Source organism: Sorghum bicolor, chromosome 10, assembly GCF_000003195.3.
Source record: "Sorghum bicolor cultivar BTx623 chromosome 10, Sorghum_bicolor_NCBIv3, whole genome shotgun sequence".
In the NCBI taxonomy this organism is placed as follows: domain Eukaryota; kingdom Viridiplantae; phylum Streptophyta; class Magnoliopsida; order Poales; family Poaceae; genus Sorghum; species Sorghum bicolor.
The window spans coordinates 27,137,497-27,209,585 of record NC_012879.2 but is presented as its reverse complement, the minus strand read 5'-3'; the positions used below and the strand labels follow the sequence as shown (position 1 = coordinate 27,209,585).

At 43.3% G+C, this 72,089-nt stretch overlaps 1 protein-coding gene across 1 annotated transcript; it reads right to left on the bottom strand.

Annotated features, from left to right (window-relative positions):
- Positions 25,846–57,309, bottom strand: LOC8072939 (U-box domain-containing protein 6). Its single transcript, XM_021449950.1, has 6 exons — positions 56,961–57,309; positions 55,773–55,864; positions 35,904–36,089; positions 35,660–35,767; positions 27,309–28,474; positions 25,846–27,021 (listed from the first exon to the last, which is right to left on the bottom strand). Exons 2-6 carry the CDS (start codon positions 55,827–55,829, stop codon positions 26,247–26,249), a joined length of 2,292 nt encoding a protein of 763 aa, XP_021305625.1. The 5' UTR covers positions 55,830–55,864; positions 56,961–57,309; the 3' UTR covers positions 25,846–26,246.

Genomic DNA, 72,089 nt, shown 5'->3' with positions numbered 1-72,089 from the left:
TGGAAGATACTCCAAACTTCGGGTATTAACTTCACTCTACAGGATCCAACTGACTGGTTGATCACAAGCCTAACACTCCTCCTGATGTTTGGGGGAAATAGCAAGAGTCAGTCCATGTCGAACTCCACAAGTATAGCAACTAGATTTTATAGCTCCCACAATCTCATGATCAATGTGACATAAATAATGTAAAGCATTAAATAATAAATAATGAGCATATTTAACACACAGGAATCATCATCGTCGCAGCAAGAATCCCCAGGGCCGCTCCTGACCGTGAGCTCGGCTAGTATACTAGTTTTTAACCCTCTGCAGAGGTTGCACATCTTTACCCATAAGTCATGATTTACCCTTTCGCCCGAGGTAGCTAATCTCTTAACCCCCTTCCTAGGGAGGTCGGCAGGGATCACTATGAAGTCTTTCAAAGGTTCGTCTAACAAGTTAGGGCCGCTTGGTTTCATTAGTCAGTCCATGTGATTCACCCGCAGGAATCCACGGTCTGCTATTCCCCAATTGCGCCACAACGGGTAACCGCTAACGAGCTAGAAAAGTTACTCATACTTAACTAAAGCCAGGGCCATTATAGCCCTCAAGGTTGCACTGTTGTCCCAGTTATCACTTACAGATAAATCATCAGGTGGCTAAAAAGTCATTTTTATCATTTATTACTTAACATTAATCTAGTCACAGGATCATGGTCACAGAAATAAAATTCAAATGCTATACTTGCCTCGATCCAATTGCTCTTGCTGATCCTTTTGGTTCTGCTGGTCTTACTAGTTGTCCAAAGCTCTGATCTTGATCACCAAAAAATTGCTCTCCGACTAAACTCGATCATCGATCACACAAACAATCGAAGACAACATACACGAAGCAAACAGGGCTACAATTAGAACAGTACACCAAACGGTGGTAAAACAAATATAAAAGTTTATCAAAATATTCTACGCAGCGCTACGATCACACAAATCACCAAAAAATTGCTTTCCGACTAAACTCGATCATCGATCACACAAACAATCGAAGACAACATACACGAAGCAAACGGGGCTACAATTAGAACAGTACAACAAACTGTGGTAAAACAAATATAAAAGTTTATCAAAATATTCTACGCAGCGCTACGATCACACAAACGTAAAGTTCACGAAAATCGGAATTAAAATGTAGAAGTTATGATTTTTCTAAGATTTCCTATAGATAAATATTTAATTAAATAGGATCACGAAATAAAAAGTTTCAAACTGAGAATACAGTGTTACCAACATTTATAGTTCATTAATACGAATCCAACGCAATTTGAATGGGTCAAAACGGAATTAAAATGAAGATTTTATGAGCTAAACAAATCCAGTGGCAGTTTTGTAATTATCTGAAAACGTATTTTCCTTTAACCAACGCAGAATACGCTTTTGAAACAGCAAAGCGTCTTTTTGTCTTTACGCCATGGATCGCGGGTTCGATACTTAAAAAGTTGAGGGGCTCTTTAATAAAACGCGCAGTCGAAAGGGTATCGGCCGCTGTGATCCATTGGATTTTAAATGGATGGCTCGGATTAGATGAAAGAGAGAGGGAAGAGGGAGTCGGCCGCCGGCGGTGAGCCTCCACGGCGGCGCCATGGACAAACCTCGCCGGAGTTGAGCGGGACTACGATTCGGAGCGTCCTAAGACAAAATAAAAATACCGGGAGGTAGAGGAGACAAACGCGAACTCACCTAGAGGCTTATTGCGGGTAGAGGGACGCTCGGGGTGCTCCGGCCACGTGAGACGGCGGGCGGCGGTGCTTCTGTGAAGTTCGGCGAACCATTAAGCATCACGGGGAGAGATAAAGAGATGATGGAAAGCACAGGGAGGTTCGGGACCTTGTCACGAAGCTCGGCAAGGCCTCGATTGCGGTGGAGCGGGCGCGAATTACGTGAACCACTGCGGCGACGTCCTCTGCTTCTCGGCGAGATCCGAATAGCGATGATGGAGTTGGTTAGGTCTTTGCGAAGGCACGAGGACAGGAAAACGAAGGCGTGGCAAGGGTCTGGAGCTTTATAGGGTTTCGGTGGCGCATGCACGGCAAGAAATCCCGAGTTTGCGGGATCGGTTTCGGCCGGTTCGAAGGGGAGCCCGGCTCGGCCACGCGGGGAAGAAGAAGAAGAAGGAAGGTGCTGCCAGCTGGGGCCAGAGTGTCAGCCGGATAGAGAGAGAGGGATGGGGCGCGCGCGGCCTGGTTGGACTCATACCTGGGCCGACCTACCTTGGGCCAGAGAGAAGGAGAAGAGGATGGCGCGAGGCTGGGCCGCGGTTGAGAGGAGCTGGGCCACTCAGGCCAGATGCAGAGGGAGAGAGGTTTTCCTTTTCTTTTGTTTGTTTTTTTTATTTCCAAACCAATTTCAAAACAGTTGGAAGCTACTTTGAACTTTGGTAAAATCATTCATCACAATAAAAAATAAATTTTCCAGCATGAATGCACAACCATATTTCTAAACCTATGATAAATTTTAATTAAGTGAAAAATATTATTTTCCTATGTTTCATGAGCACAAAAATACAAAATTAAATCTTTTTCACCTATTTCAAAAAGAACAAATTTTTAGGGTGTTACAAATCTACCCCCTTAAAATGAATCTTGTCCTCGAGATTCGAAAAAGACACGGATCCTCTGAGAGAACGCAGGATAAAAATCTTGATAACTCTTTCAACTTCACAACTTGTATAGCAAGACAAACTCAAATATTCCATAGAAGGTCTATTATTCATAGCTGATAAAAAAAATCCATCTTGACTACCAACTTTTTGACTTATACAACTCAAAGACATGATAACTTAGCATGGGTATGCCTCCTCAGGTAGGAGTGGACCACCTTGATACTCAATTCTTTTCCCTGATGGTGCAGTTAAGAAAATTTTCCACTGGGTAGCATAGATCACTGCCTTGTGTGCACATAACCATCCATTGCCAAGAACCAAAGGAATATTGAGTGACTCTAGCACAATGAGGTTTACAGTAAAGTTTTCCTTCTTTATGACAAGATTGATATTTGAGCAAACCTGATCTGCCTGTATTTCTCCCATTGGGGTTTGAACTAACAAAGGCTTTCTCATCGGACACTTCACCCGTTCGATTGTCTTTACCAGGTTGGCGGATATGAAAGAATGCGAAGCACTTCGGTCAAATAGAGCATAAACTAGCACCGAGTCCACTTGAATATAGCCTCCCACCACTTTGGTGGCTCCTTGAATGTTATGCCTATCCACATTATTCAGTCTTCCATTGATATAATTTTGATGTACTTTATTTCCGAGAGCAGGCTTTTTACGAGCTTTCCTTTTACGCTTCCGTCGTTATGGATTTTGATTTGATTCATTGTCAACTTGCTCTTCCATATTATTATTTTGATAACACTCAGCTTTGTCATACTCATAGCATCTTTCTTCAACATCAAGATGATCATATTCTTCCCACCTATCCATGAGAGGCGTCATATTATGCTCCGAATCCATAGGACACTACACTCCCTGTCATCAAGTGACCAACGTCAGTAACACGGCAAGGATAGATGATCATAACCATAGAATATCTCAGAAGACAATTTTCACTCCAAGCTAGTCTTAAAATGCATCATCCTGTGATAACAGGGTACTACCCCCCTTAAAATGAGATTGATTGGGGAACACTAGGGACTACTTCTCCTATCCTTTTTAGACGCTACACATCATATAGTCTTTTAAATTCGCTGTACTGAGTCTCTTGATACAACATTATCCAATTCTTCTCCATGTAACCCTTTTATTTGGGCTACCGCCCTTAGTAAAAGTCATCTAGGGGGCACAGGATTGGTAGCTTGCATGTTTTCCCTGCAGGTTAACTAACATTGAGAACCTCTGACATCCCAAAGAACTTATGTGTAAGGGGAGAACAAACAGGTATCGTGAATTTTTCTCATGATATGAAAACACCAGCATAGTAAAACAGGTATAACTCTTATTATGTTAATCCAATAGAGCATTAGCTTATACCGTTAGAAAGCTTATGAAATTCACCACAACTTTCCTGTAGGAGACCTCCTTAGATTCTGTCTTTAAGCTTAGGTAAAACAACCAAACTTAAAATCCATCCTGACAACGTCTCAGCAAAAGTGCAGTAAATTCCAGAAGTTATATCTCGAGCTACTTAACTCATCTGGAGATGATCCTTATATTTTTGGAAACCTTAGGAAATCCTCAACAACTTTCGTATACAACTTTTCCCAGATTCTGAATTTAACTTGGCTGAAAATAGGAAATACCAGATCTGTCCAGATTTCGAAACAGAACAGAAACATTCAATTGAAAATATCATATCTCAGGTTCTACTTATCCAAATAAGTCCCAAATTATACTTTTGGAAAGATTAGAAAATTGTCTACAACCTTTATATAGAACACTTTTCCAAATTCTGTAGTTATATTTGTCTTACACATTAAGCAACCAAAACTGGTCCAGATTCTTGACAGCACATCTGTGTCATCTTGTGATTTTTGTAACTTCCAAACCATAATAGCTATTAGGGTGATTCTTGTGGTCAGAGAAAGATCTTGAAGTCTATTTGTTCCCAGAAAAATTTGATAAACCTTGCACGATCAGAACTTGAGATACACCAGCTTTATTGCAGACTGCTCCAGAAATCAGCAAGGGATAGAAACAAGAGATAGCCAAACCCAACTACCTATTTCATTAATCCTTATGCCTTAGGTCCATAAACTAATGAAATTGTGGAGAAATCCCACAAGATCATTGCAATCATTACATAGACCCAAATCAAGCATAAGCATAATAACAAACCAACTAAGCACACTTCACTCAATTTGCGATACTATCGTTCTCTTCATAGTAAGGGTAGAGATCTTAAAACTTATGTTTCAAAGACGCAAGAATAGGGTAAGAAAAGGTTCTAATAGCATACCGAATCAAGGAGTGAAGGTGAGAACATGTATTTTTAAAATAAGCAACAAGGTGGAGACAAATAGCAAGGATAGAGATATAGTATGGATGAAAATACCAAGGTTTATAGAGCAAGGATTTTATGACAATTCTAAAACCTTAAGACGACCAATTTCTATCTAGGTTTGCGTCCTACAGCCAGCATTGCTTTGATACCACTTTGTAATACCCGATTTTAAGGACAAAACCAGATATACACCATATGTGAGTCTTAGGAGTCAAATCTCACATATAGCCACAAATGAGGGGTAATATCAAAAGACAATGCATAAATTATATAACGTGCATAATAAATAAATCAGAGATAACCTTAGGCAGCAAACAATGGAAGATACTCCAAACTTCGGGTATTAACTTCACTCTACAGGATCCAACTGATTGGTTGATCACAAGCCTAACACTCCTCCTGATGTTTGGGGGAAATAGCAAGAGTGAGTCCATGTCGAACTCCACAAGTATAGCAACTAGATTATATAGCTCCCACAATCTCATGATCAATGTGACATAAATAATGTAAAGCATTAAATAATAAATAATGAGTATATTTAACACACAGGAATCATCATCGTCGTAGCAAGAATCCCCAAGGCCGCTCCTGACCGTGAGCTCGGCTAGTATACTAGTTTTTAACCCTCTGCAGAGGTTGCACATCTTTACCCATGAGTCATGATTTACCCTTTCGCCTGAGGTAGCTAATCTCTTAACCCCCTTCCTAGGGAGGTCGGCAGGGATCACTATGAAGTCTTTCAAAGGTTCATCTAACAAGTTAGGGCCGCTTGGTTTCATTAGTCAGTCCATGTGATTCACCCGCAGGAATCCACGGTCTGCTATTCCCCAATTGCGCCACAACGGGTAACCGCAAACAAGCTAGAAAAGTTACTCATACTTAACTAAAGCCAGAGCCATTATAGCCCTCATGGTTGCACTGTTGTCCCGGTTATCACTTACAGATAAATCATCAAGTGGCTAAAAAATCATTTTTATCATTTATTACTTAACATTAATCTAGTCACAGGATCATGGTCACAGAAATAAAATCCAAATGCTATACTTGCCTCGATCCAATTGCTCTTGCTGATCCTTTTGGTTCTGCTAGTCTTACTAGTTGTCCAAAGCTCTGATCTTGATCACCAAAAAATTGCTCTCCGACTAAACTCGATCATCGATCACATAAACAATCGAAGACAACATACACGAAGCAAACAGGGCTACAATTAGAACAATACACCAAACTATGGTAAAACAAATATAACAGTTTATCAAAATGTTCTACGCAACGCTACGATCACACAAACGTAAAGTTCACGAAAATCGGAATTAAAATGTAGAAGTTATGATTTTTCTAAGATTTCCTATAGATAAATATTTAATTAAATAGGATCACGAAATTAAAAGGTTTCAAACTGAGAATACAGTGTTACAAACATGTATAGTTCATTAATACGAATCCAACACAATTTGAATGGGTCAAAACGGAATTAAAATGAAGATTTTATGAGCTAAACAAATCCAGTGGCAGTTTTGTAATTATCTGAAAACGTATTTTCCTTTAACCAACGCAGAATACGCTTTTGAAACAGCAAAGCGTCTTTTTGTCTTTACGCCATGGATCGCGGGTTCGATACTTAAAAAGTTGAGGGGCTCTTTAATAAAACGCGCAGCCGAAAGGCTATCGGCCACTGTGATCCATTGGATTTTAAATGGATGGCTCGGATTAGATGAAAGAGAGAGGGAAGAGGGAGTCGGCCACCGGCGGTGAGCCTCCACGGCGGTGCAATGGACAAACCTCGTCGGAGTTCAGCGGGACTACGATTCGGAGCGTCCTAAGACAAAATAAAAATACCGGGAGGTAGAGGAGACAAACGCGAACTCACCTAGAGGCTTATTGCGGGTAGAGGGACGCTCGGGGTGCTCCGGCCACGTGAGACGGCGGGAGGCGGTGCTTCTGTGAAGTTCGGCGAACCATTAAGCATCACGAGGAGAGATAAAGAGATGATGGAAAGCACAGGGAGGTTCGGGACCTTATCACGAAGCTCGGCAAGGCCTCGATTGCGGTGGAGCGGGCGCGAATTGCGTGAACCACTGCGGCGACGTCCTCCGCTTCTCGGCGAGATCCGAATAGCGATGATGGAGTTGGTTAGGGCTTTGCGAAGGCACGAGGACAGGAAAACGAAGGCGTGGGAAGGGTCTGGAGCTTTATAGGGTTTCGGTGGCGCGTGCACGGCAAGAAATCCCGAGTTTGCGAGATCGGTTTCGGCCGGTTCGAAGGGGAGCCCGGCTCGGCCACGCGGGGAAGAAGAAGAAGGAAGGTGCTGCCAGGTGGGGCCAGAGTGTCAGCCGGATAGAGAGAGAGGGATGGGGCGGCGCGGCCTGGTTGGACTCATACCTGGGCCGACCTGCCTTGGGCCAGAGAGAAGGAGAAGAGGATGGCACGAGGCTGGGCCGCAGTTGAGAGGAGCTAGGCCACTCAGGCCAGATGCAGAGGGAGAGAGGTTTTCCTTTTCTTTTGTTTGTTTTTTTTTATTTCCAAACCAATTTCAAAACAGTTGGAAGCTATTTTGAACTTTGGTAAAATCATTCATCACAATAAAAAATTAATTTTCCAGCATGAATGCACAACCATATTTCTAAACCTATGGTAAATTTTAATTAAGTGAAAAATATTATTTTCCTATGTTTCATGAGCACAAAAATACAAAATTAAATCTTTTTCACCTATTTCAAAAAGAACAAATTTTTAGGGTGTTACAGTTTGGGTGCTTCTCGCATCCATGGTACCAAAATTATTTCCGATCTACACGGTTACCGCCTTACTATACAATTTTGTAGCATTGAGTTTCGTCTCACCTGCTCAGTTCGAACTGATATTGAGTGTACCTAGGTGTTATCGTATATATCTGAGGACATGACCTTCTCTGATATTTGTTGTTTGATCTATAAGTACACTGCATTGCTCATGATTTTGTAGGACATCACCATGTCGCAGGTATTTGTTTCCTTTCTCACTGCATTGTAGTGCTCATGATTTTGGTCATGTCCAATGATGAGTACACTCACCTCTTGCTGCTAGATTAATATGAGGGAATAGGGTGGTGCTATGATGAACACAGAACATAAATGTTTAATGTTTCATGCAGTGATTACGAGCCATTGATCAACAATTTACACCTTTTATTTTGCTACATACATAACGAGGCAATGCTCATGGGCTATGATGATGCTTTCTTTCACATCTTTGTACTGTGTTTCTAACTGAGGCAGTGATCATAAGCAATGTTCGGTTTATTTTTCCAGCCTTCCTAACTGAGGCAATTATTCTATTTTTTCTAGCTCTTTCTACCTCTTTCATCATAGCTGAGGCAGTGGTCAGTTGATTACTTTGATTTTTTGTGTCTCTTTGTATCTATTCTATTTTGTGTACTTCAGAGCCTTTCAGCTTCTTCTATGATAACTAGGGCAACGGTGAATTGGTTGGTTTGATTTTTTGTCTCACTTTGTACTTATTCTAATTTGTGTGCTCTGGAGCCACCCATGGGACCTACTGTTTATTTGAGTCGCCTCTTAGTTATGACTTTTGAGGTGCCATCGTGCAGACCCGGAACACAGCAAGGCAAGGCTAGCTTTTGCCACCTGTATAGTACAAATCGATGCAGTGATCGTGCACCATCAGTCTCGGATCGGTGTATCGTTAATGTAGACCTTCTGATGTCATTTCCTCTCATGGTTTCACCCTTTGCCTAATCTGATCTTTGCCCTTGGTTTTCCACTCATACTTGCTTATGATCATTGTTTGTGATGTCAATAGCGCATAATTGTACAGTCTGAGCTTTTGCTTATTGCCTGTGAAGTGATACATATATTTTTATTTTATTAGGCTTCTGATCGTTGTGTGTCATCATTGCGTGTGAATTCTGGTTATACACTCTTGGTTCTGAGCACATGCCCTGTTCCCAGAGATACCATTGTCACGCACTTTGCTTGTCTGCACGAAAGGTCATCCCTCTCATCTCTATTGGTCTCATTGCACTCTCCTCTCTGCCCCTCTTCTGATCTGCAGGAATTTGATTCCATTCCTATAGGAAAAGGCAGTAGCTGGACCCTAATCTCCATCCCCATCTCTCTATTCCATTTTTCGTTTGGGTGTGAGATTTGGAGGGGGTCAATATTGGTCAAACAATGCGCATGAATAAGGCAAGGTCAGGTTCCCCTTTTCTTCTACCAATCTATATGGTTATTGCTACTATTGTTTTTGCGTTCTGTAGGTGTTGCCTGCTCGGCTGTAGTGGAGTTTCAGACCAGGCAATTATTGTGCCATACATTTGACCACGTGACCATGTCAATAATATTTGTTTGATTCCTTAGTTTGCATCCCCGATAGTTCCTGGTCTACAAATTGGCTAGGGTTTGCATGAAGAACCTAGCATATCCATATTAGCAGAATTAATTTGCACTATTTGATCTCTTGTCACCAGTTCATGTTCTTCCTACCATCCATTTATTGTTGCCCTCCATGTATTGCTCTATTAATTTGTTATGAGCTTAGGAAAATAATAGCTTCCTCGTCTTCTCACCTTCTCCGCATTGCTTCTATGATGGGTTGTTGCTCTATTGTTTGGATCTTGGTCACCTGCAATGATTTACATTTTAATTTGGGGAATTGACTGTTGCTATGATGATCCCCTCTACTGCTTTGTCCCATGGCAATTGTTGCTTACTCACCACTATTGCTATATTAGTTTTGTTGCATACTGCATGGCCATTTGCTTCGTGATATCTGTTTTGGATTATTATACATTTATACATACTGTTTGAAGGTGGCTTCATGATTTTGGTCGGAAGCAGTCAAAGGGCATGTGAAAATATTCAAGTAAGTGCCTCTGAGCTTTGGAGGGTTTTTCGTATATAAGCTCTTAACCTTATTTTTTTTCTTCTAGCCTGTAGTTTACTTAAAGGTTCAGTACCTGATAAAATTCCTCAGGATAATCATCCTTACTTGGTCATTTAAATTTTTTAGTTTATGTGGTTTCTACATAGTCTGTCCGGAGAGAGGTATTCCAACACATTGAAAAGGCAGACAACTTTCATTTTCTTACCCAGATCTCTTCACAGCTTTTTAGCTATTATTAAACAGCTGAACTTATCTAAAGTTTAGCTGGGCCGTCTAGATCCTAGGCATCTAAATTTAGATACCTAAAATTTGGTTGGTACATCCAAATAGGCTCTTAATGTTTTACCTTTTTCATGCTCCTATTTCTGTATGCAAGTTTTTTTTACAAAAAATCTAGGCTGGAAGATGCATCTACCATTTTTTTTTTGTTTTTTCCCCGGCTTGTTCTTGGTGCACTAACCAAACCGTCATGTTCTTTTATACGAAATCGATAGGCAGAAAATAACTACTTGCTTAATCAATTACTTACTCATAGTGTAATATGGCTACCAACTATTCAGCAAGGTGCTACTTACATGCTATTAGCATGGTGCTCAGTGTCTTATAAAAAAAATGGCTCTCCTGCTGTTGTTTGTGCTGATTCGAAAAAATAATAAATGTTCAGACTTTCAGTGTTGCCTCCTAAATTTGATTTTGCCAATTTTTTTGTTAGGAACTCAACAGCAACCCCTTTGCTCCCTAGACTTAAAGCTGATGAAAATGACCCAGGTTTATCTCTATCGCTTTCATCTATCGTTCCTTCCAGAGTTGCATAAGTGTGTGTTATTATTCAGATCCATTCTATAGTCTGATTGATTCCGAATTGACTCCGATGAATGGATCTGCTAATTTGTGAAAGTTACCGATGTCCAAACTGAATGTATAGCAGAACAGATGGCTTTATGGTACACTCTTAAAACCCACTCAATTTTGTACTACTAATGATCCATCTGCTCTGGTAGTTTTAATCTTGCCTGTGTGAACAATATGCAGATTTCAAATTCATGGATCATGTTTATATATATAGTCACTCTTGAACAGAAACTAAACTTTCTTGCAACAATACTCGCCTTGAAATATAGCCCAAGATATAGTATCTGAACTAAGCGAACTCTAAATTTTTGTGCTTCTGAATTATTATTTCAGTTCTGGTACGACGTAGGGAAAACCCAAGTTCTTGCCACTCAGTGATTAATTGCTTCAGGGTACATACACTTCAGATATTTCCAACTTCATACACTTATAGAAATCGGTAAGGGACTTCACTTATCTTTTTGATATGCTGGTTCTTTTATAGACTGTATTCTAAACGACGATATTACTATATAATAGATTTGAGACTACAAAATGTTGCTTCAGTGTTACGATCCAACGGTTCAAAAAAAACGCATACTTGCAGTGAATGTCGTATTGGCATACAAGAAGCTTGCAATTTGTTTACGGAAGCAAACAAGTGTAACACAGACCACCTCTTAAATTCAGTTCCAACTGTAGCTAGATATGGATCTGTCACTACACTATTCTCCATGTCATTGATGTTCATTTGGAGACCCTGCAAAATCATGACATACCATGTCCTTAGTTTTCTAATTGCTTGATACATTTATATTTTTTCAAAAATTTGTGAAAGGTACCGATGTCCAAACTGAATATACAGCAGAACAGATGGCTTTAAGCTACACTCTTATTTGTTTTCCTTTCCTATGCTATGCTCTCATTGAACATAGACGGAAGGATAAACACTTAGGCTGCATCACTCCATTGTGAGGTATGCAAAGTGGTAGACACCATGTTGATTTACTACTTGACTAACCCACTGTTATTATGAACTATGAAACCTATTAACTTGCTAACACTCTTCCTGTTTTCCATGAGAAAAAAATGAAACTACTTATTGTTGTCAAATTTTCACTAGATTATTACATCAACAGATCTATTGGTCATCAAACCTATATATGAATAAAAAAAGATATACAATTCTTTGTATTTTTTAAGGTTTTGATATACTGAGAAACACACTACTTACATTCAGCTGGGCAACCTATGTGTTTCCCTCCTTTTTGATACTCAAACAAGGAATCACTCATGCAATTAAGCACTACCATGATTTGAGGAGTAAGTTGTCTTTCTGTCTATTACTTCTTGCCACTGCAGGACGTTAGGGCATTAGCACCGGTCGGGAAGTGCCTGTTGCCCCGGTTCCCAAGCCGGTGCTGCCCTTCCGGGACTAAAGGCCCACCCTTTAGTCCCGGTTCGGGGAACCGGGGCTAAAGCCCCCCCTTTAACACCGGTTGGTAATACCAACCGGTGTTAAAGGATCCTGCCAGAGCTGCCACGTTGCAGGAAGGGGTTCTTTTTTTTATTTCACTTCTTCGGTTCTGTTTATTGTTTGTATATAATATATAATAATAGGTTTTTCAATACATGTTTTTGCTGATACAATAATATATTTATATTACACGCATATTAAGCATATATAAATGAAAATTATAGGCTTAGCTTAATAATTAAGCTTTGCCTATAATAAAATGAATAGGCCACATCAAAAATTAAATAGATATGTAAAAAGCTTTATATGTATATATAGTTTTATATGTACAAAATTCGTAACACATATATACATAGAGTTTTTTCTCCCAATATCTACAAACGATACAAATGATCATCGTTGTTTGGAATAAGAGTTTCGTTGCCGTTGAAGTGAAACTCGCCGTTTGGATTGATCACTTGCTCGCGGAGAAATCCTACTATCGTCTCTTGGATAGCTTTGATTCGGTCTTTTTTAGACCTTTTCCCTCAACCATTCCGTCTTTAATTTGAAATAAATAAAAAAGGTATTAGTTATCTAAGTTATTCAATATAATTTAGGAGATAATGAAAAGAGACATGTAACGTACTCTGAGCGTCTCTGTGGGTGTTTGATTAACTTGTGCCATCATGAATTTGCACACGTAATATGCACATAGATTGTTCCCCCTTCTTGTCTTAAACACCACTATACGATATATATATAAAAAAAATATTCACGACCACGACAATAAGAAGGCTAAAAGTTAGCGAAAGTTTGCTAGTTAGTAGAACTTACTTGTGGATGTATTATGTTAAGCGGCGCTTTACATCCACTGAGATGTTCACGGTCAATGAATCTTTCCCAAACCCTATACACAGCCATTGGGGATCGTGAACTAATAATTACAGAGTCATATTATGATATTTTTGTAGCTGAGATCGACATTACATACCTTTGAATAATGTTTACCATTTGTTGATAATTTTCTTATGGTTTTCTCATTGAGTCAAAGATTATCAACCGGTTCTTGGGAATTTCAATGACCATGAATATCTAGTGAAAGCTGTTTACACATATATATATAGTCAGTCCTATAATGTAAAATAAAATATGCATGCACTTAATAACTATATAACTCACTCGAAGTTGAAGGGGAAGAGTATTTTTTGTTTTTCTTTTTGGTTCACAAAGAACCTCATAAGATTGGTGCAGACTTCTGTCTCATGATCTGCTGTCCACACTGCCTGCGGAGCCTTGAAAACAATATAAGGGTCAACGAACCCAATACTATTGTCATTTCTCATTCTGAGCTCTCTCATTTGGTGCCTGCATATATACATACAAATCCTAAGTGTGTAAGGATTATATACATGTAATTAAAGAAGTTAGAAGTATAATAAAAAGAAAAAAATACTTACAGACAAAAGCAGCTGACAAGAGATTTGTCAAGAGCGTCGAGGTGACATAATTGGTGCAATTCTTCGAACTGCACGTATATGAGGTCATCTCTACGGAAGTAGTGATGTTGTCTAATACGAACAGAAATCCAATTCTCTCCTCTTTTAGACGCCTCAATGCACCATTTGTTTATTGCAAACATTTGTGTGCCGAGCTCGTGTAAACGCTTAGGGTCGAATAGACTCCTGCCCGGTTCATATCTTGCCCTCCATTGATCAACTACCTCAGCTTTTTCAAATGTTTGGCAACCAAGAATAGCGGCAATTTCTTCCATATTTAATCCGCTCTGTCCAAAGTAACGCTCAAGCGAGTCTAGCTCACACAACGCGAAGGATTTCTTTGGCATGAAGTCTTCATTTGAGCCGTATTGATTTGGCACAATCAAAGGGGGCACCGGCTTTGATACTTCTCCGAGCTGTGGGACCCCCTTTCCTACTCTCTTCCTAGCCTATGAAGACTTGACCAGAGACCGCTCATAGTCCGAAAGTGCTGGCTGTTTCTGAGCTTCGCATTGCTTCTTTTGCTGGTCCACCACCTTCTGCCTCAGTTCCGATGGCTTTACATAAAAGTACGGCTTTTCTGGGTTTTGCCGCTTTTTACTATCGTCCTTCAATTTATCAAAAAATTGTTTGACCTCAGCTTTGGATGCAGCAATTAACTCCTCTTTCACTCTTTTCATAAGATAATTTTTCTGGCGTCTTAGCTCTCTTTGCTGAGGCAGCCTTCTTTGGAGGTGGGACCGATGACTTCGGTCGTTCTTGGACGGACCGCTTCTGACTACCTCACTTCGGAGGCGAGGGGACCGACCGTGCACTCTTTGGAGAGGACGGTGCAGGCGGTGGAGGTGGTGGGGCTGATCTTTTCGGTGTTGGAGAACGCGGTGGAGGAGTTGGAGACCTCGGTGGAGGAGGTGGAGACCGTGGTGGAGGCGGTGGCAGGGTCGGTGTGACCGCCGTAGGTGTTGGAGGAGATCCAGCATTGTCACCGCGAGAACTGGACTTAGGTTGGAGGAGTCCCTGCAAAGAAAACAATTACAAGTTTTGTGAGCAAACTTTTTTTTAATTTCAATACATAATAAATAATATAAGAAGTAAAATCACACTCAAACCTATATTGAGGAATAATTATGAAGCGCTTGCGCCAACAAATAAATGTCTTTTCAGCTTCACCTAAGGTCTTCTCTCCGTCTCCCCCTTCTATGTCTAGAGGCACATTGCCACAACCTTTCTCAACCCTATCAACCGAGACGCTAGCATATCCACCAGGTACTAGACGATTATGGATTCTTGGAGTTCTCGTTCGGTCGATAGGGTTGACAACAGCGATAGCCACCTTTTTTGTTGCATTCCCATCTGGTACATGCAGCTCACAGGTAGTAAAAGCCTCTGTGACATCATCCACGGGGAAGTGTAGCTTCGTGTCATCCTGAATGGTTGGTACTTCCGTGGATGCGCAGCTGCTTTTCAACTGGCCTAGGGGGCTAACGTTGACCTCAGGCTGTGATGTACCTTGCCCTTTCGTCATTTGACTAAGTGCTGCTTGCACTTGCCTTTGAATCTCCGCCTGCATCCATTCTTCACGAGCTTTCTCGCGCTCTTCTGGCTACAGAACAAAAGCTTCTAGGCGGCGGATCTGCTCTGCCTCCTCATCCTTCTTTCTCTGGCGGCTTCTGTAGGTATCTTGATTGGCTTAGAATGATTGCAGCCACGGAACTGCCCCATAGCCTCTCGTACGCCCACCGTGCTTAGGATTTTCAAGCGCATAGGTGAGTTCATCCTTCTCCCTGTTAGGCCTGAACTCACCAGACTGAACCGCCTCTCGTGCACGGACTAGTCTCTCTGCTGCTCTAGAGATTTCTTGGCCCCAAACTAGCGCCCCGGTGTCTGGGTCCACGCTTCCCCCATGACCGTAGAACCAATGCTTGGAGCGCTCGCTCCAATTCTTTGCTATTGTCTCAGGTGTGACCCTCCTAGCAAGCATCTCCTGTTCCATTCGGTCTCACTTAGGAACCGCACTCTTATAACCACCTGATCCCATATGATGGTGGTATGTCTTTTTACTTGCATTCTCTTTGTTTCTAATGGCTCGTTCCTCGCCCTCTTCTGATGTTTTGTACTGCACAAAGTCATCCCAGAAGGCCCTCAGCTTTACATATTGCTTGAGGTTGAAATTTGGAGTCTCGTTTTTCTTGACATATTTATTGTACAAAGTCTTCTTCTAATTCTGGAAGAGTACTGCCATCTTCTTCATAGTCCAGTCATAAATTCGCACCTTCAACTCTTCATCGTTGGTGTCGAAGGTGAAAACGTCTGTGACGGCTTTCCAAACTAACTCCTTGTCACGAGCAGAGACAAAACTGATCTCAGGAGCACCTCGCTTCTCTCTCCATTCACGAGCACTGATCGGTATTTGATCTCTCACAAGATATCCACAGTGACTAACATATTTATTTGCATGTTCACCAAGTGGTCTGCCTGTAGCTATCTCAAACTCAGAGATTATATAGCGGCCCTCCAACGGTTTCTTTGGCCCTCGTGGAGGTACGCTTCTCTCCGTAGAGGTCGATCCAGAAGGCTACACGTAGATATAGAAACAAAAATACTAAATTAATAACTAAGTAAGTCTAAAACGTAATGTAAGAGATGCATTAATTATATATGTTTACATTTACATACCTCGCCAATATTTTCTTCTTGTTGCACGACAAGTTGTTGCTCAGGGGCATTGCCCTCTTGTTGCTCAGGGGCATTGCCCTCTTGTTGCTCAGTAGGATTGCCTTGCATGATCTCGTGGTAATCAACAAAGTCCTGACTACCGTCGTCGATTATATTTTGAATGGCATCTTCCATATAATCAGGATCATCATGAGTACGGTCAGCCATTTCTATGTCTGCAACCATAAATATATATATTCTATATAAGATAAGAAATACACTAGAATAATATATTAAAAAATAATACTAACAATAACACTAGAATTCATAATATACTAAAACACTAGAATTCATAATATACTAGAATAATATACTAAACAAATAATACTAGAATAACAGTACAAACAATAATATATATACAAAACACTAGAATTAATAATATACTGGAATAATATACTAAAAATAACAGAATAATAGTACAAACAATAAAATATACAAAACACTAGAATTACTAATATACTAGAATAATAAACTAAAAACAATAGAATAATAGTACAAACCCTAAAATATACAAAACACTAGAATTACTAATATACTAGAATAATAAACTAAAAATAATAGAATAATAGTACAAACCCTAAAATATACAAAACACTAGAATTACTAATATACTAGAATAATGTACTAAAAATAATAGAATAATAGTACAAACCCTAAAATATACAAAACACTAGAATTACTAATATACTAGAATAATGTACTAAAAATAATAGAATAATAGTACAAACCCTAAAATATACAAAACACTAGAATTACTAATAATGTACTAAAAATAATAGAATAATAGTACAAACCCTAAAATATACAAAACACTAGAATTACTAATATACTAGAATAATGTACTAAAAATAATAGAATAATAGTACAAACTCTAAAATATACAAAACACTAGAATTACTAATATACTAGAATAATGTACTAAAAATAATAGAATAATAGTACAAACCCTAAAATATACAAAACACTAGAATTACTAATATACTAGAATAAAATACTAAAAATAATAGAATAATAGTACCTACCCTAAAATATACAAAACACTAGAATTACTAATATACTAGAATAATATACTAAAAAAATAATACTAACAATAACACTAGAATTCATAATATACTAAAACACTAGAATTCATAATATACTAGAATAATAGTACAATCAATACATATACAAAACAATATCATAACAATTCAAAACACAATATATACAAATGCACATATATATATAAATATATATTTATTATATACATTTATTATATATACATATATATATATACATTTATTATATATATATATATCATAACAATTCATTCATTCTGTAGATTATTTATAGCCGAAGTTCGATTGATCTACATAGGAGCGAGGAGATCGACGACGGCCGGATCGGAGTACTTGAGATCGTGGAGAAGTTGTGGCCCGCGCGCGCGCTCTAGCTGGTGGCGGCGTTGGCGGAGACGGTCGCGGCGGCGGCGCTGGTGGAGGATCGCGGCGGCGCTGGTGGAGACTGTCGCGGCGGCGAGGGATCCGAAACGACGGCGGCGAAGATGAACCCGGTGGCGCTGCAGACGAAGACGAAGACGAAGATGAACTGCCGGATCCAGCGCTCCTGCGCACATATATAGGGGCGGAACCTTTAGCACCGGTCCGTGGCAGGCACCGGTGCTAAAGGGTCTTTAACACCGGCTGGTAACACGAGCCTGTGTTAAAGGGTGACCCTTTAACACCGGCTCGTGTTACCAGCCGGTGCTAAAGGGACCCTTTAGCACCGGTTCCAGCCACGGACCGGTGCTAAAGGGTGCAGCGCGCGCTAGGGCGGGCTCCTGAAATTTTCACGACCCTTTAGCACCGGTTCCCACTATGGGCCGGTTCTAAAGGCCCTGTTTTTTAGTTTAGGGTTTTTCAATTGTTTATATATACAGTTTATATTATAAATTGTATAGTAAATTAAATATTTTGTATAATATTTTTTAAACAGTGACATATATTGTAATTTGTTTTAATGTACAAATGAAAATTTTTAAACTTAAATATCTTATTGTATTTTTATAATTTGCAATGATTTTGTAAGAAATGTTTAGTATTTTGTTAATGCAAAAATATATTATTCCAATAAATTTACAAAAACTATATCCAATCAACTGAAAATTTATTTTCACATCATATTGACGTAAAACTTTTTATTTTTGTTATTTATTACTAGGAATGCTAGTTGGGTATAGTTTTCATCAAATAAAAAATCATATAAAAATATATATCTTGATGAACACACCCTTTGACCGAACCCTAGATTGTCCCAAATGGAAAAGTCATGAATACAAAGTTTGCTACACTCATCAAGTTCTACATTTTGTCTAATGGTCAACTTTTCATTTGGAAAAGTTTGAACCACTGAATTTTGAATTTTCATAGAACTCATAGCCACGCAGCGGTTTCGGAACCCTAGATGGTCTCGAATGGAAAAGTCATGAATACCAATATTGTTCCACTCATCAAAATCTACATTTAATATATAGACTATTTTTGCATTTGACAAAGTTTTGGGAAGGTGTAGTTGAAAATCCACAATTGACACATATAGTTTCATTTAGTTTGTGTGAGATTCAAGAATTGGTGGGTATTGTTAACTTAAACTTTCTCAAATGGAAAAATTATGTATATAAAATGTTTATATATTGATGATATCTAACAACTTGGTATTCAAAATTTTTTCATTTGAAGTAATTTAGTTTGTCATTTTACCAAGTTTGACCAAAACCTGTCTTGGATTTTGAACAAATGTGCTTAGGATTGGCTCAAATTTATCCAAATGGAAAATGGTCATTATATCAAATGTAGATCTTGATGATCTCTAACAACTTTGTATTCAAAAGTTTTTCATGTGAAGTCATCAAATGGGCCATTTGATCAAGTTTGACCAAAGTCAAAGCATTGGTTTTTACAAAAACACTCTTTGAGTGTACCCTAGATTGTCCCAAATGGAAAAGTCATGAATACAAAGTTTGCTACACTCATCAAGTTCTACATTTTGTCTAATGGTCAACTTTTCATTTGGAAAAGTTTGAACCACTGAATTTTGAATTTTCATAGAACTCATAGCCACGCAGCGGTTTCGGAACTCTAGATGGTCTCGAATGGAAAAGTCATGAATACCAATATTGTTCCACTCATCAAAATCTACATTTAATATATAGACCATTTTTGCATTTGACAAAGTTTTGGGAAGGTGTAGTTGAAAATCCACAATTGACACATATAGTTTCATATAGTTTGTGTGAGATTCAAGAATTGGTGGGTATTGTTAACTTAGACTTTCTCAAATGGAAAAGTTGTGTATATAAAAAGTTTAGATCTTGAAGATATCTAACAACTTGGTATTCAAAATATTTTCATTTTAAGTAATTTAGTTTGTCATTTGACCAAGTTTGACCAAAACCCGTCTTGGATTTTATAGAAATGTAATTAGGATTGGCTCAAAATTATCCAAATGGAAAAATGGACAATATATACAATGTAGATCTTGATGATCTCTAACAACTTTGTATTCAAACTTTTTTCATTTGAAGTTATCAAATGGGCCATTTGACCAAGTTTGACCAAAGTCAAAGCATTGGTTTTTACAAACACACCCTTAGACCGAACCCTAGATTGTCCCAAATGGAAAAGTCATGAATACAAAGTTTGCTACACTCATCAAGTTCTATATTTTGTCTAATGGTCAACTTTTCTTTTGGAAAAGTTTGAACCACTGAATTCTACATTTTCAGAGAATTCATAGCCACGCAGCGGTTTCGGAACCCTAGATGGTCTCGAATGGAAAAGTCATGAATACCAATATTGTTCCACTCATCAAAATCTACATTTCATATACAGACCATTTTTGCATTTGACAAAGTTTTGGGAAGGTGTAGTTGAAAATCCACAATTGACACTTATAGTCATGACAATTTTTGCATTTGATGATCTCTAACAATTGGAAAAGTCATGAATACAAAGTCATGAATACAAAGTTTGTTACACACATCAAAATTCACAATTCTCAAATATAGTTTCATACAAAGTCAAGCCGACACAACAGTGAACTTCTTCTTGACGTATGACCCTTGGTTATGATCCTGCCGTAACCATGGAGTATCCTCATTGTTTAACGGAATGCTTGGGTCTTTGTTGACTATGAAGGGCGAAATTCGATCATCCCTTTCGTAATCGCCTGACATGTCTGACTTGTCCTCAATTCCGACAATGTTTCTTTTCCCAAAAAGGACAATGTGGCGCTTTGGCTCATTGATGATTGAGTGGTCATCATTTTTTCCTCTCTTTGGTTTCGTAGACATATCTTTGACATAGAACACCTGACTCACGTCTGCAGCAAGGACGAATGGTTCGTCTTTGAACCCACTATTGTTAAGGTCCACGGTTGTCATCCCATACTCCTTGTCGACTGTTACCCCACCTCCGGTCATCTTCACCCATTGGCACCGGAACAAACGAACTTTCAAATTAGCTGCATAGACTAGTTCCCATATGTCTTCTGTGCGTCCATATTATGTTTGTCTGTTCCCATTTGGATCCGTGGCATCCACGCGTACACCACTATTTTGGTTGGTGCTCCTTTTATCTTGGCCAACTGTGTAAAATGTGTTACCATTTATCTCGTACCCTTTGTATGTGAGGACATGCCATGATGGTTGCCTGGCCAACAAATAAAGCTGCTCATCAATGTTTTCATCACCTTGACATTTTTTGCGCAACCAATCGCCAAAAGTTTCCATGTGCTGATGCATTATTCAAGCTTCATTCTTCCCGGGCCACTGGGACCGTAGGAAATCTTTGTGTACCTCAACATATGGTTCCACCAATGAGGAGTTCTGGAGAACTGTGTAGTGTGCTTTATTGTTGTAATCGTCTCCCGTACCAATATATGTTTTCTTCCCAAGTGTTCCCTTTCCGCTGAGTCTGCCCTCGTGTCGAGATTCAGGAATGCCAATTGGGTCAAGGTCTAGAATAAAGTCAACACAGAACTCTATGACCTCCTCTGTTCCGTAGCCCTTGGCAATGCTTCCTTCTGGCCGGGAACGACTATGGACATATTTCTTTAGGACACCCATGAATCTCTCGAAGGGGAACATGTTGTGTAGGAACACAGGACCGAGAATACGAATCTCTTTGACCAGATGAACTAGGAGGTGTGTCATGATATCGAAGAAGGATGGAGGGAACACCAACTCAAAGCTGACGAGACATTGAACGACATCATTCTACAGAGTAGCTAGTTGCTCTGGATTGATTGCCTTCTGAGAAATTGCATTGAGGAATGCACATAGCTTTACGGTGGCTAGACGTACGTGTGGAGGTAGAATTCCTCTTAAAACGACCGGCAGCAATTGCGTCATTAGAACGTGACAGTCATGGGACTTCAAGTTCAGGAATTTCTTCTCTGGCACATTAATTATTCCCTTGATATTGGAGGAGAATCCAGATGGGACCTTGATGCGGCTAAGACATTCAAACATGTTTTCCTTCTCTTCTTTGCTTAGAGTGTAGCTAGCAGGGCTTAAGTAATGACGTCCGTCATCTGTATTTTCTGGATGCAGGTTGTCTCGTTCTTTCATGCGCTGCAAGTCTTGTCGTGCTTCAAGTGAATCCTTAGACTTCCCGTAGACACCCATGAATCCGAGCAAGTTCACACAAAGATTTTTTGTCAGGTGCATCACGTCGATCGCGTTGCGGACCTCTAGGACATTCCAGTAAGGTAGCTCCCAAAATATGGATTTCTTCTTCCACATGGGTACGTGTCCCTTAGCATCCTTGGGAATAGGTTCGCTGCGTCGTCCCTTTCCAAATACCACTTTTATATCCTTGACCATTTCGAGTACATCATCCCCGGTGCGATTGAGAGGTTTGGTCTAGTGGTCTGCCTTGCCTTTAAAATGCTTGCCTTTCTTTTGTACTGGGTGGTTCACAGGAAGAAACCGACGGTGGCCAAGGTACACGACCTTTCGACATTTTTTCAAAAATACACAGTCAAGGTCTTCATAACAATGTGTGCATGCATTATATCCCTTGTTTGACTGGCCTGAAAGATTACTCAGAGCTGGCCAATCATTGATTGTTACAAACAGCAATGCTCGCAGGTCAAAGTGCTCTTGTTTGTACTCACCTCACACGCGAACTCCTAGTTTGCTCCATAAAAGTTGAAGTTCCTCAACTAATGGCCTTAGGTAGACATCTATGTCATTGCCTGGTTGCTTCGGTCCTTGGATAAGCACCGGCATCATAATAAACTTCCGCTTCATGCATAGCCATGGAGGAAGGTTGTAGATACATAGAGTAACTGGCCAAGTGCTGTGACTACTGCTCTGCTCACCAAAAGGATTCATACCATCTGTACTTAAGGCGAACCGCAAGTTTCTAGCATCATATGCAAAATCTAGGAATTCTCTGTCTATCGCTCTCCACTGGGATCCATCGGCAGGGTGTCTCAGCATATTGTCTATCTTACGGTCTTCTTTATGCCACCCCAACAACTTTGCATTGTCCTTATTTCTGAACAGACGTTTTAATCGTGGTATTATAGGAGCATACCACATAACCTTAGTAGGAATTTTCTTCCTATGACGTTCTTCACCCTCAACATCGCCAGGATTATCTCGTCTAATCTTATACCGTGATGCCTTACATACTGGACATGCATCCAAATTCTCGTATTCCTCCCCACGGTAGAGGATGCAGTCATTAGGACATGCGTGTATCTTCTGGATTTCTAATCCCAAAGGGCAGACAACCTATTTTGCTTCATACATAGTGGTGGGCAATTCGTTGCCTTTCGGAAGCATCTTTTTTATGATCTTCAATAACTGCCCAAATGCCTTGTCAGATGTACCATTCTTTGCCTTCCATTGCAGCAATTCTAGTGTGGTACCCAGCTTTTTTTGCCCCTCTTCAACGGTGGGATATAGCGATTTCCTGTGGTCCTCTAGCATGCGCTCGAACTTGGCTTTCTCTTTATCACTTTCACATTCTCTTTGTGCATCACGGATGGCATCACCAAAAGCATCATCGCCCCGATCATCTTCTGCCGCCACCTCTTCTTTATTATCTCCCCCCATTGCAACATCATTGAAGCCACCGTACTGAGCAATAATATTGGCATGGTCCAATTCTTCTTCTTCTTCTTCACCTTCATCCATTATAATCCCGCTTTCTCTATGTTTGGTCCAATAAATATAGTTTGGTACGAAACCAGACTTTAATAAGTGTAACTGAAGAGTTCTTGAGTTAGAATATTCCGTCAAATTCTTGCACACGGCACATGGACAGCACATGAAACCGTCTCTCTTATTTGACTCGGCCACACTTAAGAAATAGTGCACGCCATTAATGAACTCTTCGGAGCGCCGATCGGCATTATACATCCAATTACGTGTTACCATCTGCATTAAATATAACATAAATATTATGAAAACCATGCACACATATAGTTTCTCATCTTATTGCACAACATGTCTAAGATACATAGTTGATTAATTTAGGAAAGCTTGGCTACAACAAATACTATCGCAACTAGCACTAAAAAAACCAAAACTAAAATCCACTTAAACAACATAATTAGTTCGCGTCCGATCCCAACTATAATAGATAGATCATTCGCTTGATCAACATCATTGAACTCCATTCGTCGGCTCACTGCCTCACCACCTTCAGCCTCAACCACCTGTGCAAAAGATTTCTTAATGTGTTCAATGTATTCTTCCTCCCAGTACCAACCTGTACATCCGCTGGTACCGTCCCACTGAAATTAAAAGAGAGAATCAAAAGTTTAATTAATATCATTTAAAAAAATATGCACATATATAAGCAAATGTCTGGAAATAACTCACATTACGATTTGGACACTTGTAGAATATACGACCCTTGTTTACTCCCTCTTTCGACACTTTGTACTCCATCAAAATCTTCTGCCCACACTTGCCACAAGTAATGAGAGGGAGTTCCGGACGGTATCGCTTTTGAACCCGTTGAGAGACCGAAGATCCGGTCACGGTTGCTATCTACTATCCATACTCAATTTTTAAACAATTATAAATTCTACATTTACTAGTAAACATGTATGATACAATGGACATTATATGTAGTAATAAAAATAAATCAAGTGATATTAACAAACCAATTAATTTGAACTATCCTACTTTCTAAGATCATAAAAATATACTATAATTCATTCTTACAAACTACATTAATACTAGGTCAACTATGAAATATGATATATATATATATGGATACTAATTCATGTGAATGATTCAAAATAACAACGTGGATTTGAGCTAAAAATAATGGGAACATCACAAGCCAAAAACAACATGAAAAAGACAAGAAAGACAAAAGTTAGTCACCTCCAAACACGAAGAAACGATGACGGAGTCGAAGAAGATCAACAATGGGCATCGGAGATGAAGAACAAATGAGGAAGAAGAAGCTCCAAGAGCAACAATAGTGAATGGTGCTCTCGGTTTCAAATGGGCAGAGAGGAGGAGTGATCCGGCCTATAAACCGGACCTTTAGAACCGGTTTAGAAATAAAACCGGTGCTAAAGGGTCACCCTTTAGCACCGGTTTGTAACACAAACCAGTGCTAAAGGCTTTGCCTCGGCCCGTGGCGCTGGCCGGTGCTAAAGGGGACCCTTTAGCACCGGTTGGTAACACGAACCGGTTCTAAAGGGTCTCTGCCCCGACAGCACCTGTCAGTAGCCGTTGGGCAGGACCCTTTAGCACCGGTTCGTGTTACGAACTGGTGTTAAATGGGTCTTTAACCCCGGGCCGCAAAAAGACCGAGGTTTTTGGCCATTTTAGGCATCGACCAATGCCTCATTCTGTAGTAGTGTGCATGCTCAAGCTATACTTAATAAAGTACCATCCAATACAAATAACATAATTCTATTGCAACTTATCACTGCAATTTGTTCAGCCCAAAAAAGTTTTAGTAGGTGGTCTAACTGTTACTCACATGTACTTAAAGAGAGGGGCACATAACAGAAATAACTCAAATGCTCAGGTTAAACTTCATAAGTCCAATGAGACTGGCCTCTTCAAACATGTTTTTGGTCAATGATAGCGTTGAGACATGCTATCAGAATTCGAATCTAATTAACCCAGATCGTTGCCTACCGTTTTTCCCCCCATGCAAGACTCCATTTATGACATTAATCTTTTGTAAACAATTGTTATTGTAACCTGCAGAGATTGCTACCTACCAGATTATTTTTGTAACTTTGTTTAAGTATTCTTGCTTCCACTATGCATTGATATGTTAATGTGTATTTTTTATCGTCAGTTCCATTATCCTTCAGTTACCAAGGATGGCATAGACACTGCAGGATACTAATCATGTAAAAAAACGGATGTAATATATATCTATGTACCCCATATATAACTAAATAAAATATACATTTTTAAATTTTATGTATCTCTACTATAATTCTTATTTCAACGTATATATTCAACATGTTTTACTCGCATTTAAAAACTTCTGTGTGCCCACTGACGCGCGCGAGGGCGCGCGCCTTGCACTAGTATTTAGCATTTTAGTGACTAAAATTTAGTCAGGGGTGAACCAAACACGGCCTAAACAAGGACAATGCCATGATAAAAGGACACATTTTCCAGCTCGAACCATCTACAGCATACATGTATTTTTTTTGTAGCGCCAAAGTGAAGGAACCCCCCCCCCCCCAAAAAAAAAAAAGAAACAAAAACTCTTTTGAAATACATGGTGAGTTTTTAAAAGCCTCCCTCAAGCATTTCATCTGGGCAAACGCTACCTGCTCCTATATGTACATCAGGCAGTTAGTACTGCAGAATAGGGCTCGATTCGATCCAACGTTTCACTTCCTTTTCTCAAGCGAGGGTCAGCGACCGAGGTTTCGAGAAAACGTTGAGCTTTCTTGAAATATACCGGGCTGACTTTGATATCGGCTGCTTGCAAACTGAATCATTGTGAGGCTTCTCTGAAGCATGATCAGCAGATACCTGGCTTGAACATGAACTGCTGAACTGGTCGCATTGCCTAAAGTTCCTCAGAATCTGAAGCAACTTGACTGAGCAATCTCTTGACACCTTGGTTCCACTCACTGATAAGTCTACAAGGGCTGGGATGACGCCTTCCTTCATGGCAAGTGAACAAACTGCAGAACTTTGGGAACATACTGCTAGAAGGATGACCACTGCATGTTCACGTTCGCTGTGGTTTCCAGTGTCCAGATGATCTGAAATGGAGCTGAGGCAATTGCCTGTTCTGATTATAAACCCTGCCGTCTCTTTCACTTCACTCAAGTTCCGTAAAATCTTCAAACAGCATTCTGTCATCTTGCCTTCACAAAGGAGCGGAGATAGCCTCAAGACTATTCCAGAGGAAACAAGGTAAGATTTCATATCATTATCAGATGAAATCTTGCAGATGATCTGCAGAGCTAGGTCCAGGCACTTGGTTTCTCCACTGTCCAGAGCTCCAAACACTAAAGGAGAAAAAACAGAGGCCATGAGACTAGATTTTCGACAACTTGGTTCCTGAAGCAGTTCATGTACAATCTGAAGAGCTTCCTGTTTGAACTCCGAATCAAGTAGTGGTGCAAAAAGAAGTACCACATCTTCACAAACTGAAGGAATTCGAGCCCTAGATCAAAAGGAAAGCACAGGTTTTATGAGTATCCATTGGACTGAAAACATAAGAACTAACCACAGTCTTATAGTTAGCATCCATTTCTTTATCTTCAACAACAAAAATACGAGAATATCATGAAAGAAGTTTTAGGTAAAGAGAAGGAAACCCATATACATGTTCATAATTGGAGCAGATAAGCCAATTTATGACTTCCTATTGTTGATAACAAAATGGGAAAAAATAAGTGCCAGAACCCAAATAAGAAGTGCCACGAAGAATATGGACATCGGTATTCATACCTGCCACTAGAAAGGAAAGCAAGAAAAAACTGAATCCCAGCCCTTCGAGCTTGCAGTGTGTGAATTCCACTGTCATTCTTAAGGAATTCATGGAATGCTTCAAAAAACCCATTGCAGACCATAGAATGCCAAATTTGATTTTCACCTCTCAGAAGAGTCTTCAAATCTCTGACAGCTTTTTTTTGAAGTTCAAAGGGAAGCTCGGACAGCTCATGGAAGAAAACCAAGAACATTGCCTTGTCAAAGTTGCAGAAGGACAAATACAACTGGTAATTGGCATTAGAATAAAACTGACCAAAACTAGTCTTTGACTGTTCTGTTTCCCTCATGGGGGATGATATATAACTAGCACCTGATAGTCCAAAAGATGAACTGTTATAATCAACTGTGTAATCTCTATTCTTTTCTATAATTAGAGGTGCCGAGACATTGTGCAAACTTGATAGAGAATAACAATTCTGAAATTGCTCAGGCAAATAAGTAGATTCAAGCTCATGATCTTTGCACCAGTTATGAATAACAGCCTTCATGCATGTATTTGGCGTTACCGTGCAGTTTTTTAACTTCGTATGTGTCCTAGGACAAGTATCATATCCCTCACTGAACCATCTCTCGATATTTTCTCTTTCATATGTTTGTCCAGATGTTATTATCACAGGATCTTGCATCAGCTTCAAAGACAATGGGCAGCAGAACTCTAGAGGTGGTGTGGCTGCTCCAGACAAACTATTCTGATCATCATATCTCATATTGGTTGACTCTACAGCTGAATTGCATCTTTCCGTAATATTGATGCCATTAACAATTGAGTCTAAACTCAAAACTTCAGTTGCAACATTCAGATTTTGATTGTTTCCATTAGTCCCTAGCTTGGTATTCTTCCCGTATTTCCTAACTAGATATAGGAGGTACTTAAGGATTCCTTCCTTTTTTTGATCAGTGCCATTGATCTTGGCAAGTAATTTCTTGAGTGCTCTTCTTTCAATTAGGACAGCTTTAGGTGAAGTAATGTTCAATTTCGAAGCTGCTAAAAGGAAAGTCTGAAGCTCCAATTCTTGGGTTACATCAGAATGCCGAAGCATCTCCAGAATGACTTTTCCAGCATCCTCTTCTGCTGGATCAACAATGAATTTCAGATCTCGAAGTTCGTTATGGACATCAGCCACCTGTGATAAATAGTCAAATGAATGTAAATATGCTGTCTGCTAGCTATAATATGAATTCATCAAATGTGTTAGCAAGAAAAATAGAATTATGATCAGGTACCATAACGTTACATGATAAGACTATAAGCAGGCCACCATCCCATTCGCAAGCAGTAACCTCCCCTAGCACTCACTAGCCCACCACTTCCCCTCAACTCTTGCTACGCGGCACTGTCACCACTCTCCGCGTCTGCACCACCGATTTTCCTTTCACCCCCTCCTTTCCTCCCACTGGCCGCTCAGATCTGCCGCAATTTTCAGATCTCCTTTGTCAGCCACATGTGTCGTGGTTCGCTCACATTCCCATTCAACGACCGGGGTGAGTGACTATGTTCGTGGCAGCTCAGCGCCCCTGGTGGCAGGGACGTCGCAAGCGATGGATATCTAGGGGCGCTTGCGGCACGAGGTGCCTAGCAGGGATGTGTGTGCATGTACCCTACCAGTGCGCACACATGTGGCCCTCCCAGATCTGTTTTTTTTTTAACTTAGCTAGGAGGGCATGCATTATGTAGTGACTCAAATCAAATGTACTAAACTGTCTGCACACTTTTTTTTGAGATCAACTTTGGGGAGGATCGAAACAGTCCCCACCTGCATTCCAGATCCTGCAGATGCCCATCCAAAGTGCAACATGCCAAGCTGAACCTGGTGATGGCAAGTCGAAGGCGGATATTCCACGCTGCGAGTCAAAGGGGTATCATGGTGCCGACCATGCCACCGGGGCCGGGTGCCGTGAAGCCACCGGTGTAGTATGCTGACCTTCGGGGGCCAGGGCACCGTTGGGTGCACGATAGTGCTCACTGGCCATCCACAAGCCTAGCCGCGCGAGCACACGACTTTTGCTAGGCGCAATTGCTCGTGAGCCAGCTTGGGCCGAGTCTGGCCGCCAAGCGAGGCAGGGAGGTCAAAGCCATTGTGAAGCCAGCACATCCACCACCTAGGGCGCTAGACATGGCCGACACGGCTAGGAGTCGGGGCAGCAGGGTGCCGCGGCTTGCCCTCCTCATCGATGCGACGACCACCGACTTGAGCAGCAGCGTCCCCGGTGCCGGGTGTCCCGTTAGGGAAGACGATTGTCAGAGGGTGGTGATGGTAAGATATGACATCGACCATGGTTGCCCATTGCTCACCTTTGACAATGGTGATGCCCATATATGCCACTTCCCTCACTAGAGACATTTCTATGCCCCGAACACCTTGTTGGTGCATCTATGATAGGGGCTAGGGCGTCTTCAGTTGTCGTTTTCTTCTTAAAGATGTTACTTTGGGAGGATTCCTAGGGTTGCCAGTTGTGTGAGGATCGATGTCTTCCAATGATGGTTGACTTGTACAAGATTGTTTGGTGTTTTTCTATGTTGTAGTGTCCATAATGCTCAACGGGGCTCTATGTCTTACATACTCACATTGCCTTTTGGAAGGTGTTGGGGCTTATTGTGGCAACCTTTCTTGGCTTGGCAGTTGCCCCTTGTCCAATGGTTGAATTCTCTTTCAGTTTTACAATATTTGGCCCAGCGCCCAAGCCATGGTTCTATTTTCATCCAATATGTGGGGAAGTTAGTTCTTTTGCAGCCAACATCACTTAACAAGATGGATTGCTGCAGGATGACCATATGAGTTGCTTGTTGGAGATTTAGTTTCGTTTTCTTTGTTGTTTTTTGGTACATTAGACTTGTGTTATGTCCTCTATAGTTAGTATTAGAGTTATACATAGATAAATATTAGATATGTATAGCTAACTCATAGTATACGTGTTGTACACGACTTGTACTCCAAGCCGTTCAGGCTATATAACGAAAGGCCACCCCCCATTGGGCGTGCGGTGTATTTGCCCTACCATACCTTTCTACATGGTATCTACATCCGAGGCAGATTAGGGTTCCTGTCTTCCGCTGCCCTCTCCTCCCACGGTGCCGCCGACCTAGCCCGGCGCGCCCTCACCGCCCGTTCAGGCTGCACCCCGCGCCCGTTCGCCACCGCACCATCCATCGCCATGGGCACTGATTCATCCAGCGCGTCCTCCACCTCCAGTCTGACCGGCTCCTCTTCCATGCCGGCCCTAGGGGATGCTTCTGCCCCCGTGATCTTCTCCTATGCCACCATCAACATGAAATATCACGTCCCGATCGCCCTCGACCTCAAGCTGCTGAACTTCACCAAGTAGTCCGCCTTCTTCACTACCATGTGCGGCAAGTTTGGCCTGCTAGGTTACATCGACGGCTCCACCCCACCCTAGCGCACTGACCGTAATTGGTCACAACCTGACGCCTGTGTCGGGAGCTGGATGTATGGCTGCGTCGACGATGGCGTCCTTGACCTCGCCATGGAGCCAAATCAGACGGCACGCGACCTCTACGTCGCCATCACGGCTCTATTCCAAGTGAACCAGGCCACCCGCGTACTTGTCCTGGGACAGGAGTTCCATGCCATGGTGCAGGGAGATCTCACCATAGACACTTACGCCTAGAAGATGAAGCAGACGGTCGACGCCCTCCGCGACGTTGGCCAAGCCGTCTCCGAGCCTCAGCTTGTGTTGAATTTGCTTCGTGGTCTCAACCCACGATTCACAAATTCTACAGCCATCATCACCAACTCGGTGGTTCTTCCGTACTTCACCTCGGCGCACAATACCCTCTGGCTCAAGGAAATTCGCCTTGCCTCCGACGCCATGGTCTCCTCCGACACTACCCTTACTGCGGTCGACTCCTCCGTCCCTCTGCCCAGCTCCTGCTCGTCTCCTTCCTGTCGCTCCACCCCTGCCAACCCCAACCGTGGTGGCGGTAATGGTGGTAGTGGCAAGGGTAAGTGCAAGGGCAAAGGGAAGGGAAACGGCGGTGGTGGCCCCTTCCAGCAGCAATCGACCCCATCTCAGACTTCGTCAGGTGTTGTCCAGGCATCCCTCCAGCCGGTCTTTGGTTCTGCATGAACCCATGGGCTGGCATGCCCCCGCAGCAGTCACAGTGGCAACCGCCACAGTGGCATCCCCCCCCTTGCCCCTCTACCGCAGGCACACACGGCGTTCGCTCCTCCCTCCATGACTGGCGGATGTGATCATGGTGCCCTCATCGCTTCACTAAACCAGATGGCACTTCAAGGCGGCGCTGGACCAAGTCTCTGGGTCCTCGACACTGGCGCGACCTATCACATGTGCGCCAATGATGGTATACTTCTTTCCTGTCTCCCTCATTTGTCGTCCTTCATCACAGTTGGCAATGGGGCATCTATCCCAGTCTCTAGTCATGGCACTTCTATTATTCCTATAGCTGATCAACTTTTCAAACTCAATAATGTTCTTGTTGCTCCACATCTTGTTCACAACTCCTTTTAGTTCATCAATTTACTCGTGACAGTAACTGTTCTATTGAGTTTGACGCCTATGGTTTTTGTGTCAAGGATCTCCAGACCGGGAACGTGATTCTACGCTGCAATAATGGAGGGGACCTCTACACCCTTTCATCATCCATTCACCCACAGCCACCTGTCATGTTGCTGTTCCGTCATCCTTGTGGCACTCCTGTCTTGGTCATCCTACACTTGCTTCCCTAGCTCGTCTCAATAAAATTTCAGCTATTTCATGTAATAACTTAGATCGTGTTGTTTGCCACGCCTGTCAACTTGGTAAACATGCTCGTTTGCCATTCACTAGTTCTTCATCACATTCGCCAGTTCCCTTTGCACTTATTCACTGTGCTTGTGGATGATTATAGTCATTATTGCTGGTCATTTCCTCTTTGGCATAAATCAGACGTGCATACTCAGCTTGTCAATTTTGTTTCCTATGCTCACACCCAGTTCAACTTGCCCATCAAGTGTTTTAGGTGGATAATGGCAGAGTCCATTAATAACACCACCTCTATGTTTCTTAGTACTCGCGGTATCCTACTTCGCACCTCGTGCCCTTACACGTCAGCCCAAAACAGCAAAGCTGAACGGATGTAACGCACCCTCAACAATATTGCTCGCACTCTTCTGCTGCACGCTGCTATGCCACCGCAATACTGGGCCGAGGCCTTGGCCACTGTTGTTTATCTGCTAAACAGGCATCCATCTTCCTCCACCCTTAGTGGTATTCCTCATCATCTACTCTATCACAAGATGCCAGATTTTTCCTCTCTTCGAGTTTTTGGTTGTCTTTGCTACCCCAACCTTAGTGCCATGAAACCTCACAAGCTTGCCCCTCGCTCCTCTACATGTGTCTTCCTCGGCTATCCCTCCTCCCAGAAGGGTTACCGATGCCTCGATCTTTCCACTTGCAAATTGATCGTTTCCTGATATGTAGTTTTTGAGGAGTCTTACTTTCCATTTGCGGCTGCCAAACCACCTACGGAGTCTCTTGATTTTCTGTTGCAGGATCGACTATCGGCGCCTCTACCAGCACCCATGGTCACCGCCAGCCAGTCTTCTCTACGTGTCGTGCATGATGACAGTCTAGAGCAGGATCCGGCCATTCTTTGGCTCGGTCCAGTGCTCTCGGCCCTCGGTACTTCCACGACTGCTGCTGCCTAGGCGGTGTTTGGTGCACCGTCTCCTTCCAGGCAGCCCTGTGCTGCCGTCGGGCCTCTACCGCGCCCAGCTGGAGGAACAGCTAGAGTTCTCGGCGCTCGCCCGCCGATCACGCGGTATTACAGCCGGCGCCGTCCTGGTCCATCGCCCTCCAGTGCTCCGGCTGTAGCACTAGAGCCGACCAGCTCTTCTCCTGCTGCGGTTTCTGCACCAGCTCCACCGCCGGATGATGCCATCTTGCGCCCAATCACTCGCCAGCAGAGTGGGACTCTTCCTTCGCCGATTCAGCACTTGGGTTTCTCGGCCACGACAGCTTCGCCACTTCCTGCAAATTATCGCAGTGCTCTTGCTGATCCGAACTTGTGTGCTGCGATGGTGGATGAATACCAAGGGCGGAGCTGCGTTGCTCATAGGGGGTGCAAATGCACCCCCCAAAAATTCAAAAACAATAGATTTGGTTAAAATTTCACTATATATGCACCCCCTACAAACCATCTTTATGCACTCACAAGGCAAGTGCACCCCCCTATAATTTACTCTAGCTTCACCACTGATGAATACAAAGCTCTAATTGACAATGGCACTTGGCGTCTTGTTCCTCAACCACCCGGTGCCAACATCGTCTCAGGCAAGTGGATTTTCAAGCATAAGTATCACTCAGACGGGTCTCTTATTCACCACAAAGCCCGTTGGGTTGTCCGTGGTTTTTTCTCAGAGGTAAGGCATTGACTACGACGAAACTTTCAGTCTGGTTGTTAAACCTGCCATGATTCGGGTTGCTCTAAGTATTGCAACTTCTCGTTCTTGGCCTATTCATCAACAGGATGTTAAGAATGTGTTTCTTCATGGTCATCTCGATGAGATTGTTTACTATCAGCAGCCCCCTGGTTTTGTTGATCCTACTGCCCCAGATCATGTTTGTCTCCTTCTGAAATCTCTATATGGCCTCAAGCAAGCACCTCGAGCCTGGCACTAGCGTTTTGCATCCTTCATCCGGTCTCTGGGATTTGTCACTTCAGTGTCTGATTCGTCGCTGTTTGTGTACAAAGATGCCTCCAACACTGCTTACTTGTTACTATATGTTGATGACATCGTCCTGACTGCCTCATCGCCAGCCCTTCTTTGTAATATCATGGAGCGACTTCATTCTGAGCTTGCTATGATGGATTTAGGAGAACTTCATCATTTTCTTGGGATTTCTGTCACTAGATCTGCCAGCGGTGTCTTTCTGCCTCAAAGACAGTACGCAACCGATCTTCTACAGTGTGCTGACATATCTGAATGTCACCCTACAGCTACTCCTGTTGATGCCCGTATGAAGCTTTCTGCTGCCGATGGATCTCCTGTTGCTGATCCGACACAATATCGCAGCCTCGCTTGTGCTCTCTAGTACTTGACAGTTGACACTAACTCGTCCTAACATTGCATATGTTGTTCAACAACTATGTCTGTTTATGCATTATCTCCGGGAACCTCATCTTGCATTACTTTAGAGGATTCTTCGTTATGTCATGGGCACACAGTCTACTGGTCTTTCTCTCAATGCTGGACCGATTGATAGTCTCACTGCCTACAACTCGGATGCTGACTGGGCTGGTTGTCCAGACTCTCGACGCTTGACTTTTGGATATTGTGTCTATCTTGGTGATAACTTGGTGTCTTGGTGTTCTAAACGGTAGACCACTGTCTCTTGCTCTAACGCTGAGGCGGAATACAGGGCTGTAGCACACGCTGTTGCAGAGACATGTTGGCTTCGTCAGGTACTCCAGGAGCTACATGGTGGAATACAAGGTTGTAGCACACACTGTTGCAGAGACATGTTGGCTTCGTCAGGTACTCCAAGAGCTACACACTCCGCTCCCTTTGGCGAAGATTGTTTACTGTGACAATGTCAGCGTAGTATACATGACCAGGATCCTATTCATCATCAGCGCACGAAACATATTGAGATTGACATTTACTTTGTCCGTGACAAGGTTGCTCTAGGTCAGGTCCGAGTGCTCCATGTCCCCTCGTCGCACCAGTTTGCGGACATCATGACCAAAGGCTTACTTGTATAGTTGTTTACTGATTTTAGGACTAGTCTTTGCGTCCGAGATTCTCCTGCTATGACTAAGGGCGGGTATTAGAGTTATACATAGATATATATTATATATGTATAGCTAACTCATAGTATTGTGTTGTACGCGACTTGTGCCCCAAGCCAACCAGGCTTGTACTCCAAGCCGTTCAGGCTATATAATGAAAGGCCAACCCCCCATTGGGCGTGCGGTGTATTTACCCTACCATACCTTTCTACAGTTAGTTTGGTCTGATGCATCTTTAGTTGAGATTGTGTAAAGCTGAAAAATATGATAAATTATTAAAATACAGGTTTTCTATGTTTACAAAATACAATTATGATCAGGTGACAACTTTTATCGAACATCTTCGTATACATTCAGTGCCATGCTACGAGGTTCACCTATATGCAATTAGATTAAGGATGCTTGATTGCTTTTCTAATAAATGGCTACTCACAGAGAATGTGCTTTCACTTAAATAAAAGTTGACACCGTAAACCTTTTCACAAAGAATTGCAAAAGATTTGTTCACCTAGAATTGTTGTTTCAGCTCATGTAATATAATTTGGTACACAAAACTAACCTCATTAGCTAACAATTGTTCAACCATGTTCTGTATTAGGAACAAGCTCCGCCTCAACGAGTTCCTTATCCTTTCACACCGCATTGCAGTCGCTTCACTAGTAATAGCCTGAAATATAAGCATATTAAAAAATTAGAAAAGCCTTTTAACAGTCACTCAAAAGGTGCCTAAATTTGTACTAATGAGATACAACAGAATGCAACTCATAACAGATCTATTATATCAAGGAAATGGAATATCATACCAAGTAAAGACTGCTACATTCAATGCAATTCTGGATTATGAGTTTCCCTTTGCCAACTATGTTGTATAGGTTGCATAGTTCCTCTACACCTGCTTTGCATCCTGGTTGAGCAGCTTCTATTGATGGAAGAATAGAGGAAACCTTATCCAGCATCAAAGTCAACTCATTGCACATTTTGCTGTGAACCTAACAGAGTAGGAAAGTAATAAAGTATTAATATAATCAATGTGACAATATATAGAGAACAAATCAAGAATCATATTTTGCACAAGAAGCCAACAAAAATTAAGACATTACTAAGTTCTCTTTGTTTCGAAATACAAAGTCCAAGTTCAACATGTGCCCAAAACAATAAAGCACCAAACTGGACCCAAAGTTAATGGAATTGATGCATAAAATACAAATAGTAATTACTAAATGTCATGCTACAAATATTTAACATTACAAAGCATGGCTGGATATTGCAATTAGAAAGACTTCAACTTTTGAATGGGACTTGATTTAAAAATGAAACTTCCAAGAAAGTGAACTTGTAATAGGAGTAGCAAAAAGATCGTACCATAAATTTACCAGCAAATGACTAAATAGTATTAGCTATATCTTCAATAAAACATTTCAATTTTGAACTCTCTTCCAAAATATTAAACAAAGTTCACTCTACTATTCCTAGTTTTTCTAAAACATATCTTTTATTAAGAGTGACATGCACCCTAAGTGGGTATATGAACTCTCAAAGGTCAATGTGAGTCCCACTCAATGATTCAATATGGAATTAACTTAGAATGAACCACATGAAAAAAGTTGAAAGACCCAGATGATCAATTTGAGAGTTCATGCACCTAGATAAAAATGTGGGAAAAGTTTAAGAACCCATGGTCCATTTCACTCTTTTATTAATGTAATATTGAGAGTCTTTTATCTTTGTTATTTTCCTGTAGTGAGTAATTTTACAGCATAGTTGGTTTCAGGAGATGCCATGAAGCCTGGAAAGCATGAATCGGTCCAGGGTTGTCATCTGCTGATTTTCTTCCTGGATGGGCCAGTCCTGGTTCTAATGATAACCTAAAAATACAATGCAGGACGATGCACAGTTCGATAGCAGCTTTTGGATTTACTCAACATTTACAGACCGGATGAGCTCGAATGGAGCCGTTAGCCCCTTCCCCTCCCCCGTCCCCCGCACCGCCCCATCGCAAGACCCCAGATGCGGCGCCGCCGAGCCGCCCCAAGCTACCCTTCCAGCCTCACACGGCGGCTTCAGCTCACATCCATAGTGGTGGGCTTGATTGAGCTCGTTGTGGATGACGACACCCCCACGATGCGTCAGCTTCGCCTTCAATTCCTATACCTACAGTCCACCTCCCAACCATCTGCCATTAATCCCCCTCCCACCTCCCCCGCTCAAGCCCTGCTTTAGATGCACTCCGGCACCAGGCCCTGTCCGCGGGTCCGAGGAAGACACATCTGCTGCCACTCGCACTAATAGCGGTGCGCCTTTCCGAGACTCCGGTGACAAGACGGTGATTCATGTGATGCTGAGCAAGGGGCGTGGTATAGCGTGCTCTTGAAACACTGGTGGCTCCACCGCGAATTGAAGCCTCCGGAAGATTCAACATGCCAACCATCCCACGCGCCTGCAGCTCATCCTCCCCTCTCCAAGCTCCTAAAGGGGAAGTGCCTGCACTGCCTCACTGGCAGCCACCAAGCGGCAATCTACAGAGACCCAATCAGGTGCCTGCGCACCGTTGCCTTGTCCATAAAGCCTATGCGTGCAGGGCAGCAAGCCCACCACACTGAGCAGCGACTAAAGCACCTCCGCCATCACAACAGTGCCCTCCTGTTAGCGCTTAAGCTCCGAAGATTGTACTGATGGTGGATGGGTGGTCTAGGCTTGAATGCACGATGACGAATTGGTGGCGTCGTGCTCGGCGCCTAGGGTTTAGGCCGTGGAACAGGGAGGATGGCGATAGAGAGAGGGTAACAGGGTTGGGTGCCCAAGGGAGATAGAAGATCTCAATCCCAAGCTAATCCTTCTCATTAACAAAGTCCAATACTTATACAAGCAATCCTAAGAAACACATGGTAAATAATAATAACTAAATAGATAAATAAATCTTAGCATTTAGGACTTGATAACCAACTAGACTTTTAGGCTGGCCAAGCCAGGCGTGTCCACGCACTTGTGCATGGGTCTGATCAGCCACGACTCCTGTGCTCTTACTTCTTGCCGACCATAACATCCCTCCCCGCCTCGACAAACAGCTCATCCTCATGCTGAAAGTCAGGGAAGAAGAGCTTGAAGTCTTCCACTGGCTCCCATGTCGCTTCAGACTGATCCAGACCAGCCCACAGGACAAGGACAACCCAAGTGCCGCGACGCAGTTGGGCCTGGAGAGCACGTGTAGGCTGGAGCAACAGTCAGCCATGCCGAAGGGGTGGAAGAGTCGGCAGCAACATCGGCGGAGTACAATGGAAAGGCTTCAGAACACCCACATGAAAAACATCATGGATGCGGGCACCCTTAGGAAGACGAAGCCAATATGCCACCTCGCCGATGCGCTCGATCACCTGGAAGGGACCCGCGTACCGAGGACTGAGCTTGCAGCGCGGCCCTAGGACGAGGGTTTGAGCTGGGCGATGAAGAATACGCAGGAGCACCCAGTCGTCAACCTAGAACTTGAGCGCACGGTGCTTGTTGTCATAGTGGCGTCAGGCATATTCCTGTGCTTGAAGAAGGCGTTCTCGAACATCCTGTAGAAACTCATCCTGGTCCCGAAGCAAATGTCCACCGTGTCTACGGTGAACGACCAAACACCACCTCAAATGGCGTAGCCTTCAAGGCCGGACGATACGACGTATTGTAGCAATACTCAGCCCACGGAAGCCAGTCAAGCCACGCACGCGGCCAATCCCTATTGAGGCAACGTAAATACATCATGATGCTCTTGTTGACAATCTCCGATTGGTCGTTCGTCTGTGGGTGAAATGTAATACTCATGCGCAGCTTGACTCCAGCCAGATTGAACAGGTCCCACCAAACATGTCCAGTGAACACCAGGTCACGATCACTTACGATTGAAGTAGGAAAACCATGGAGTCGAACGATCGCTTCGAAGAAGGCCTTAGCAACAGAAGCAGCATTGTATGGGTGGCTGAGCGCTATGAAGTGAGCGTGCTTGGAAAAACAATCGACCACCATCAAAATAACACTCTTGCTATGGATGCACCGAAAACCTTCGACGAAATCCATGTCGATGTCAGACCACACTTGAGAAGGGACTTCAAGCGGGTGCAGGAGGCCTGCTAGGTGCAACGTTTCAGTCTTGTTGCGTAGACAGGTTGCATGGGAACAGACGTAATCCTGCACTAACTGGCGATCATGATCGATGGCGAATTGTTAACGCAGCCGCTGGAGGGTTTTCTGGATGCCCCCCATGACCCATAGAGTGAGCCAGCTCCAGCACTATGGGCACCAGTGATGATGATGCTGGCATGAAGACTTGAGCGCCACAGAGAACTAACCCGTCCACAACGCGCCATGGCGCGCCGCTGAAAGCCCAAGTTTGGTTTTGGTAATTAATGACACCAAGTTACTAATGTCTTGTGTTTATGCAATTTGAGTTAGGCATAGCAACGCATGTGATGAAGGTGCAAGGTGGCATGGAAAGGTGGCCACATGATTATAAAGAGATGACGCATGAAGTAGAGAACATGGTGATAGACAAGGAGTAAAGTGATCAAGGCAAAGGTATAGTGCTTTTACCGGTCTAAGTTGAGTAGATAATTGTTTGACCGGGTTTAGGATAGATAGCCGACTATCAAGAGGGGAAATCACGGTCATCTCTCGAATCAAGTGCTACTAGGTCCATTTCTTGAGCATATGCATTAGGATCTAGTAAAGTGCTAACTTAACTCCTTTGGTGAAAATGTTAGTGAAATGCTAACACACATGTACATTGGTGGTGGACACTTGGTGGTGTTAGCACATTTACAAAGGAGGTAGATGTCGAGGATATCAGTAAGGGGTACCCTAACTAATGTGCATATCGAGAGCATCCGTACGAAAGTCGAGGCCTCCAACTCGACGCCCAGTTGTACGCACGGTCCTCGACGGCCGTAGCCACGAACACGGAAAGAGCGTCCTGCGAATCGACTAGGGCTCGAGCGCCGGCTACCGTCGAATACGGAAATAGGCTCGTACGAATCGGGAGGCCTCGAGCGCAAGGACGCCGCCCGCCGCCTGACACAGGCACGGGAACCAGGGCAGTTAATGCGCCTGCTGCGTTCTCACCTAACCCGTCAGTCACAGGAAGCGTGATAGGGAACAAGCACCCATCCTGTCGTTCTTTTTGCAGCCTTCCCCACCAAACAAGCCAGAACGTGGCAGGGCGCAGAGAGTGGGTCGGAACGTCCAGTCAAGACCCCCCTCGAGACGCCCAAAGTCAGCGCTCTGGCCAGCAAGGCGTTACACGGCACCTGACCCTCGAGTAGGCACGTTTCCTTCCTGGGGAAGGATCGGGCGACGAGTGACAGCACCTCAACCACTCCGACGTAGCTGCTACCACGACGTATAAGCGTGCAACAGATAAACCAGTCCAGGACGGCGCACAGGAGCGGGATTCAGGGGCACGCGTAATCATCATCAAAGTACCAAGACAAGACGGCTCGAGGCCATGCCGGTACGGAGGCCTCGAGTAGGTCAGCACGCCATACCTCTATCGACCCCTACTCTGTCGCCTATACATGTACCCTAGACCTCTCCTTGGAACTATAAAAAGGGAGGTCCGGGAGCGGATAAAAAAAACACGACACAAGACATACGTAGTAGTGCAACCTTACTCCATCCCAGTTCATACCACGCCTGTATTCACCACTGTACAAGCACTTAGGTGCAAGATAATACAAACACTCCCCCCCGCTGGACGCAGGGCCTTCTCTTGCCCGAACCAGGATAAATCTTAGTGTCTTTTCTTGCATCACCATCTAGAAAGGGGAGCACGCATACAAGTTTCACTCGTTGGTGTGACCCCCCGGGGGAAAACATCGACAGTTGGCGCGCCAGGTAGGGGTCCTACGTGTTTTCCGCCGATTTCCCATTCCTTTCCAGATGGCCACTCTCGTTTCGCCGATTCCGCGCTCCACGGTGATTTGGTTCGGGAGCCTCGAGTTCATGTCCACCGGTTTTGGCTATGACATGATCCTGCTCTCGGTCAAAGGACCAGGAGGAGCTCGCGTTGCGCCAGCACGATTGAGGGCTCCAAGACGTCCTCACCACCACGCCTCCCCGCCCAAGAAGAGGCGTGGACAGCGCCACCATCACCCCTCTGCCTCGTCACAACCGACAGTTCGTGCCAGGCAGGAGGTGACACAGGAGCCGACAGCCCCGCACGCCGAAACCGCGGGTATGACGGCCCAACGCCACGAGGATCGCACGACGACGATGGGAGATAGCGTGCCCTGCGCACTCTCGCCCGCCGCAACGCTACTTCCACACGGGCTATTCGCCCCAAGAAGAGCGTTGCCGTTCGGTTTGGACCACGTCGCGGCATCGCTCGCCAGGGCGATTTGTCCGAACGCCCAGACATACGTGGAGAGACCAATGGTCCTCCCACGCGACACTGGAGCACAGCAACGGACGTCCGAGCTGCCGAACTTCTCTCAGGTACGAGGCCTCCGTCGCCTAGGGCCTGGGCGATACACGATCACCTCACTCAGGCAACGGCTGCTGGAGGAGGGACGTGGATGCTTCTACGCCGCCAAGCCGGACTCCGACTCTGAGTCCGACAGCTACGACCCTACTAGGGAATGCTTCCATATCGATGGGGCAGTAGAAACTACCGACGAGACACAAGACGCCATTGCTGGCGGTCGAGCCCCTGCAACAAGAGAGGACCCCAGGACGCCTGGGAACGACGGTCAGGTCGACCCCCCTCCTCAAGAAGACAGAGCCGCGTAACTTGCGTAGCTACGAGAGCTCAAAGCGAAGCTCGACGAAGATCGCAAGCGCCTTGTTCTGCTTGAACAGATCCTCGAGTAGGATCAGCCTTACCCGCCTGGCAGAAGTGTCCGCAGACGGGCTCAAGAGGTACATCGGTAGATCGTCGGAGACGGAGAACCTGAGCAGCCCGTCAGCCGTTTCCCTCGAGCGGGCCAGAACGTCGTGGCGGCGACAATGCTGCTATGCAATATGCCCGAACCATCGAACTCCCAAGCGCGACGCATTCGAGACGAGGTGCAGACTCTACTCTAGGTAGCGGCAGTTCAGCAGGCCGAAAGCTCGGCCTCTCGAGGTCGAGGAGCGGCCACGGAGAAGCGTGACGAGCCGGCCCGGAACGAAAAGGAGGTATCGGTCCATCAGCAGCCACCCCCTCGAGGGAAGAAGACGGCACTTGTTCTCGACCACCCTGTCGACCATCAACGGCGACACGACGCATGACGCGACATCGACGAGAATCGTTGCCGTCGATATGGGGACGCAGAAGAGCGCGGTTACAGCGCTCACCGCGGCGGGCGGTACGACAGCGACGAGGACCGGATGGCCCCGGAACCGCCGGGCCCTCAGGTGTTCAGCAGAGCAATCCGCAGCACGCCGCTGCCCAGCCCGTTCCGACCCCCGACCAGCATTGCTAAATACAACGGCGAGACCAAGCCAAAGTTGTGGCTGGTAGACTTCAGACTAGCCTGTCAGCTGGGAGGCGCTCGAGGGGACGATCGAGCCATCATCCGACAGCTACCACTTTTCCTCTCCGACACCGCCCGCAGATGGCTCGAGGAGCTCCCGGCCAACCAGATCCACGATTGGGTCGATTTGGTCAGGGTATTCGAAGCTAACTTCAAAGGCACCTACATACGGCCCGGCAACTCATGGGACCTCAGCAAGTGCAAGCAGAAGTCAGGAGAAACTCTCCGAGAGTATGCTCGACGCTTCTCAAAGCAGCGCACCGAGCTACCGCACATCCCAGACCACGACGTCATCCTAGCCTTTGTCTCGGGCACCACCAGCCGAGATTTGGTGCGGGAGCTAGGCCGGAATCGCTCTCAAACCGTCGACGAGCTGATGGACGTAGTGGCGAACTACGCTGCAGGGGAGGAAGCGGTCGGAGCTTTCTTCAGCTGCGAAGGGGGCAAAGGCAAGTCGTCCGCCGATGACGATGAGGGCCCCAATCAAGGACCCAAGAAGAACAAGAAGAAGAAGAAAGCACAGCCTTTCCAAAGGGAAGCCCTCGACGACGACCTCGTCACCGCCATGGATCGTAAACGACCTCGAGGCCCCTCTGAAGGAGTCATCTTCGACAAGATGCTAAAGGAGCCCTGCCCTTACCATAAGGGAGGGGCAAACCACAAGCTCGAAGACTGCCGTATGCTGAAGAAGCACTTCGATGGCCTGGGGTTCAAAAGGGACGACCAGAAGAAAGAGAAGAACGGCGACAAGGGGGACGACAAAGACGACGAAGGTTTCCCAGCCGTCCACGACTGCTACATGATCTACGGTGGACCCTCGACGCAGCTAACCGCAAGGCAGCGCAAGAGGGAGCGCCGCGAGGTCTTTACAGCAAGGATGGCAGTGCCCCAGTACCTCAATTGGTCAAACACCCCCATCACCTTCGATCGAGACGACCACCCCGACGAGGTAGTCGCCCCTGGCGTCTACCCGCTCGTCATCGACCCCATCATCGTCCACACCAGACTCTCAAAGGTGTTGATGGACGGCGGCAGCAGCCTGAACATCATCTACCATGAGACCCTCGACCTTCTCGGCATCAACAGGGCGCAGCTCCAACCAAGCGCTGGCGGCTTCCATGGTGTCGTACTTGGAAAGAAGGCGTTGCCGGTAGGTCGAATCGTCCTGCCGGTCTGCTTTGGCACGGCGGCCAATTTCAGAAAGGAGACCCTCACCTTTGAGGTGGTGGGATTCTGAGGCACGTACCACGCCATCATCAGGCGCCCGGGTTACGCCAAGTTTATGGCTATCCCCAACTACACCTACTTGAAGCTGAAGATGCCCGGACCCAAGGGCGTCATCACCGTCAGCTCCTCCTACGAGCACGCGTACGAGTGTGACGTCGAGTGCGTCGAATACGGGGAAGCTGTTGAGAACTCCACCGAGCTTGCCTTGAAGCTCAAGGCCTTGGCCGCAGAAGCTCTAGAGCCCAAACGACACGCGGGCAGCTTCGAACCGGCAGAAGGAACGAAGAAGATCCCGCTCGACCCCGACAACTCCGACGGCAAGGTGCTGACGATCAGCGCTGACCTCGACCCCAAATAGGAAGCCGTGCTCGTCGACTTTCTCCGTGCAAACGCCGACATGTTTGCATGGAGTCCCTCGGACATGCCAGGCATACCGACGGAAGTCGCCGAGTACTCCTTGGAAATTCGAGTCGGTTCCAAGCCAGTGAAACAACAGTTGCGTCGCTTCGACGAGGAGAAATGCAAGGAGATCCACAAGCTTTTGACGGCCGGATTCATCAAGGAGGTTCATCATCCCGACTGGTTAGTGTTGACGGTCCTTAAGTACCAAATATAATCATCAAATAAATAAAGAAAATGATCTAAATGCAACCAACACCCAGACTTAGGGTTTTATCTGACAGAATTCCATGAGTTTTGGTGTTTGTTTATTTCTGCAGGGGGTTATCAGGAATTATGGAAGAAAGGCCCACACGTCGGGTTTACATAGAGATATTAACGTGCCGTGCAATTTTCAATCATCTAGAAGACTCCAGAAGCCATGGGAACAAAGCAGAAGCCGAGAGGGCTCACGGACAGGGCGCCCGCCCAAGTCCTTAGGGCGCCCGCCCACCCATTTCGGCCAATCACATTCAACTTCGCGGATTATGCTCCACCGAGCTAAAGGATCAAGAATAACCGTTCAATCAATGTCGGTTTGATCCGACGGCCCAGGTTCACTTGAGGGGACTATATAACCAGACCCACTGGCCCCTGGAGGAGGCACTCCTTGATCATTATTCATTATGCATAGACAGAGCAAAAGCTAGGGTTTAGAGATAGAGCTCTCCTCTCATCTCTAAACTAGAGTAGATCTAGATAGTAGCAAGATGGAGAGCGAGGGAGGATTGGAGGAGAGGCCGGCCTGTCGGTTCTTCCTCCGGTTGTACTTTGTCATGATCAAGCTCTAATCAAGCGTGCTCATGGGATGACTCTGGTAATCTACTTCTAATTCATTATGCAATTACTAATCATGTATGTTCTGGTTCACAACTCTTTTGAGTACTTTAATCTATAGGACGCTATAGGTGAGAGTTGTAGTATAGGTGTAAGCGAGGTGCTTAGACCTAGATTACTTGTGGATATCCCCTGTCTAGCTGGATCGTGTGGTAGGCCGCGTAGGTGACAGTTACGTTGGTCCCTTGTAGTCCACCTCTTGTTAGCAGGACGGGTTGGGTTTATCGGCCTATGGATAAGCATCCTTTGTGGTGTATTCTTATCACGTGGTTCATCCCAGACATAGACATGCCCCTTTGAAGTAGAGTTACCATAGTTATCCTCTCTATTCTGCTACCATCGCCCATATACTAGAATTGCTCTACTCTCTATTCCCATATTATCACTCATTGTTATCTTATCTTTAATATTGTTCTTATTCAATTCTACCATCTTTCCTATTTACACTTATCTATCTATCTTGGTTAAGTTAGAGCGTAGTTGGTTCTCCCGTTTCCCTGTGGATACGATAAAACCTTTAATCGGGTAAAAGCTTCAACGGTATCCGTGCGCTTGCGGATTATCTGTGTGCATATAAATACCATAGTACACTCTAGTGCCATGCTGGGGATGACAATCTAGTATTCAAGTTGTGTTAGCAAGTGTCAACAAGCATTTTTGGCGCCGTTGCCGGGGAGACGGTTGCTGAGTTGACTACGAACTAGCTTAATCATTTTCTAAAAAAAATAATATATATATATATACATATATATATATATACTTTTCCTTTTATCTTTTGCCTTATCTCTGCTATTCTTTCTTCTTATCTAATCCTTGATTTCTGGTCTATCATGAATTCAAACATGTCTATCTATGAATTTTATAGACCTACGGGCAGACATCTCGAACCACCAAAATCTTCAAAGCCTATCATAGCATCTAGTATTGAGATAGACCCCAAATACATAGAATTTGTTCAAAAACAACCTTTCTCAGGAGAAGGTGAAGAAAACCCATACACACCTAAGAGAGTTTTATCGAGTCTGTGACCTCCTTCGCATAGAAGGCATGTCCGATGAGACTCTTAAATGGAAGCTCTTTCCGTTCTCTTTAACGGAAAAAGCTAGACATTGGTACAAACTCAAAGTAGGGAGTGTTCATGGAGATTGGAAGGAGTTATATAATAGTTTTCTTTTTAAATATTTTCCAATCTCCAAAGTGGCGGAACTTTGGCGTGAGATTATTTCTTTTAGACAGTAGAATCTCTTGGCAAATCATGGGACCGCTTTATTAACCTTACTCTCACTGGCCCAAAGCTTTCTATTCCAGAAGAAGTTCTTCTAATTCACTTTTTTGAGGGCCTTAGTAGGGAAAATAAGCAAACCTTGAATACAGCCTCTAGAGGATCCTTCTATCACCTACCTGCTAGTGAAGCTAGGGATTTAATTGATTCATTGAGTGGAAAGTTTCCTAGCATTTATATACCTGAGAAAGAGAAAAAACCAATTCCTAGACAAGAAAATGAAGTTTCGATAGCCAGATCACAACCTCTTCAATCCCAAACTTTAGCTATCGATCATAAACCATCAATATCCCAAAATTCTCCAAGGGAGGAAGGAATTCCGACCTTAAATCTTTCAAATACTGATGGTTTAGACTTCTGGTTCCATAAGAGACCTTCAAGCAGGGATAATTCAAATCCTTGCAATAATGTTTCTCTTAGAGAATGTCGTGGTTCCTTTTATGAAGAAGTCGAGGATGACATATCAAGTGAAGGAGAGCTAAGCCATATAGAAAATTCTAACACCTCCCCTTTCCTGATCACAAGTTCTAAATGGCTAGAATGTGTAGAATGGATGGATAAGGAAGAAGCCTTAATGGATTCTGACTTTGGCTCAATTTCAAATGGCGAGTTCTTGACTCCCTTTGAAAATGGGATTCATCCAACTACAGAAAAGGACATAGATGAGACCAATCCAGGAGAAACTCTGAACATTCAGATTGGAGACGAAGATAACATTAATGAGCATGCAATTTATTTCATAGCCACTTTGTTTACTCCATGCTCATATGCAACATCTTCCCAATCTATTGGTCTCTCCAACATCACCACATTTGAAATCTCCAACCCCCTCTTCCTTTCTATTTATAAAAACTTTAAAAGGGTGGTTGTCGATGCATATGTCTATAATAAATATTGCAGATCTCGTTAAGTTGATCTTAATATAGGTCAGCGTTAGAAGGGAAACCACTTCGCCGACATAAATTGATGGTTTCCCAAGGACAAGCTTAGTGTTCTAAAATAAGCACTGATCAGATCATAACATGAGCTTTTAATTATTTACAACATTACCTTGTGTATTGAGCATATAAGGATAATTGTAAAAATATTCATTTGGATATTCTTGTCACTAACCTTTCTAGGATTGGAGCAAGAAGATCGGATGAACGACAAGCACAAGGTATGTCCAACCGATCATCATACAACATTGAATTAAATTCATCCAAACTTGAATTTTGCAAAATTTAAGCTTGGGGGAGTACTTTACATAAAAACATCTTTTGCCATGTTGCTATGCTGGTTGTCCCTACCTTTGAGACATGCTCAATTTGTTAAATACTAATCACACTACTTCATCTCCACTTGAGTAGATCTCTATAAATGCTGTCATGCTACCTTTGTCTATTTACTAGCAAGTGTTGGTTTGGAAGTACTCGACATACTTCCATTGGCTTTTAAATTAAGCATGGTGCTTAGGTTTAATAGCCTTCCTTAATCTGATTAGACATAGAGTCTAGTTTGGTTACTGAACTAAAAACTGCTTGAGTAGATATTGGTATATTCTGTCGGACTAACCCCAGCAGAAAAACTTCCAATATCAACTTGGGAAGTCCTGAGATAAACTCACATTGGAGACAAAGAGAGAGACACATCAAGTTTAACAATTTACACAAGGAAGACTTAGCTCATAAGAGATGATCCATGGAGGGGCCACAAACACGATACACAACCACTACGAATGGGAAGCTTCCACAAGGTAAGATGGTACCATCACTCTTCAATTAAGGTAATATCTTAATATATGTGACTATCACTTTTATAAGCTTCTCCTTGGTTCTAGCGTTCACATAAATAAAGAGACAAACATGTATGATTTATAACTCCAAATTAATCAATCCAACTGATTCGGCATGTTTAGTCCTTTAATCTTTGTTCCTAGTACTACCTCCATGATCCCACACTTCTAATCATATGAGCTAAAAGGTTACATATTCAATCTTTGAGAGATATAAAGAAAAAGACATATACATAGATAGATTATCTTTCCATAAGGTTGAGCGATCTGATCTGACAAATGTTATAAGTACTACACTCATGAACTTATCATCCATCAACTTTGTCTTGCTCACTATGCTTAAGGTTAGAGAAGAACAACTACACTTTTGGTTCTGTTGGTGTTTTCCACCAACAGGACCCATGCACTTGATCTTTGCCTTGTCTCTATGAGCAGGTACACTTCGAGCAAAACATGGAGGAGTTTTATAACTCTCAGACTCTACTAAGTGAAGGACCTACATCTACGAGTACAAACACACTGAGTAAGATACTGCCAACGCCGCACTTCGAACTGCTGGGCAAACGAAGAACACGGGTGACACCGTATCAAGAGGTGCAGACGTCAAGGTCCACACCTGAATCAAATGACGCACCTAAAGAATGAACACGGTGAGAAGTCTTGTTCAGAAGACTTAAAACATTGAACCCTCGCCGAAAGGTAAAATCGGTAGTTATCCATATTTATCCTTTCTGCATTCCCTTTTCTCTTTAATTACTTACTTTCCTTAAATAACTTATTAGTTAATCATGCTATTTTGAAAAGAAAATAAAAATGTTTAAAATACTAAGCCCCATGTGAGTATGCTCATGGCATAAAACCCATAAGTACATTCACTGTGGTGGCGTAAAAATAAAATAAATATATTCCTGTTCTATAGAAATGAAAATATAAAAATAAATTTATGATCCTACCAAAGAGAGTAATATTTATTAGAGAAAGCTCAACATGATAATGGCTAAGAGATTTTATTATGCTAACACTTAACCAGTTCCACAAAGCTTTGTTGTCTATTTGAGCTCCACAGAATTCAAGGATCAAAAAAGACTAGCAGACGGAGGACATCCTAATCGCTGTCAGGGTGTTGCCGACATTCAAATACACCTTCGCCACCTGCTAGCTACATCAGAAGAAATTACGTCAAAATCCAGCTTGGGGGAGAGCACCCCCATTTATCCAGCTAAGTGTTTTTACTCGCGTTTATACTTTACTCAAATAATAAAAAGATGTATAATTATAAAAACCCAAATAAAGATTTTATGCTTATACATATACATATATATATATATATATTTGCTTAGTTTGCTAAATAAATAAATAAATAAAGTTTGCTATGAACCCTCATGATAAGCTCTCACATAGAAATGATGAATAGTTGCTCTGCCATGACTAGTTCTCAAAATTAAATTCTCTCTCAAGTTTAGGCATGACTGTTATGAATTAAGATTTACTCTAAACCTAAACTTGTGGGAAGAGTACTTGATCTAAAGTCTAAGTCGTTAACGGATATGATATGGGAAGGTTGAGCTGCTGTTTATCTGTTCCTAGAGATGCTAGAATTCTGGAGAATTTTATCTTTGAAAATCTTTAAAATGTTGCATGATGAGTTCCTGTATGATGAGAGTTTAAAATCCTACCACAACCATATATACATGCTTATTAGACTATGAACCATACATTTACTTTTTACTACTTATGAGCATTGAGTGTGGTCAAGCTGTGTAGACCCTTAGGAGCTTGTCATGTGGTTAAAAACAAGATCCACTTACACGTTCACTCATACATGCTGCTTCTACTCCGGAAGTACGCATCCACATACGTCCATTCATTTCCATCTCCAGATTCACCCAAAATTATTCTACTCCTATCCAGGAGAGAATAGCCAAAAATATTATCCTATCCCTGTTATTCCCCGTGAAATCAATGCTCTTGATATTTTGGTTACTACCACTTGCTACATTATTCTAGGAGGGTGAGTGCTCTGAAAAAAAAAGAAAAAAATACGAGAAAATAAAAAGGGGCAAGTGTCCGAAACCTCGAAGAAAAGAAAAAGTGAGACGAGAGGTAAAAATGGACAAGTGTCCGACAGTAGAATTAGGGGTACAAGATACCCACCTGAGAGAAAAGAAAAAAAAATATAGAGCATCTCATTCCCTTCAAAAAAAATCTTCAAAGTGCAAGAAAGGTATGTATCCCCTCAAAAGAGCAAAAGTAGAATTAGACTTCCACCATTGTTACCACCATACACCATTCATTCGCCACACATGGACATCTTGATTTGACTTATTGACTTGGATCCATGGTTTGACTATGCAGTAAATGTCTTGTAAGTATGTATTAGCTGTCTCCCACCTATGAGCTCCAGGTATCAAACCTTATTAGAGTAGGGTGAGAGAGAAGGCAATATCACTATACCTCATACCACAAATACTACATACTTTGAGAGAAGGCGTATATCATCACTACCTTGGTAAGGATCCAGAAATACCACAAAAGAGAGATTTGAGAGAGTCATACAAGGAATCTCTGAGTTTTATTTTGAAAATCTACAAAAACTCCAGAGCTATAGTTGATCAAAGAATAAGAGACATGGTGCTTGACTTGACCGTTCTATCTTTTAACTGCTCAAGACACAAGTGACGGTTGCAAGCCCCATGGTGGAAGGTAATATGAGTAAGTTTAAATCTTAACAGTTTACCTTAACTTAGAGATGAGATCTTGTTTAAACGTAAGTGTACATTTAAGGCATAAAACCACTGCAGAAACTCTTGAGTCCAACCTTGCTCAGGGACGAGCAAGAGGTAAGCTTGGGGGAGTTGTTGACGGTCCTTAAGTACCAAATATAATCATCAAATAAATAAAAAAAAGGATCCAAATGCAACCAACATCCAGACTTAGGGTTTTATCTGACAGAATTCTACGAGTTTTGGTGTTTGTTTATTTCTACAGGGGGTTATCAGGAATTATGGAAGAAAGGCCCACACGTCGGGTTTACATAGAGATATTAACGTGCCGCGCAATTTTCTATCATCTAGAAGACTCCAGAAGCCACAGGAATAAAGCAGAAGTCGAGAGGGCTCAGGGACAGGGCGCCCGCCCAAGTCCTTAGGGCGCCCGCCCACCTATTTCGGCCAATCACGTTCAACTTCGCGGATTATGCTCCACCGACCTAAAGAATCAAGAATAATCGTTCAATCAATGTCGCTTTGATCCGACGGCCCAGGTTCACTTGAGGGGACTATATAACCAGACCCCCTGGCCCCTGAAGGAGGCACCCCTTGATCATTATTCATTATTCATAGACAGAGCAAAAGCTAGGGTTTAGAGATGAGAGCTCTCCTCTCATCTCTATACTAGAGTAGATCTAGATAGTAGCAAGATGGAGAGCGAGGGAGGATTGGAGGAAATAGTCGATTCTTGTTAGCAAGACGGATAGGGTTTATCAGCCTATGGATAAGCATCCTTTGTGGTGTATTCTTATCACGTGGTTCGTCCCAGACATAGACATACCCCTTTGAAGTAGAGAAACCATAGTTATCCTCTCTATTCTGCTACCATCGCCCATATATTAGATTGCTCTACACTCTATTCCCATATTATCACCCATTGTTATCTTACCTTTAATATTGTTCTTATTCAATTCAACCATCTTTCCTATTTACACCTACCTATCTATCTAGGTTAAGTTAGAGCGTAGATCAGTTCTCCTGTTTCCCTGTGGATACGATAAAACCTTTAACCGGGTAAAAGCTATAACTGTATCCGTGCGCTTGCGGATTATCTGTGTGCTTATAAATACCATAGTACACTCTAGTGCCATGCTGGGGATGACAACCTAGTATTCAAGTGGTGTTAGCAAGTGTCAACACCCAGCAGCCCCTCACAATAGATGTGTTACATTTGGTATCCTGAGACCAAACTGATCCTAACCACACTCATGGAGAACTTCAACAAGAACATCTACTACAACAGGTTCGCTCCCTAGGGGAACGACTTTTACCACATCGTCGACTATGGCTATGCTCCAATCAACAACCATGGGGCTCCCACCGCCAGCAACATGAGTATCAGCCCGCCGTGGCCGAGCGCCACTGCGCCCTCGCTGCCTGCTGCACCCCACAACAATAGCGAGCCAGCACGCCCCAAGAAGTACCACAACATCCGCGACATCACCAACCAGTGGAAGGAGTGTGGCCACCTCTTCAAATGCCTCGACAATCCTCAACCAATAGCAGATCCAACACTGCTTTCGGCAGGGACTACCTCAGCACCAACTATGATGACAACACTATGATCGCCACCGATCAATCTACAACGCCCTCTCAGGCGCCTCATCTCCATGGAGATGACGGAACGCCAAGCGGGCCTCTACTTCAACTGTGACGACCCCTTCACAACCAACCACAAATGCAAGAACCCCTTTAACATCATGGCTGTCGACAACTACAACACCAAGGACAGCAACAACAGCCTAAACATGATGATCTATGCATCTAAGGAGTCTTCAAATGGAAACTCCTCGGCCACCAAGCATGACACCAACTCCACGCATGAGATCAACACCACTCCAGAGATTGTGCACAAAGGAGGATCACCACCAACAACAGCACCCTCCGCACGGTTTCCTCAACCGATAGCAGATCTCAATCTGCCTTCGGGGAAAATCTCCATAGCGACCAAATCTACATTAGAAATACTTGCACCAAGGAAGCCGCAACACTAGCATCAACAGTGGCTACAGTCACCTTCGGCTACATCAAAAACCTCTGGTGTGCATCTTATCATCTGACAGGAAGCACCAAATATTGGTACATGTGCCTCACACAGGACAAGGTGGTGACGGATTGGGCGTACGAACCACCCCTAGTGGTGATCTCTAGCGCCAACAAGTCAACGGCCTCCAAGTCGGCTAACTGACCATTGGCCCTAAAAGCGCACCATGAACGCCGAGGGGTTGATGAACTCGGCAAACATCATACTTCTCCTAAAAAAAGCAGACGCCTTGAGAGTCACTGACTTCAGACCCATCAGTCAAATCCACCGCATCACAAAGATCTTCACAAAGATGCTTGCCAATAGATTAGCCCCCACTTGACTCCCTTGTATAAAGCTACCAAAGTGTGTTCATTAAAAGTAGAAGCATACACGACTATTTCCTTACGTCTGGCTCTATTCATGAAGCTTGATATCCATAAAGCCTTTGACATGGTAAATTGGGGATACTTATTGGAAGTTATGCAGGCCCTGGGTTTTGGCCCTCGCTGGTGGGAATGTATCTCTATCCTTTTTCCGAATGGCCTCCTCCACCATCCTAAACGGAGAGCAGGATAACAGCTTCAACCATGCTAGAGGTGTCAGTCAGGGTGATCCTCTCTCTCCCATGCTTTTCCTCCTAGTTATGGATCCGCTTCAGCATCTACTTGACATGGCAACCCGACAAGGGATCATAACCCCTTTACCCTTGGCAGCAGCCAATTGGAGAACTTCCCTATACGTAGATGATGCAGCAATCTTCATTAATCTGATCAAAGAGGACGTCATTGCTATCAAGACAATCCTAGAGGCATTTGGCAATTTATAAGGCCTCCAAATAAATCTGCAAAAGAGTTCAATTCATCTGATCAGGTGTGAGGATGTAGACCTCGACATGGTGCTATCATCGTTCATAGGTACTAGGGGTACTTTCCTTTGCAAATACCTTGGGCTGCAGCTACACATAAGATTGTTACAGAAGGTTCACATCCAACTGCTCATCGAACGAATTGGACAGCGATTGCGTGGCTAGAAAGGGAGATGGTTAAATAGAGCAGGTTGTCTTCTGTTCATCTCCTCAGTTCTATCGGTCATACCAACCTACCACCTTACAGTATTTCCCCTAGCAGCTTGGGCAAGGAGGAAATTTGACAAAATCAGGAGAGCATTTCTGTGGAAATGGGAGGACAACACAAATGGCGGTCACTGCTTGGTAAATTGGCCAACGGTCACGCAGCCAAAGGACCTTGGGGGCCTTGGAGTACCTGATATTGTGAGGTTTGGCCGGGCCCGCCGTCTCCGATGGTTATGGCAGGAATGGACAAAAGACTCCAGACCTTGGTTAGGGATGGACATCCCTTGCAATGACATTGACTGCCTTCATGCATCGACGATAATCACCTTGGGCGATGGCACTATGGCATGCTTCTGGCACAACAACTAGCTCGAAGGAGAGGGCCCCAGGTATCTGGCACCCAATCTCTTCAGAATTGCAACAAGAACAGAAAGGTAGATCAAGAGCTCAGAAACAACAATTGGATTCCCTCACTAATAGGCCGCATCACCTCAGCCACCCATGTCGAAGAGTTTGTCTCCCTGTGGATCAGGATACAAGATGTGCATTTGCTTCAGGATGTTCCGGATTCGATCACATGAAAATGTACTCCGGATGGCACTTTCTCCACCCGCTCAGCTTACAGTATGCAGTTCACTGGATCCTTCGGTGCCTTGCCTTCCAGGGCATCCAAATTTGGAAAGCACATGCTAAGAACAAGTGCAAGGTATCTACCTGGATACTTATGCATGGGAAAGTGCTAACAGCGGACAACTTGCAGAGAAGAGGGTGGCCACATCAAGACCACTGCGCACTCTGTAATGGACCCGTGGAAATTGGCCTACACCTGTGCTTAGGCCCTGTTTAGTTCCCACCCAAAAACTTTTCGCCCCATCACATTAAATGTTTGAACACATGCATGGAGCATTAAATATAGATTAAAAAGTAACTAATTGCACAATTTGTATGTATTTTGCAAGGCGAATCTTTTAAGCCTAATTAGTCCATGATTGGACACTAATTGCTATAGTTACAAATGCGCTACAGTACCCAAAAACTTTTCTTTTCGCGAACTAGACAAGGCCTTACAATGCTCCTTTGCCATGGCGGTTTGGAATCACATCTTAGCATGGGAGCACTTTGAAGACATCCTGAGCCAACTACAACATGCCCCCTCTCAGATCATTTCTTGGTGGAAGGACGCAACAGGCACAGTGGCTAGAGCGGGCGGAGAAGTTTCAACGGCTTGGTGATTTACACCTTCTGGAATTTATGGAAAGAGAAGGAATAGGAGAAGTTTTAACAATGCCACAGAGACAGCGCTGCAGGTGGCCATCAGAATCAAGGAAGACATAGACCTTAGAAAAAGAACTGTTTCATAGGGGTTGCTCGTCTATCTTATTGGGGGCTTCCAGTTACTCTGCTGTGTGACACAAGCTTCCAGTTACCTTAATTGAAATGCAGAGCTCCTGCCATTTCTTTCAAAAAAAATGCAGGACGACGCAGTCTGAAAACTCAAACCAAACAGTGACATAGGCTTGATTTCGGATCACATGTTGTGGACCACACCATGGCACAAACCAAATGTCTCCTTAGTCCTTACCGAGCCAGTAGTTTTAATTTTGCACCAGGTGTCAAACAACAACTTATGTCTACTTTCTTATGTCCATAGGAACAAGAACTATAATCATATGGGCTGTAATATTGCGTCTATGGAACACAACGAGAAAATTGTTTTAAGCTCATATATTATGTAAATCTATGTAATTGAAATCCAATTTATACCTTTGGATGAGAGTTGTGCCGAGATGTTCCCTTTGCTTCATCATTATTTTTCTCCATTCACAAAGGGAAGAAGCAACCACGGGATTCTCAAACTGTCAGGAAGCCATAGGATAAACAATGGTATCAGTGGACAAAAAAAGATAGAGTTAACTAAACTCCTTCAGGTTTTATTCAATGTTTGTTTCCAGAGAAAAGCTTTCCTCAAAAAAAAGTGTGAAAGGATTAATTTGCAAATAACTGTGCATAATTAGAACTTAGAAGTCAAGGGAGGATGCCAAAGTAGGACCCTATCTATCTGAATCCATATGTGTAGAACTAAGTTGAGTTGTTCACCTCAATCAAACTTTCAAAAAAACACCAAAATCCACCCAAAACTTGTGGAATGAGATGGATCTCCTCAAACACATTCCAAAAGGCAAAAGTCCACTGAACTTTCCTCAAAATCAAATTTTCATGAAAGTTCGACTGATGCTAAAACTATCACGAAGTAATGCTCTTTTTAATAGATATATACTACACGCAAATAAAATTTCTCTATCATTTCTTAAACCTTTTTTTTGGAGCACTCCAATTTCCTTGCCATGACTGAATAATTGGCGAGCAAAACAGTAGGGTGATTGAGCCAGTTTCCACTGGGAATCTTTCTGATTTCTAAGAAAGCACACCCTCCAAGTTAATTGTTATTATTCCACAATGATTACTGGAGCACACGACAAAAAACCAAGGCAGAGGCTCTATTACCGTGCTTCAAGAGAACATTAAACAGTGGCGGAACTAGCAATTTTGATTAAGGGAGCTAGACAAATATAATAGAATCTTTAAGCGTGATAAATATAAATATAAGTGTAATCCTAATAATATTTTGATCTTTTTGTACATGTAGTTAGTATTTATGACCAAAAGTCATAATACTACGATGAAAAAAAGGATGAATGGGTAGTTTGATGTGCTATAAATAGAAAATTTTTCAAGGGTACTCAAATTTTTTCTGCAGTGTTGGGGGAGGCCACGGCCCCTGTTGGCCACCCCTGGTTCCGCCAGGTGACAGTAAACAATCCTAAGCATGCGATTGTCCTATGAACTAACGAAATTGGGGACAAAGAAAGGAAAAAAGAGGAAGGAAAGCTCGTCACTCCAAGCACACACCAATAATATTTTTCAAAAAGAAACAAATAAAAAGAAGCCCACCTCTGGACAAAGGAAGAAGCTTGCAGATTCCTCGTTCGGTCCTCTTTTTCTCTGGATTTCAGAAAGGAAACAGCAAGATGGGAGGCAAGAGCACCGCGCATCGGGAAGTGCAAAGGTCAGTAACGATGGCTGCTCCTGCAGTCAACTGCTGCACTGTGTAGACGAAAACTGGAAGCTTCTCTCTCTCTCTCGCTTGGTTAGACAGACAGGGTCAGTGGGGTAATGGAATGGAGTGGAGTTAAAGCGCTGAGAAAGGGAGTGGAAGCTCCAAATGCTCAAGTGCGCAAGTGCAGATGCCGGGCCGCCCATGCTAAGCTGCATTAATCATTCAGAAAAGTTCCCGTGGAAGTCGCCCTCTCGTCCTCCGCCACTTGAGAAAAGATGCCACCACAGTGCCGGCGCAAAAAACCTGATTCACTCTCGACTTTCGACCTCTTAGCAAGTTTAATAATAAAGCCTGCTTCTACTAGGTTGTAATAACTAAAGTGAACTCCGATATGTGCCGTTTTGGCGGACTTGTATGAAATGATGTAACAATTGATGTATTGTGCTGAACTTTCTTGATCTTGGTACGTTGCTCAGTTAGTTTGAAATCCTTTAAGATTTTGGTTGACTACCAGAATTATATGGGATCAAGTTTGGAAATTTGATTGCTCTGGCGATCATTTCGATACTTGAGCTCTTATAATTTAGTCGATTCTGTAACAATCTCCAACTACACCTACCTCATGCTCAAGATGCCCGGACCTAAGGAAATCATCACCACGGCCCCTACGAGCATGCATACGAGTGCGATGTTGAGTGCGTCGAGCATGGAGTAGCAGTTGAGGGTTTTGCACATCTGGCCTCAATGCTCGAGGCTCTCGCCGCTGAGACCCCAAAGCCCAAGTGACATGTAGGGAGTTTCGAGCTAGTAGAAGACACGAAGAAGATCGCCCTTGACCCCAACAGCTCTGACGACAAGGCGCTGACGATCAGCGCCACCCTCGACGCCAAGTAGGAAGTTGTGCTCGTCGACTTTCTCCGCGTAAATGCCGACATGTTCATGTGGAATCCGTTGGATATGCCTGGCATACCTGTTGACGGTCCTTAAGTATCAAATTTAATTATCAAATAAATAAAGAAAAGGATCCAAATGAAATTAAGATCTAGACTTAGGGTTTTATCTGACAGAATTCCACGAGTTTTGGTGTTTGTCTATTTCTGCAGGGGGTTATCAGGAAATACGGAAGAAAGGCCCACATGTCGGGATTACGTAAAGATATTAACGTGCTGCGCAATTATCTTACATCTAGAAGACTCCAGAAGCCACGAGACCGAAGCGGAGGCGAAACGGGGCCAGACCCTGGGCGGCCGCCCAGTTGGTCAGGGCGCCCGCCCACCTCCTGAGTCCAATCAGGACTCTGCTTTGCGGGAGATCTCCACCGACCTAAAGGATGAATCTAAACCATACAATCTATGTCGGTTTGATCCAAGGGCCCATATTCACTTGAAGGGACTATAAAACCAGACCCCCTGGCCCTTGGAGGAGAGAGCCTCTCAACCCTAATTCATTGTTCCATCAAGGGAGAAGAAGCCTCTGATCAAGATTAGAGCCACCACATCAATTAGATATCTAGATTAGCATAGCTACATAGGATTAGAACTAGAAGGAGTCAATCTTCGATTGGTTTCCGGATCTGTCAAGAGGATTCTTGGTAATTCTCTAATTGTGCTTCTAATTGCTTTCTAATTATCTTTGTTCTTCAATATTATGAATATGACTTTGTTCTACTTCAATATATTGCTTATGACTTTGCTCTACTTGCTTATATTCAAGATTATATTGTTCTTAGTTTATCATAGTTATGTACTTGGCTTAGTTAGATTGGATCTATATACATGCTTAGGATCGTATAGCGTTTATCCATCGGATCCATGGGTAAATGATAGATATTGTGTAGGCGTGGTGCTTATACCGTATTTATCTGCGATTGTACCCAATATGCCAGATCGTGGGGTGGTTCGTGATAGTGACAGCTTCATTGATTCTTATATAGTCCCCCTCTCGTGTATTGGGCTGGCAGAGCAACATTATTACAGGGGAGTGATTACTATGTTTCTCATATTCCTTGCTAATATCACTATGCATGGGCGTAGTCTTGTCTCGCAATGATTGCTAAGTATGCTTGCACTAACTATGATATGCTAGACTATATAGTTGAGAATAACTTAGGGAATATTCTTGTAGTTCGTTCTAATACCATGCTAATGACTTTCTAGAGTATCTAATTGAGGTGCTTATCATATTTATTATGTGGCTAGATCAGATTAGTTATCCTTGTCACTATTATTACTTCATATATCTTTTATGTGACACTTATCCCTGTATGAAGAGTTAGATATAATGTTCTCAATTATACATGCTATGATAGATACTCAATCTCATATTCTATTCTGTAATCATTAGTGATGATTGCTAATCCCTTCCCAGTGGTAAAAATATAAATAACGATACCTGGAATACTTCCCGGTTAAAATGCTACATCAGTATTAATCTGTGCGCTTGCAGATCCAATTTATTATTTATTTAGAAGAGCAATTGCATATTTCAATACCGCGTCTCTTATATCATGCTGGGGATGACAACTTGGCTTAAGTGGTGTGAGGGATAGGTTTGGCATTTTTGGCACCGTTGCTAGATTTAGAACTTAGTCTGCTTTTAGTAATGATGTTAAGAATACCCAACAAGCATTTTTGGCGCCGTTGCCGGGGAAGGTTGATTACTAATCAGGAATGGAATAAAAGATTTTGAGTTATCATTCGCATCACTAATATGATTGAGCTTATCTATTCTCTCATACAGTTTTACCCCGATATTTTTCTATTTCATCTTATGTAGGGGAATGTATGAATAGAAGACATCTTCTAGGAAATTTTGTTGACAATCCTGAAGCATTATTCATGAAGACGAGAGCCAAGCTAAAGAAATCATCAACACTTCACGAAGAAGCTTCATCCAATCAAGAAGATCACCGGAACTTGTCTTCAGAGTTCGAAGCCATGGCGAACAAATCAATCCGCGAGTTCTCAGCTCCCACTACGGACAACATCCGCACTGGACCTGCTGCAGAGATCGATGGCAACTTTGAGCTCAAGCCTGGACTTATCAACATGGTGCAATCCAACCAGTTCTGTGGGAAGGCACACGAAGACGCTAGTGTTCATTTACAACACTTCCTGGAGATTTGCAACACATTCACCATAGCAGGAGTTTCCAAAGACGCTATACTACTTCGCCTCTTCCCATTCTCACTGTTAGGAAGAGCGAAGCAGTGGTTCTACGCTACAAAGGAGAAGAATACTACGTGGGCACTCTGCTCAACAAACTTCCTGGCTAAGTTCTTTCCCATGGGCAAGACCAATGCTCTCCGTGGGAAGATTACAAGTTTTCAGCAACAAAATGATGAATCTGTTCCAGAAGCATGGGAGCGCTTTCAAGACTACATCCTAGAATGCCCCCATCATGGAATGGAGAGTTGGCTACTGATGCAGACATTCTATCATGGGCTCAGCAACAGTGCCCGAGAGACCATGGATGCTGCAGCTGGAGGAGCATTCTTATCACTTACTATACCACAAGCCACAGCTCTTGTGGAGAAGATGGCGTCCAACCAAAGCTGGAATGAAGAGAGGACCCAGACACGCAAGAGAGGTGAAGGTATGCATCAGCTGAAGGAGGTAGACATGCTGTCTGCAAAGCTAAACCTGCTCATGAAGAAGCTCGACGATAGAGCTGGAGACAAGAAAGAAGTTATGCACATCTACGACTCTCACATGACTTGTGAGGAGTGTGGAGACACTGGACACTCAGGCAACCACTGCCCTGAGATGCTTGAGGATGTGAACTACATCAACAACAACAACTACTACTACTACTACAACCGTCCTCAACAAAATCAAGGTTGGAATCAACAGAGGCCTAACTACTCAGGTAATTATCAAGGTAACAATTCTTACAACAATAATAATAATTTTCCACCTTTGAGAGAGTTAGTGTCTAATCAAGGAAAGCTAATGGATAATCTATCTAAGAAATTGGCGTCTAATGATAAAATGCTAGAAAATATAAATAATAGAATGGATAATTTCTCTACTGCCATCAAGAATCAAATTAGCTTTAATAAAATGATTGAATCTCAGTTAAATCAAATAGCTGTTGTTGTTCCTACTACTAACCCCGGTATACCATCACAACCGGAAGGATTAGAATCTGCAAATCTTGTAGACGTGTTTGATGCAGGTAATTGGAGTAACCCCGTCACTGAATTTTCTACTGACCATCTGCCGGTCAAGAGAGGCGATCCAGGACGCCCCGTCATCCCGATCTCCATCGGCATGGTGGACGTTCCAGAAGCACTCTGTGACTTTGGCTCTAGCGTCAACATTATACCCAAGGTACTCTATGAGAAATTCTTTACATATCCTTTATTAGAGACAACCATGTGTTTGCAGTATGCAGATCAGACGATAACTTTTCCAAAAGGAATAGTGAGGAACCTTTGTGTCCGAGTTGGTACCTTGTATGCCCCAGCAGACTTCGTAGTGGTAGAGACCGGAAATGATGAGAGAGCACCTATCATCCTAGGAAGGCCATTTTTGAACACCACGGGAGCTATCATCTACGCCAGTGCTGCCAATATCAGTTTCTACGTCAAAGGGAAGAAGGAGACATTTTTCTTCAAGAACAAGACTACACAAATTCCAGATCAATCCAGACGTGAATCAAGGAAGAGGACCAACAGGAGAAACAGGAACAAGCAAGTGTGGACCGAGTCAGCTAAGATGGTCACTGTAGTCCATGGAGGCCAAGATCACCAACTTAAGTCACCGTTTTTGACCAAGAAGGACGACCCAGGAATGCCAAGCATCTACTGCTCCATAAATGGATATAACTTCTACAAGACGATTTGCGACACCGGATCGGGCGTCAACATAATGGCCGCAGTCACTTATCGGCTCTTGTTCGGGACCATGCCACTAAGACCAACATACATTCAGCTCCAGATGGCAGATCAGACATTTCGAGAAGTTCAAGGAATAATATCTGATGTCCCAGTCAAAATAGACGATCACTTTGTCTACACAGACTTTCAAGTTATTGACATGGGAGAAGACGAGTACGATCCACCCATCATCCTTGGAAGACCGTTCCTCAGCACCGTTAAAGCAATTATCTACATTGGAACCGGAGAAGTCCATATGCACTTCCCCTCAGAGAAGGTACGCCGTTATTTTACTGACCCTAACTATATCATTGAAGAATCTAAGCAGGTCAGAAAGAGACGCAACCGCAACCAGAGGAGGCAGATCATCAAGGACGGATGGGCAGACTATGAAGGAGAAGTTGTAAGGTCAGAAGACGTGGAGTTTAAACAGAATTATCCAGAGGAGACCGTAGCACCGAGTCAGGTATGGAAAATGAAGATAACTATACAAGAAGAGGAGGTGCTGCCAGAAGTACCGACTTCGCCACCCAACGAATCTCAGGACGATTAAGAAATTGGAGAGTCCCGTTCAGAGGACTTAAAAACACCGAACGCCCTGCCAAGAGGTAAACTTAGTAGTTATCCTTTCCCTTTTAATTATTTCAACTAGTTTACTTAGTTAATCATGTTCGCACTATCCTAAAAAGAAAATAAAAATGTGAAAAAACAGTAAGCCCCATGTGAGTATACGAGTGGCATAAAACCCATAAGTACATTCACTGTGGTGGCATAAAAATAAAATAAATATTTCATTTCTGCTTTATAAAAACAAAAATATAAAAACAGGGAGTAACAATTATTAAGGAGTCTCAACATGATAAAGGCTAGATATTTATGCTAACACTTAATCAGTTCCACAAGCTATGTTGTCTATTTGAGCTCCACAGAATTTAAGAATCAAGAAGACTCGCAGACGGAGGACATTCTAATCGCTGTCAGAATGCTGCTGACTTTCAAATACACCTCTGCCACCTGCTAGCTGCATCAAGAGAAATTACGTCAAAATTCAGCTTGGGGGAGAGCACCCCCATTTACCTCGATAAGTATTTCTATCTATTTTTATACTTATATTATTTTAGAATATTAAAATACACATAAACTATGGGAAAACCAAATAAAGATTTTATGCTTATATATGTCTTTTGCTTAGTGTGTTTAATAAATAAATAAAGTGGCTATGCTAATCTGTATCTAAACAAAAACTTAAGCATGGATATGATGAATAGTTGCTCTGCCTAATTTGCACATTCTAAGTTCTCTCTCATGTTTAGAGATAACTGTTATAATTTAAAGCTTGCCCTACACCTGAACTTGTGGGATGAAAACTTGATCTGAAGTCTAAGTTGTTAACGGATACGATATGGGAAGGTTGAGCTGCTGTTTATCTATTCCTAGAGATGCTAGAATTCTGGAGAATTTTATCTTTGAAAATCTTTAAAATGTTGCATGATGAGTTCCTGTATGATGAGAGCTTAAATTCCTACCGCAGCCATATATACATGCTTGCTAGACTTTGAGCCACACATTTACTATTTACTGCTTATGAGCATTGAGTGTGGTCAAGCTGTGTAGACCCTTAGGAGCTTGTCATGTGGTTAAATCAAGATTTCACTTGCACGTTCACTCATATATGCTACTTCTACTCCAGAAGTACCATCCACATATATCCATCCATTTCCATCTCCAGAATCACCCAAAAATATTCTGCTCCTAATCCGGGAGAGAATAACCAAAAATATTTCTGTTTCCCCTTGTGAAATAAATGCTCAAGTTATCTTGTTACTACCACTTGCTATATTATCTCAAGAGATGAGTGCTCTAAAAAAAAGAAAATAAAAAAAATATACGAGAAAATAAAAAGGAGCAAGTGCTCGGAACCTCGAAAGAAAAGAAAGAGTGAGACGAGAGGTAAAAATGGACAAGTGTCCGACAGTAGAATTAGGGGTGCAAGATACCCACCTGAGAGACAAGAAAAAGAAGAGCATCTCATTCTCCTCATAAAGTTTCAAAAGCAAGGAAGGTATGTGTCCCCTCAAAAGAGCAAAGTAGAATTAGACTTCCACCACCATTGTTTTCACCATTGTTATCACCATCATCACCATACACCATTCATTCGCCACACATGCACATCTTGATTTGGCTTATTGATTTGTTTCTTTGGATCCATGGTTTGACTATGCAATAAATGTCTTGTAAGTATGTATATTTTATCTCCCACCTATGAGCTCCAGATATTAAGCCTTATTAGAGTAGGGTGAGAGAGAAGGCAATGTCACTATGCCTTATACCACAAATACTACATATCTTGAGAGAAGGCATATACCATCAATGCCTTGGTAAGGATCCAAAAATACCACAAAAGAGAGATCTGAGAGAATCATACAAGGAATCTCTGAGTTTTATTTGAAAATCTGCAAAAACCCCAGAGCTAAGCTGATCAAGAATAAGAGACATGGCACTTGGCTATGAGTTTTATTTGAAAATCTGCAAAAACCCCAGAGCTATAGCTGATCAAGAATAAGAGACATGGCACTTGGCTAGACTGTTCTATCTTTTAACCACTCAAGACAGAAGTGACAGTTACAAGTCCCATGGTGGAGGTAAAGTAAGTAAGTTTTAAGTCTTGATAGTTTACTCTAACTCAGATATGAGATCTTATTTAAAAGCATGTGTACCGTCTATTTTTTAAAAATATTGCAACAACTTATGATCCATAGCTGAGTCTATCCTTGCTCAGGGACGAGCAAGAGGTAAGCTTGGGGGAGTTTGTTGACGGTCCTTAAGTATCAAATTAATTTATCAAATAAATAAAGAAAAGGATCCAAATGAAATTAAGATCTAGACTTAGGGTTTTATGTGACCGAATTCCACGAGTTTTGGTGTTTGTCTATTTCTGCAGGGGGTTATCAGGAAATACGGAAGAAAGGCCCACATGTCGGGATTACGTAAAGATATTAACGTGCTGTGCAATTATCTTACATCTAGAAGACTCCAGAAGCCACGAGACCGAAGCGGAGGCAAAACGGGGCCAGACCCTGGGCGACCGCCCAGTTGGTCAGGGCGCCCGCCCACCTCCTGAGTCCAATCAGGACTCTGCTTTGCGGGAGATCTCCACCGACCTAAAGGATGAATCTAAACCATACAATCTATGTCGGTTTGATCCAAGGGCCCATATTCACTTGAAGGGACTATAAAACCAGACCCCCTGGCCCCTGGAGGAGAGAGCCTCTCAACCCTAATTCATTGTTCCATCAAGGGAGAAGAAGCCTCTGATCAAGATTAGAGCCACCACATCAATTAGATATCTAGATTAGCATAGCTACATAGGATTAGAACTAGAAGGAGTCAATCTTCGATTGGTTTCCGGATCTGTCAAGAGGATTCTTGGTAATTCTCTAATTGTGCTTCTAATTGCTTTCTAATTATCTTTGTTCTTCAATATTATGAATATGACTTTGTTCTACTTCAATATATTGCTTATGACTTTGCTCTACTTGCTTATATTCAAGATTATATTGTTCTTAGTTTATCATAGTTATGTACTTGGCTTAGTTAGATTGGATCTATATACATGCTTAGGATCGTATAGCGTTTATCCATCGGATCCATGGGTAAATGATAGATATTGTGTAGGCGTGGTGCTTATACCGTATTTATCTGCGATTGTACCCAATATGCCAGATCGTGGGGTGGTTCGTGATAGTGACAGCTTCATTGATTCTTATATAGTCCCCCTCTCGTGTATTGGGCTGGCAGAGCAACATTATTACAGGGGAGTGATTGCTATGTTTCTCATATTCCTTGCTAATATCACTATGCATGGGCGTAGTCTTGTCTCGCAATGATTGCTAAGTATGCTTGCACTAACTATGATATGCTAGACTATATAGTTGAGAATAACTTAGGGAATATTCTTGTAGTTCGTTCTAATACCATGCTAATGACTTTCTAGAGTATCTAATTGAGGTGCTTATCATATTTATTATGTGGCTAGATCAGATTAGTTATCCTTGTCACTATTATTACTTCATATATCTTTTATGTGACACTTATCCCTGTATGAAGAGTTAGATATAATGTTCTCAATTATACATGCTATGATAGATACTCAATCTCATATTCTATTCTGTAATCATTAGTGATGATTGCTAATCCCTTCCCAGTGGTAAAAATATAAATAACGATACCTGGAATACTTCCCGGTTAAAATGCTACATCGGTATTAATCTGTGCGCTTGCAGATCCAATTTATTATTTATTTAGAAGAGCAATTGCATATTTCAATACCGCGTCTCTTATATCATGCTGGGGATGACAACTTGGCTTAAGTGGTGTGAGGGATAGGTTTGGCATTTTTGGCACCGTTGCTAGATTTAGAACTTAGACTACTTTTAGTAATGATGTTAAGAATACCCAACAATACCGAGGGAAGTTGCCGAGTACACCTTGGAGGTCCAAGCCAGGTCCAAGCTGGTAAACAACGCCTGCGCCACTTCGACAAGAAGCGCATGATCATAGGTGAGGAAGTTCACAAGCTTTTGGTGGCAGGATTCATCGAGGAGGTTCGTCATCCCAAGTGGTTAGCTAATCCTATACTAGTTAAGAAAAAGAACGAAAAAATGTGGATGTGTGTCGATTACACTAGTTTAAACAAAGCATGTCCTAAAGTTCCATTTCCCTTACCATGTATTGATCAAATAGTTGACTCTACCATGGGATGCGAAACACTTTCCTTTCTTGATGCTTATTCCGGTTATCATCAAATCAAAATGAAGGAGTCTGATCAGCTTGTGGCTTCCTTCATCACCCCTTTTGGTATGTACTTCTACGTTATCATGCCATTCATCCTTCAAAACACCAGAGCGACGTATCAGTGGTGCATGCTCCATGTTTTTGGTAGACACATAGGGTCGACGGTTGAGGCATATGTCGATGATATCGAGGGCAAGTCCTAGAAAGTAGGGAACCTCATCGATGACCTCAAGATCGCGTTTGGATGCCTCCGAGCCAATAACGTTAAACTTAACCCTCAGAAATGTGTTTTTGGCATACCTCAAGGCATGCTTCTAGGATACATCATCTCTCAGTGCGGTATCAATGCTAACCCTTAAAAGGTTATGGTGATCACAAAAATGGGAATGATTGAGACATCAAGGGCGTATAGAAAGTCACAGGCTACCTATCCGCTCTCAGCCGCTTCATCTCACAGCTAGGGGAGAAAGGCTTGCCACTATACCGCCTCCTCAAGAAGGCCGAGCACTTTGCATGGACTTCCGAGGCTGAGGATGCCCTTGACAGGCTCAAGTTATGCTAACCTCCCCTCCGGTTCTTGTACCACCTCAACCTACAGAGCCCCTCCTCCTCTACGTTGTGGCGAGACTGGCGACCACTCAGGTAGTCAGCGCAACTATAGTGGTCGAGAGGCAAGAAGAAGGGCACACACTACCAGTGCAATGACCGGTCTATTTAGTTAGTGAGGTGCTCTTGGAGACCAAGGTATGCTATCCGCAGATACAGAAGCTCGTCTATGCAATCATCCTCACACGCCGCAAACTCCAGCACTACTTTCTTGGCCACCCGATTACGGTAGTCTTGTCTTTTCCCTTAGGTGAGATCATCCAGAACCAGGATGCCACAGAGAGGATCGCCAAGTGGTCGGTCGAGCTCATGGGTGAAGCTCTCACCTATGTGCCATGCAAAGCCATCAAGTCCTAGATGTTGGTGAATTTCATCGTAGAATGGACCGACACCCAGCTTCCAGCGGTGCAAGTCCAAGCCAAGCTCTCAACAATGTATTTCGATAGGTCGCTCATGAAGATAGGGGCGGGCGCAGGCTTGCCCTTCATCTTACCCCTTGGCGTCCACATGCGGTATGCCATTCGCATTCACTTTGCAGCCTCTAACAACATTGCAGAGCACGAGGCCCTCATCAATGGTTTGCGCATCGCCATTGAGCTCAGGGTACGATGCGTCAACGTTCGAGGTGATTCGTAGCTCGTCATCGATCAGGTCATGAAAGCCTCAAGCTGCCACAGCCCCAAGATGGAAGCCTACTGCAATGAGGTATGCAAGTTGGAGGACAAGTTTCACGGCCTCGAGCTCAACCATATCACCGTTTAGCTCTAGTTTGAATTGACTCTAAACAGACTCTAACACTTAACTAATTTTAAACTCACAAAAATACTCTATGACTTGTGGACCTTCATGTGCCCACATATTTTTTGTATTTTTATGTTTTTCTATGATACTATGGTGAACCTTCATGTGCTCACATATTTTTGGTATTTTTATAACTATGTAGACTCGAAAATCACTTAGGTATAATTACCTGATAACTAGGGGATGCTCCTCCCCCAAGCTAGATGTTTGCAATACTTGGTGTTGTTCCTGCATAGTCATACTCCAACAAGAAAACCAAAACTTGAGGCTGGAATTTAATAATGGGTTAGCGGTTAGCCAATGAGCAATTGATTATTCTTATGAGCTAATTTTGCAGAATTTCATGTTTCTATCTGTTTTGTATTTTCTGTTTTATAATGAATGAAATAAATATGAATGCTGTTTAATTTTTTTATGCCACCACAGTAAATATTCCTGAGGGGTTACCATAAGTTTTTTCACATGGGGCTTTAGTATTTATGATGCAGTAATTGAAGCAGTAGATATTTGTTTGTATTTTGTATTAGTGTGCAAGAGAAATAAATATGCTACTAGGTGTATTAAAGCGAAATTACTAATACATGCTAACTTAACTAGATAACTACCATTCTGACCTTATGGCTAGGGTACGGAATTTAAAGTCTACCGACATGACTTAGATAGAGAGGAGCACTTACTCAGTGGGTTCATTGTCTGAGGTAACCTTAGTGTCAGTGTTTTCCCCCCGGGGGGTCACACCAACGAGTAAAACTAGTGCGTGCTCCCCTTTCCAGATGGTGATGCAAGAAAAGACACAAAGATTTATCCTGGTTCGGGCAAGAGAAGTCCCTACGTCTAGCGGGGGGGGGGGGGGGAGATGTTTATATTATCTTGCACCTAAGTTCTTGTATAGGGGTCAATACAAGTCGGTATGGTGTGGATGGATGGAGATGAAGTATCGTTGTTCTAATACGTATGTCTTGTGTCCTATCCCTTCCTGAGCCTCCCCTTTTATAGTTCCAAGGGGAGACCTAGGTTACATGCGTAGGTGACAGAGTAGGGGTCTATATGGGCGTGGCGCACTGACCTACTCGAGGCTTCCGTACCGGCGTGGCCTCGAGCTGTCTTGTTACCCAGTACTTGGTTGATGATTACGCGTGCCACTGAATCCGGCTTCCGTGTGTCGTCCTGGATTGGCTCAACCGTGGGCACGCCTGTACGTCGTGGTTACTGTCGTGTCAGAGTGGTTGGGGTGCTGTCCTTCACCGCCTGACCCTTCTAAGGGAAGGAACACGCTTGCTCGAGGGTCTAATGTTGTGGAAAGCTCTGTTGGCTGGAGCGCTGACTTTGGGCGTCTCGAGGGGGGTGGTGATGAGACGTCCCGTCCGCCTTGGTGCGCCCTGTCATGCTTTGACTTATCCGGTGGACAAAGCTGCAAAAAGGGGCGATTGGATGGGTGCTTGCTCCCTATCACGCTTCCCGTGATTGTCAGGATAGGTGAGAACGCGCTAGGCGCATTAGATGCCCTGGTTCCTGTACCCGCGTCAGGCGGCGGGCGGCGTCCTTGCGCTCGAGGCTTGTCGATTCGTACGAGCCAGTTACCGTATTTGACGGTTGCTGTTTGGTCGAGCCCTAGTTGATTCGCACGACGCTCTTTCCGTGTTCGAGGATATGGGCGCCGTCTTGTCTTAACGACCGTACATGCGATCGGGGGGCGTCGAGTCGGGGGCCTCGATTCATGTGTGGGTGCTCTCGTTATGTGCGTTAGTTAGGGTACCCCTTACTGATACCCTCGACAGTAGCCCCCGAGTCTCTAGTCGAGCGCTTTGCGCTCGAGTAGAGGCTCTTGGTCGAGTTTTCGTGGGGTCGCGTGAGCGACCCCCGCGGGGGTAGCCCCTGTAACATCCCCGATGTTACGGTTACTAAAATTTGGATCATGTCATCATCAGCATTGCACAGCATATTTGTTAAGCACAACTTGTTGCACCAACTTAACACAAGTTTACTTTGGTTGCTTGTGCTTAGGGATCTAAAGTGTGCTTATATTGTGTTTTGATGCTTGTGTTGGTTGCTAAAACCCTAGGGTGAAAGGTTTCCGAAAGATTAGGGGGGGAAACCCTGATTTTTGAACCCTAGAATTGCGCCCTTTTGCACAATTTAAAAACCAAGCAACATTTGAGGTTGAGTTCAAAATCAAAGTTGTAGATCTTGTCAAGATGTACAACTTTGGTGTTTTGAGTTTTTGAAGTTTCAATGCAAAATCCAAAGTAATTTTGAAAATACAGATTTCCAGAAAGTGTCCCCTTTTCCAATTTGAATCTCCAATTCAAAATCTATTTGGAATTTTGAAAAGTGACCAACATGAAAGTTGTAGAGCTCAAAAAGTTGAACAACTTTCATGTTGGGAATTTTTCAAGTTGTTATGGAAAATCAAAAGTAATTTTGGAAATTCTGATCTGCCCCAATTCAAAAATTTGAATTTCCCTGGATTGAGTTTTGAATTTCAAACTGTTTTATTAAATTCACCAATTTCCACTTAGAGTTAGCCTTGGTCACCAAAAGGAGTTTTGTAGCTTGCAAAATTTTGCACAACTTTCATTTTGGTGAAAATTTGGCTCCATTTCAAATTTTGGTTGAATTTTGCAAAAAACAGAGAAGAGGGGATAAGGGACAGCTACAGTGATCCGATAGGGATCACGGCGCCCCTGTCCAGCGCGGCCACCGCGCGTGCAGCGCCGCGTGTGCGCGTGCAAGCACGCAGCCTGCTTACCTGCTAGTGTCGCCAGGCGACATGGAAGCTGGGCGTCTCCTCCGTTCGTGTTATAAGTCTCTCCACCGGCCGACATGCTCCTTTTGTTTCCCTCGCGCCCGACGCCGGTGAACTTCATCGCCCACAAAATTCGTCGTGTCCACTCCCGGTCCGAGCCCCCAAAGCACCTCCAAAGCTTCGCCTTGAGCTCAGCTACTCCTTGGACCCTCTGTCGTGCGCTCTAACCCCTTGTAGCCCCCGACCGAGCCGTTTTCCCTGACTCCGGCCGAAGTCGCCGCCGTGGGTGCTTCACCGCGGCCAGAGCTGTTCCCAGCCTTTCCACCGCCGATTTTGGCTCTGTTGAAGTCACGGTGAGCCCCTGGTACTCCCACGCCCTTTCCCTTGCTTTCTCATGGCTCTGGGTGCTCGGAGTTTGGCACCGAGGTGGTTCCGGCCGCCGGAGCCGTGGCCGGGTAGCTTAGGAACTCTCTAGGACCACGCTGAGCATGCTAGGCCACTCAAGGGGTCGAGGCGAACCTGCCGGAGTGGTTGGTTAACGCCAGGGAGGTCTCACTGGCGCACTAGGCGATCGCCGGAGCCGTGGCCAAGGAGGAAGACGGAACTGACGGGCGGGACCCGCCCGTCAGTGACCGCGTGAGGGGGAGAGCTCGCGCGCAGCGCCCGTGTGGGCTGGGCGTGAGCGGGCCGGCCTGCGGTCCGAGTTACAGGCCGCTCACCACACAGTAGTTTTTCCTTTTTGTTTTTATGCTGTTTTTGCTTTATGTTTGATTTTGTGTAATAAATTATGTGTTGATCCAAAAATTATGAAAATTTTTGTATAGGTTCTATGAAATAAGTGGAGCATAGGAAAAATATTAGGTTCTATTTCCTAGTAGTTTGCATGTGTATAAAAATTGCCTCTTTTAATTAGCAAATAAAATTTCTATGAATTATAATAATTTAATTGTATGTCTAAAAATCACCAAAATTTGTGGGATGCCTCTGAATATTCTTCCCTGGCTTCACACAAAATTTGGTGGCATTTAAATAATGTTTGGATAAAATATCATTACACCCTTAATTAGTAATTAAATAATAATTCTAGAATAACTAGATGATAATTAGTTTAAATTCTCAAATTAGGGTTTGAGTGATTTTGGGATTATGTGATGACCTGAGGTCATTAACCTTAATGACCTTTGGCATTTAATTATT

Bases quoted from the DNA above. Each gene is read 5' to 3' on its own strand.
- LOC8072939 (XM_021449950.1), bottom strand. From the start codon at position 55,829: ATGGAGAAAAATAATGATGAAGCAAAGGGAACATCTCGGCACAACTCT. The intron at 36,090-55,772 runs GTATAAATTGGA...CTACTCTGTTAG, and splicing joins GGCACAACTCTCATCCAAAG to GTTCACAGCAAAATGTGCAA. The intron at 35,768-35,903 runs GTATGATATTCC...CTTATATTTCAG, and splicing joins AATGTAGCAGTCTTTACTTG to GCTATTACTAGTGAAGCGAC.